Below are 72,089 nucleotides of genomic sequence, written 5' to 3' on the forward strand. Positions count from 1 at the left end.
CAGCTATCTGGAAGGAGGTTGTAGTGAGGTGGGTGTCAGTCTCCTCTCCTAAGCAACAAGTGATAAGACAAGAGGAAATGGCCTCAAAGCTGCAGGGGAGGTTTAGACTGGATACTGGGAAAAATTTCTTCACCAGAAGGATTGTCAAGCCCTAGAAGTGGTGGAGGAAGCATCCCTGGAGGTATTTAGAAGACATGTAGGTGTGGCACTTAGGGATGTGGTTCAGTGGTGGATTTGGCAGTGCTGGGGTAATGGTTGGACTCAGATCTTAAACTTTCCAACATAAATGCTGCTCTCAGAACCAACCTTTTCTTCAGCAGACTCTCCTACAGAGACAAGTTGTCCTTGAGGTGAAGAATATTCCTTCAGCAGGCAATATTCTGGCATTGAAATGGTCCATGTCCCAAAATACAGGATTTTCCAAATGGCTTTGCAGATAAGGATATCCCAGGATATTCTGATAGAGTCTATCTTCATTTTTATCACACAAGCCAAAACAAATACTGTTAGCACAGCAAAGAGGGAATGGTAGCCTTGTCTGAACCCTAAGTAGAGGCAGAGCACAAACTTACTGATCAAGGCATCTTTACCAACCAAACTGGGAGACACCATCTTCGAATGTGTCTTTTGTCCCTGCCCTCCTTCTGTGAGGAGACACAGTTCTCTAAGATGAAAACTAGCAAGACATCTCTGCCAGATACAGAATATTGTGTAGTGAAATAACAAGGGTCCAAGGTCTCACCTCAGAAGATGCAGAGGCAGGAAGATTTCCCTGCAAACCTTCACTTACTTACATATCTTGGGCTTGCTCAGGCTCTCAGTAGGGGAGGTAGGAGGCAAGTTGTTGTCACCTGCAGAGGGAGGTAGGAAATTATTCAAGACTAAGGAAATATGAAATTAAACTGATTAGGTGTTTCCTTTTGGGCCTATCAAACCAACTAATGCTGCTTTAAACTGGGTAATTATCTTTCCAGCCTCTGCAGCAATTTCAAACAGGTGACATTAGCTCATACAGATTTCAGTAGACTGAATTCATATAAAGAGGCAAGGAATATTTCAGCAGTTTACACAGTGTAGAACAAACATCCAGTGGTTTATTACAGTGACTATTCTGTGTATTTATTTTTATTCCCTTTGGCAAAAGTATCAATGAACAGGATTTTAGAACCAAGACATGAATACACTTCTCTCAGACTCTTTACAGCTGATATTCTGATATTTACCCAGTCAGGATAACCAGGTCAATTATTTTTGGCACAAATCCATAAGAATCAGTTCCTCTGTCCGGTAAATGCTGTTTTTGTAGCAATCGGCAGGGCTGCTGTCTAGTCTACTTCCAAAACATCCTGGTAGAAAACAAGGAGCAGATTTAGCAAAACCGTCAAGTTCACTTACAGCAAAAGCAATCATCTGAGACAGGTGATTTCCACACACATATGTAAGAGCCCAGCGAACTGTTAAAAATATCTGCAAAAGTGGTAAATAGCTCCAGTTACAACAAGTAGAATTCGTTCCAATGCCATAGTTTAAAAGTAGGACCTGTAGGATACGGTTTGAACAGCAACCTTCAGCACATTGGGAAATTTCATCCTATGACCTGCTTCAGTTTTGGACTTATCCTTAAAATTCATCTGTCAAACTTAGCTATAATATTTAACATTTAATTCAATTGAAAAGAACTGCTTTATATGTGTGTGTTGACAGTTCTGGTAAGTTATCAGAACTGCAATGCCTCATGCAATGAATTCTCAATGAATTAATAATGCTAAAATTAATTTATCATCATTATATAGATGAAAATAAAAAAATAAGACTAAAAACTTGCTAAGCTTAGAAGGATGTCTGCTTTAAATTTTAGTCCTGGAAATTGAACAGACCTCTTTTGACAGTAACCTGCTGTACTTCAATGTTTACAAGATTAGTTTTCTAAGACGCTTCGTAAATTTTCTTCCTTGAAAAGAGTTATCATATTTATTGCTATAAAAGTTGTCAAAGAATGAAATAAATCCATGTTCCAAGGACTGTAAAAAGGGTTAGTTTGCATTTTAATTTTAGGTATAGTATTAAAATATACTTGAGTTCTGCATTTGCATTAGTAGTCTAATTATCTAAATCATGTTTATATAATGCTGAACTTCAAACTAGCCATTGCAACTCAAGAAAGGGATCTTAGGGTTGTTGTCACCAAAATCAACTCAGTATGCAGCATGACCAAATAAGCCCTCAAAACGCTGGGCATCATGAAGGAGAATACCGAGAACAGGAAATGGGGCATGATTTTCTGCTATTCAAAACCCCATCTTGAGTACCATGTTCAGTCCTGGCCTCTGCATCTCAAAAAGGATTTAGCAAAGGTGGAGAAGGTACAGAAAAAGGCAGCTCCAGTGATCAAGAAGATGGATCAGCTGCCTTAAGAGAAGATACTAAAGAAACCAATCTGAGACTATTTAGTTTGGAAAACAGAAGGTTGAGGTTTGTGATAAAATGAAGGTGGTGGATGCACTGAGTGTGGCACTGTGGGCCTGTGTTACTTGATTAAACTAGTGGAAGATCAGCTTAGTTAGCTTAGTTAGTAAAAGGAAAGTTTTCTTTTTTTTTTTTTTTTTTCCACTGGGCAGCAAATTTTTGGAACTTGCTGCAGATGTCAGCAGATTTGTAGAGGGATAAGGCACATCTGTGAATATGATAGCAACAGGCAAGAAGGTGCCCTCTAGCACCCCAATAAGGGGAAAGGAGAAAAGGATGTGTCTTCACTCACGTGCACTTCCCAAATGGCATCTGTTTTCTCAGTGTTGAAAAAGAATCCTGCGCAACATGGACCCGTTGTCTGACTCAGTATGCACTTGTTATGGTTTTATGTTGTACAGCTGCTCTCTGTGCTGAACAGGATTTTAATGCTAGTTGTATGACTCTTTTTTAAAGGAGAGACTGAACAAGCTGACAGCACAACAGGATGGGTTACTGAAATAGTAGCTGGAACTTTTCCCCCCAGGAAAGGAGAACATTCCTGGAAACACTGAGAAATTTTTACAAACAACAGATTTTCTACCATTTTCTCACCATTGTTTTGAAACAATAAGGAGTTATACATAAGCCATCCAAATGTAAGGACAGTGATGTCGCAATACTGTATGTCTCCATAAAATCCAGATAATAGTGTAACCTGTGTGAGTAGACATGTGCTTATGGAGTATTTTCCTTCCTGCTCTCTTTTCACATTTCATGCATCTGTTCCAATTTTGGTAGGTTAATAACACTCTGCAAGTCCTTAACTTTCATTTGCCATCTCTTATAAAAGCCATGCAGCTTTATCTCCCTGAATCTCAGGGCAGCTTGGTGAAAGATTGTTGCCTACCCTTGGTATAAGACAATGAGCGCAACGTGAACTAGCCCACCACATGGGTACCTGTTAAAATCTTCACTGCTCAAATATATCTTCTGACAGCATCTCCAGACCTTTATCCTTGCACTTCACACTTGTCAGAATTGAAGGGAAAATAACTCTTTGTTTCTGGATAAATAAATTCACACTATCCCATTGTGTGAATCCTATAGGCAGCATAATTGCAACTGGAGTGTGAATTGTTTGCCTGTGGGCTTTTGGTCATACAGGAGGTGCACATGGACTTTTTCATTTATTTTTTTTTCCCCTCATGCACACTATGCATTTACTAATTCAGGTTGATCATCCTAGAATTTTCCTTTAGCTGCCCCATAAATAATAAATAATAAATAATAAATAATAAACAAAGCTGTGTGAAGCTAAGCATGAAGGGTATTGGTGGTTTGCCATTAATCTTTCAAGCAACAGCCAGATATCTCCTGCCAGTTGTTGTGCAGTTTGCTAGGTAAATTTTATGGTTGTCTTACTGTGGCATATGTGTGTGGGGACCACTGAAGCTCATTTCAGCTGAGATGCTTGTAGGTTTGCTGACAGAGACCATCTGAAGGCAACACTGTGAACAGCTGACCTTGATTCTCAACATTTGCTATGTTTTTTTCAGACTTTTGCCAAAGACCACTGATTTTATAGCTTCGTATTTCCAGCCTGGTGTCAAGTGTTATTCAGCTCTCCCTGTCTCAGCAGAATCTCAGAGCGGTGAATCTACATGACATTACTCCCAATTGCAATATCCTTAATAGTCTATGGTTCACTGATGGTGGTGGTCTCTCATCTATGTCTATGTGGTAGAGAAATATTTGAGAAATTACGTAAGTTCAAAAGACAACAGTTCACTATTCTTAGCCAAAGGTGTTTCAAACATAAAAATCATAATCATAAAGGCTGGACCTTTTTATATGAAATTTCTAATAGCAGATGACGTGCAAATTGAAATTAAAGTACAAATCACACCAGTGTTTTTCCTGTTTGGTTAGGGTTTTTTATAGGGTGGGTTTTGTTGTTTTCTCACTAATGACTATGTAAAATTTCAAGCAGTTAGACAGCAAAAGCCAGGGTACAGCCTGGAGAAGCACAGCAGGCTCTGTGTAAACGCTGCTTGTTTCACTGGAAACTGTTAAGCGCTAAAGGTTTTTTCCCCACAAGCTTCTTTCCCACTTAAACCCTAGAAGTTTGAACCAGTCACTGCAACCAGAGCTGCTGAAGCTGCTGACAATTTAGCAATAGTGTGTCTGTCCCTCCTTGCCAAGACAAATTAGATTCGAATGCTGCAAACTTTTCCAACAGATGAATGTATCAGCAGCAAGCATCAGTTTACAAGCACTACACAAAGGTTTTTGGAGCTTTATTAATTGCAATGGAAAAGCAGACAAGTGGTGGTGCAGCGGAAGAAGGCAGGCATTTGGGGCCATAAGACACTGGGAGCAACTGGAAGAAATGTCTGGGGCAATGGGCCAAACTGGAGGTGTTATTACCCTCAGGAGCCTGTTAGGTAAGATGTTTCCAGTTTCCAAGATACCCTGCCTTTTACTTTGTTTTGCTTTCCTCTCTCCTGGCTGGATCTGCCTCTTCCTGCCTCTTCCCTCCCCCTTCAATGATGTCCATATTCTTTCCACATGCTGCCATTGCAGGTGGCCTGTCCCTGCTTCAACTGGTGACAGGGAGATTGCTGACCCTCAGCAATGCCATCCCAAGTGCAGCATCTGCAGCAAAGTGCACGTCGCATGAGTGGAGCAATCAAGTGTATGTGGTCAGGGAAGAGATAAGGAGCCATATGGGCATGGGCTTCAAGTGGAAGCCATCTCCCAGGCCCAGAAAGCCTTGCTTGTTTCTCCACCTTTGTATCCTGGTGTTGTTTGTGTGGGTGCAGGACAAAATCCTGCCCAGCAACACTACTGGCAGGTCAATCTCTCCTTGCTGGAAAGATTAGGCCCATCTTACTCAAATCATATTGTCTACATATAAAACTTAAATCATTTGGACCATCATGGTATTTCTGAGCTGTGTCTGCAGAAAGGGTCAGAGAAGGCTCTCTGGGAGCAAACAATCCTCAAGATAGAAAACATCTTGCTTGCTGAAGTAAATAATTTTGGTGGAGGGAAGGAGTGAGGATTCACAAACTATTTCTAACAACATCTCAATTTTGAGGAACACTTTTCCACTTTTGGTGGATTTCCAATCACTCCACAAATAAGCCTGTAAAAATTTACATGTAGGGAGATTTGCCCTAGCTCTACAAACAAGGAGAGACAAGAACAGAGCTATTCTGAAACTTACTGCATGTGCCACCCCACTGGCCCATCAGTGGGAAAAAGTTACAATTTAAGCATTTGGCATTGAAAAGCCTCTCTAGAAAAAGCACAGATTTTGCTCATATTTTCAAAAATGTCCAATTAATTGTGATGAGTTCTGGCTAAATCCCACGGGATCAGTGCTTAAAAGGCCAAAAGTACTTCAATTAATTGCCTGAAAAAAAATGTTTTGTTGTCAGCTATGCAAAAGGGGAAGTACTCTGATTCAGGAATTGCATGTGAAAATTGGGCCAAGTTAGACATTTAGAAAATTAACATGAAAGGAGAAGTTCAGGTTTAAAAAATGTGGAAAACAGTCCTTTTTGACTAGTGCTTTGAAAGTACCCTCAGACTGGGCAAGGCACTGCTGGCAAAATATGATCTGTAAAACAGCAAGAGCAAGTCAGATAATATTCTATTACTCTTTTTATGAGGTATGCTGAGTAACTAGAAGCAAAATAAACCCCAGAATTATGCCTTTATGGCATGAGAAATGTTGCCCCAAGGAAATTAAAACCTGCACGCAATTGCAAGCGTTAATCCCCACCTTAGATACTGTGAAAAGACCCTTGAGTTTGCCTTTGGCAGAGCTTCAATTTCTGGAGTTTTTGTGTGCTCACAGCAGTGCCCTGGTAGACATATGTGGGTCTGTGCCCTGCCTGTACCTGCTCAGCAGGAATGTAAACAAGGCAGAGACAGTGTTGCTTTTAGCTACTTGATCTCTTTGAATCAGCCAAGGAGAAATCATAACATTGCTTCTTCTGTCTCTGCACTGTGTGTGCATGTTTTGCGGCAGAGAAAGGAAATGGTGCTTTTTGCAGGTGAGCTCAAGAACAGAGAATAAACTCCTTGTGACTCAGAGGAATGAAAAGTAGCATATAGCAAAGGTTAAATCTGCAAAAGTGCCATTCATCCACTATTCAGCAAATGAAGCCGAGGCAATCCCTGAGCAAAATCACCCAGAATGGATAATGTGACTGCAGTCATGTCTGTTGGCTTTTATTTGTCTTGCCTGTTTAAAGCTCTCATGCTATCCCCATACAGAAAAGTCAGATACATGGCTTAGGTGAGAAAAGAGCAACACGGGAGCATTTCAGCCTGTTACAGATGCCTACCAGTCCAAAAGCCACAGAGAATTCATGCAGAGCCCATCTCCTCAAGCCCGTTAATGCTTGCTTGAGGTTGCTGTGCTTGCTGTTGTTTCTTGTCAGAGCTGTGTCCTAATGTTCAAAGGAAGGCTGTAAGCAAGGACATCTATGTCACATTTCTAGTTTTGGTTACTGTCTAATTTTGAAAAACTGCAGTTTTTCTTGTGTCTAACCCTCAGTTTCTCAGTAATTACAGAGGTGTCACTGTATAGGTTCATATATACATGTGTGGCCATAATATGACTTTTGTTACCCTTTGCAAACCACCTTTATATTTCTGGAAGAGCTAGAAAAGCATCAGGTGTTTTAGCTCTTTGAAGACATGAAGAGCGCAGGAAACAACTAGCTGCCAGCTGCTGTTTCACAGCTGTGGATTTTTCCACCACGCCAGTGGTATAGTAGTAATTAAAATGACAGATGAACAGCACCCATATTTGATTTCCAAGCCTAGCAATATGTCAACTCCGTACTGACCACGTTAGAAGTGCATGAACTTTGTTGACCCGTGCCTCCATCGCTATACCTGCCTCTTGGGACTGAGATGTACTTAATTATTGCTATTATTTGGAACAGAGGGTTTGATAAATGCATGATTAGTGAGAAAATTCACATGAACTTCTGCGGGCATAGAACCATATTCCTATTACTGCATGTTTTGGGTTCAGCTTAAACCATGATACTGCAAAGGCACAAGAATTTAGCTTCCTCCCAGTGGGAATCCTGCTACTTATTTTATTACAGGCAGGGTAAAACCCTGCACTAGGTCAAACTGGGAAGCTCAGGAGTAAAATTCAGCACACATTTAAGCATTTGCAGGTGTGTGGTTCAAGTTATCTATGTACTACTGCAATACTTTGTTTTTGAGGGGGCTGGGGAGGAGGAGAAAGCACGTGCAGCTTTGTTTCTTCAGTGCTGCCACATGACAAAAAGTGGCATAGTTCACCCTGTCAGGTGGAGAACAGTTGGTGTAAGTTGAAATGTACCAAATGGATCTCAGAATTAGTCAAACAACCCAAGAGCAAGCACAGCCTGAGGTTTAATGACAGCTGAGGGAAAGTTCGCGTTGTACTAATAACATCCTGTATCTCTGTGGCAGTGATGTGGTGTATGCATACGTACTCCTTTGCATCCAGTAACTTCTCATCAGATTTTCACGCTGGCTGATTTGGCTGTTATTTAACAAGTGTGTTTTCCTGTTCCTGCCATGGGTTTATTTTTTGTTGCTGTTGTTGCAGCAGTAAAATCATCTCTGATTTTCTCAGAAATTCTTCATAGCACTTCTGTGCTTGATGTTTTGCTGGAAAAAGGTTTTGATGAGATTTTTTAAGTGTCACATCTGTTCTTAAAGTGCGCTTACTTAATTGGTGTACAGTGCTGGATTGGAGTCAGTACCTACACACATATTAACTAGGTGCAAAGCTGCATGGGTTGTCAGAACATACTTGAAAAAGAAATGTGAGCCCAGTTTCCTATAGCAGAAAGCTGGCAAGCTCTGATGATATGGGAAGTAGCACAGCAGAGTAATACCGAGGGCAAATCCAAGACACAGGCCCTGATGGGTGGTACCAAACATAAGCAGAAGCCATTCTGCTTTGGAGAAAGTACTACTTTTGGGGACCTCTCAACCTGAATAAGAACAAAATTGATAATATTGATGTCTATTATAACATATGATCTCTTCTTATGCCCCTTAGATTTCTTATGCATAAATACTTTTGCATACTATATATTTTATATGTAACGTACAAATAATGAAACTCAGCTTTTCCACAAAGCCTTTTATCATAGATATTAATGTACTTAATTAGGGAGCTCATATATCGTTCCAATTTCATGGGCTGGGGAACAGAGAAACCGAAATAAAATGGCTTGTCATACAGGCCAGAAATGCAATGGCAAAACCCTGATTAGAGTTTAAATTTCATTTACTGTAACCCAGTGGTCTATTTGCTAGAAATTGTTGCCTCCATATTTTTCAGTATGAAAATACAAAAATCTGCAGCAATGGCATTTAAATACCAGAAATTACTAATATATATATAAACGTAAAACAACAACAAAAATGCGTAAATAAAATGTTTTCTGACTAGAAACACAAAATTATCTATTCAAGTGTGACTGTCACATTCCACTCTGCTTTTTTCTTTTCCCAAAACAAACTCCGATCTATATTCCTGTATGTACTTCCAGTATCCAGAGATCTGTTTTTTTCCAATGGAAAAACCCAAAACAAAAAAAACAAACCCTGATTTTTTTTTTTTTTTGCTGACCTTGTTTGCTCTAGAGGTGGGAAAGGAAAGCATGCAAATCAAGCAAGACTCCTGAAAGGACAATTATCAGTTTTTCTCTTTTTATTTTCTTCTTTCATTTAGTGCACTTTACGAATGTGCCGTTGGCTCGGTTTATAGTAAGAACACATCTTATCTGACAAATTGTAACTGATGCAATATGATTTAAAAGTCTCCCCCGTCATGCAGAAAGTAAAATTCTCTCCCCAAGGACATTCCCCAAAACATAAAACAGAGCTTTCCTCCTCATTTAAAACATTTTGTTGTGTGAAAAATAACAATGAGCCATAAAAACTGAAGGGAAATGGTTCTTGAAGACTAGCATATGCTCAACGGTTTCAATACCAGAACGTGTGGAGACTGTCAATTGCACTGCAAGACAGGAAAATGAGTTTCTTGATCTTGTCTGGATGGAGGGCAATTTAAAAAGATGTCACTAACCGAGTAGTTAGGCCCTGAAAGCCCGTTTGCAAAATAGCAATGGGAGATCCAGCAGCCAATAATATGAAGGTGCTGGTTTGTTTTGTTTGCAAATGCATGTCTTAATGTCCCTTCACTACTCAGGCATCCTCTTTTCTTAAAACTGGTGAGAATAATTGTCTCCGACATTATTATTATGTACAAAAATGTCATGAAAAGAAGATAAAGGTGGCCTAGTCAGGCAGTCAGAAGTTAGAAAATAATGGGATTACCATTGCCTTGACTACATTTCTCTCTTTCCCATGCCCTCAGTTTCATTCTTGGAAATGGCTAAACCACTTTGCTAAAACTCTATCAAATAATTAAATAAAAGATTCAGAGGTGAGGAGGCACCTGGCATGACAAACTTCCCCCTGTCCTCCCCCAGAGCCTCACAAAATTACCAACAGCTGAAAACCAGTGTTTTATAATGAGAAGAATCAGGTAACACCATGTACCTTGATGGTATTAATGGCTCCATCTGCACTTTCTCTTTTAATATGATTTAAGGTACACACATCCCTGACAGCTACATTTGCTGTGTACCCCATTGTGCTGTGAGAAGTAAGACCATGTAAACAGCAGCAGAAGCAGCATGGGGTCCTCAGTTTCTGTTGGCTACCCTAGGAGGGAGGGTGGACTTTACACCCCTGCAAAGTGAAAATTAGGTGGGACTGAAGCAGGCTGCAGTGATGCTGGAAGCAGAGCTTCGACTGTTTTCCTACTATACACTGTGTACAGGTGACCCGCATTCAACCAGAACTGATGTGTCTGGCAAATGGAAAGAGCTTTGCCTCACTTGAGAGCATTGGAGGGTCTGCAGAGTCCTGAGGTGGCAGTCCCTGAAGGCAGGGAACAGCACCTGGTGACACTCAGTGCGTCATCTCTAGCTGAGCTCTGAATGAGGTTAGGAAAGAGACTGATAAATAGCCCTGCCTTGTCAACACTGCCGTCATTAGTGCTGTTATCACCCAGCTAACAGGAACGTGAAGGAATTTGTATCCCTGCCCTTGCCAAAGCTGGAAAGCAAGTGGGAACAGGAGCCATGGAGGTGACTGTTTGCTCGTACCACTTACATTCTCCTGCAAAGAAGCTCAGCGTTTGGTTTGTAACCAAAGGGACTTTATAGCTGATTACAAAACATTATGCCATGGTTCATTTTCAGACTGATTGAATTTATGATGAGTTCTCTTTCAAAGAAGGGACAGAACATTTTAGCGCACATTGACATGGCATGGCTAAAACACTTACCAAATCACTGGCCTCATGTAAAACCTAGAAATACTGTTATGCTCCTTTCCTCATGCAAACTGTATGAGCTAATAGGGCACCTAAAAATGTCAGGTAAAGTAGCATGGGTGGGAAGTGGACCCAGCTGACCAATACAGTCTGTGAGAAGTCATCTGACAGCACTGTGAGAGGAGGGAGTACTGTAGTTTATTCAAAATCTGAGTACTTTTTTTGGGGAAAAGAGAGAATACGTAATTTTGCATTTAATGACAATTACATGTATTTAAATCTCAAAACATTTACAGTTGCATTCAGTTTTCTTCCTTTCTTGTACTGGGAGCACAGTCAGCCCTTACTTGTTGCTTAGGATTCTCACTGAATGCCTTTCTGTCTCAAAGCAGAGCCCCCCAGTAGCTCCTCCATTTACCTCCATGCACAACCAGCATTGTTCATGGTGTTTCATCAGCACAGAGACTGGTCAATCAGGCCCATGAAGTCCTACTCTGCAATCTGTACCCAACTTAGGGGTACTCAGTAATTGGCCCCACAAGTCCTAACTGTATGTTTGTGAAAATTATCTAAAGTCATGAGCAAAGTCACCCATGACTGACTCATACAAGGTAACTGTGTGGCTCATTCCTGTCTTGGTAGTGCTGGGTGATATGGTTGACTGTGATCTCAGACAAAGGACTACGGCCTTCTGACTCAAAAGCATCTGCTTCGGTTAGATATTTTGTTAGTTGGTCAACCCCAGTATTCTTCAAGAGTTGTTTACTTTTGAGGGAGGAAACCTAAAGGCATTTGATATATCTTGCTTCTGAAGCTCTGAACCAACCCCTTTTTGCCAGGAAACACTTGGTGCTTTTGTCAGTGCTAACTAATACTTGTAGTTTTGAAGTCTCAAATCCTTGGACTGGCTATGTGTGGATGCAAGAAAATAAAAAACCTTATTTCCCCTCAGTCCCTGCCCCTTTCATGCACTGGTGTTAAAAGAAGGGTGTTCTGCTTTCCAAGCAACACTTTATAAAGTGTTGTCTGTCTAAAACACCTTATTTATAAATATGGAAATGTTAGGAAATGTGCAGTATGTTAGGTTTGGGCAGCAGTTTGTATAATACAAAGGAGCTACTTCAACAGAGCAGTCCAGATGTACACGAGCTAAAAATCTGGCCTATAAATTGATGGTTAATAAATATGGAATAACAGGTATTTGTACAGGAGCATCATCCTACTAACAGCTGCTATAAAGTAGAACTGATTGTTCAAATTCCCCCACATGCATACATGTGCTGTCCTGCTTTTTATTACAGAGATGGATGATTGCTCTACACGTCCTGGTGGCCAAAACCCAATTCCTCCACCAACGGAGAATGATCTGCAACTGAATTACCTCTGTTCGGTATTCCATATTCCTTTCAACAGGGTAACAGCTTTGAAAGCATAATGCAGTTTGGCCTTGCATGACGACAGTTTTTTGCAGCAGAGTAACACGTGAAGAATCTAAATTGTGCTGGAAATTTGAAAAGAAAATCCATTTGGTTAGGACATATACCCTGGGAAATGCTCTCTCAGTTGTATTTCACATCAATAAAAGCTTCTCTTGATTTGATTCGTGTTTAGCGAAGCTCACCAGAGAGATGACAGGAAGTTTTGCTGCAGAATTGAGGCTGAGATGTAGCTGGTACATCTATGAGGGTGGATAAGCATCTTCAACCAAAATAGTATTGGAAAAATAGTTGGTCTTGCTAAAATTATTTTCTTCAATTGTGACTTTTGTCACAATTGAGCAGCAGACAGTGGACAACAGTGAGGATTTTAAGGCACCAACCAGCACTGAATGCTACCACAAAGCAAAAAACACTGTTTACACTGAAGGGGAAAAATAAATTAATTACTTGGTTAAAATCTGGGCAGGAAACTAGGGGTCACATCCTGCTCTTCTGAAGTAAAAATGATAAGAGCTTTGAAGAGCAGACATAGTAAACTGTGCCTTGGCTTTATGTCTCATCCAGGCACCAACACCTCACACCGTAGTCAGTCATCCATTATGGTGCAGTGCAGTTTCGTGATCCCTTTCTCATGGCTAGCCCACCCCTCCTTTCCCTGTGATTCTGCTGGGGCTCAGCATTCATGAGGGGAAGATGATGTGCTGGGGGGCTAGATAACAGAAGGGTGATGCTGCTACCCTGTAGCACTGTTGCTCAGGGAGATCCCTGTTTTGCTGCTGTTCTGTCTGAATCCATACCTGAGGCTCCTTAACTTGGAGAGCTCAAGCCCAGTTAATTTGCATGGGGCTAAAATCATTGAGGTGCACTTTTCAGTACTGAAGGATTTGGGAACAATTACACATCTGTTGTTAAGTATAATGGCAATTCTGTTTCACAGTCTGTTATCATTTGCACCCTGGTTATTATCATAACTGAATAGATGACTCCAGCTAGTCTTTGAACTCTCAGCTCTTTGTTACCATCTCCCAGCCAACAGGCAGTTACCTGCCATATAATCACTCTTAATGTGTCTGAGAGCAGTGTCACACAAACTCAAACTGCTGCTGAAGGTTTGCTTGTTTGACTTTGTCCCCAAAGGGACAAGGAGTGTTTGTACAGTCAGTCATGCCTGTCAGCTGGGAGGAAGTGAACACCCTCTGGGAAACAGCTGGGAGCAGATTTTAAGCCTCTTTTCCAGTGCCCTGGCCATGTGGCTGCTCTGTATCCACAATGGTGCAGGGTCAGTGAGGCTAGGTCAGATGACTACCATCATCTGCTGCACTTTGCACAGAGAATGGGGAGTGCTGTAGGGACCTTGGTGCACAGCAGGGAGGTGGTTTGAGAGGCTGCTCCTTCCTGCATCCCCAACCTATGTCCGTGGGCACCTTGCAGGGCTCCCATTACCATCTGGGCTGTAAGAGGTTGGAGATCAGGCTGGTGCAGGAGTGCTGCCTACGTGCTGCCATGGGGTGGCTGCGTGGCCCCAGATCGCTCCTGGGGAAGACAGGGGCTGTTGTGGATCTGGCAGCCACATAGCTGGCAGGGGCTTCCTTTTACAGCATGATCCTGAGCAGTGGGGCAAGGAAAGGTCTCTGCCCCAGCCCCTCTCCTCTCCTTGGCACTGCATTTCACGAGTCGGACAGGCTCTTCCCATCTCTTGCAGGCAAAACTTCAAGCTGAGAACTGTCCTGGCCTGGTGGTGATTGGCAGTTTCTCTCCCAGTCTGTCAGCCAGACATAGATATGCTTCACTTGGGAAGGCAGGTAGGATCGCCAAACAGATGTGACCACAGAAAAACAGAAGCTAAATCCAAATATAAAAAACAAGTGTCCATTCAACATATCTATCCAGGGTCCTAAAGAAAGCTGGAATAGAGTGAGCCTTTAATTTGGTTGTGAGGCTGAACATCTTGAAAGTTATTTCAAGAATTTCTTCTGGTACAGTTACAATAAAAGCCTTCTTTCAATATGCTCAGTCTGTTTTTGCTGCAGTGTGCAGTGTGTCTTACCTCCCTTTGTCTTTTACTGTCAGGAGCCTTCAAGCCCCTAATTCTACTCTGGCATGTGATTTCTCAAAAATACCGTATACATCTTGCCTGCATCTGAGGAACAATCCCACCTCATCTGTCAGCAGGGGAAAATTGCAATAACCAACAAGAAAGTATAGACTACTACACCATTTGCTTCACTGAAATTGAAGTGCTAACTAACATTCTCAGATTAAGTTGAGCAGATTCCTACTTTTGTCACAGAAACCAAAGATCTGAAGCTGGTCAAGGCCAATTAGCTGGTTATTGACTTCAGAGCACTTTGAATTGGCTCTGCAAATAGCACCATTAACCCAAGTGGCCCAAACACCTCTTCTGTCTGCATCCCTTCAGTGATCTGTCTACTTTCCTCTGAAGATGCAAGCGTGGCTTTGCTCTCATTTACTAATCTGTGAAGGCGAGATCACATGTGTTTATTTTTAGGTATAGTATACCTACATTAATACAAAATGTACCTTTTGTTTCACACATGCATACAGAAGAGGAAGTGGAGCACTCTGCCAAGACACGCTGAAGTTTCTTGCCATTATCAGAAATGTGAGAGAAGAAATAATCCATTTTATGTCTTATCGTGTTTGTCTTCTGATTTAGTACTCATCTGTCATGGCTAATTGCTTTAAAAGTATTCTAGTTCTAGGTCACAAAATCTATGAATAAAAGATGTTCACGTACACCATGTAGGCCAGGTGTGACAACTCAGTGCGGATATCCACACAACAAAATACTTCTGATTTTAATTACCTTGTGAATGCTTATGCCAATTACATGAAATATCAATAAAATATTAATCGAATAAAGCAAGACACCAGGTGGCCAAAGATATCAACAAGGCATATGTCTGTAGAACAAAAACATCTCTCTGCAAACAAGAAGGGCATGCTCATGGTATCATGATAAACTATGTCACTGAAACAGGCCAAGCCACCAAGTGTCACCATGCAAAGCTGTTTAATTTTTAAGCAAGAGTAGGTACATTTTCTATTTAACCCACTTAGGGATTGAGTAGTCCTGCTTCCCGTTTGGAAACACACTTTCCAGGCAGGTCAGTCGAGGCTTTTTTCTGCCTGAGGTGGGCAAGACTGAAGTCACTGAGGGCAATGTACAAAGAAGGCAAAACAAAACAAAACAGAATTTATGCTCCTTCTCACTGCATTATAATGTGTTAAAAAAGACTCACAGCTTCTTTTTCTGGGTTTATCAGATATTATCAAGAGAGCACACACTCCTTTACCCTTTTCCAGCCGTTCCGGGCATGCTTGTTTAACTGCTTCCCAAATCTGTATGCAGTTACAGAAATGAATACCAAAACTGTATGTGGCCCAGCCAAATCACATGTGTAGTTTCTTGCTTCACAAGCAGACACAGATCAAGCAGTCTTGACTTCTTAGTTACTACCGGCATTTGGGTGACTGACAAGCCAAACATATTCACCAGCATCCTGCAGCCCAGGACTCGTTTTTTGCACAAGGAGGACATCTCAGTGCCTTCTTGGCACCCTGGGTACAGACCATCATGCACGCTGAGTTACTGGCCTGGAAATATCTTCCTGGTGATGTTTTGAGGCTCAGGCACTTCCCTGCACTGTGTTTTGCAGAAGAGTGGGATCCAGCGTGAGACAGGCTTTGTTCTTCTCATGCGAGCCGAGTTCTCTCCTCCCACTTCCCCTCGCAGATCCTTTTGCAGGATATGTTTTTATTGCACCCTCACTCTCCTCGGTTCAAGCAGAGTTATTCATTTCCTGACTGTATGTGACCAGATGCATGGCTGTTGTCAGTGGTGTAAATCCTTAGCCTTCAGCTGAACTAAAAATCAGGCTTTGGTGTTTGATGTGCTGTGTTAATGGGACGTGGCTGTTTTGAGATTTCTGACTTCCACAGAACCAAACACTTCATCTGTGCCTTTAGGAAATAACAATAACTCATTAAGACCATTGCCCCGTGTTTCTCTTTAAATACAGATGTTATTCAATGTGAAGCTCTAGACTGGTTCTGACAATATATTTTTTTCCCTTCTCTGTACAAAACTGAATGATGTATCTCCCTGAGTCTCCTTTTACTCAGGCAGTAAAGGTTGCTCTGATGTCAGCTGCAGGGGTGAGATGTAATGTGAACAGCTGTGAAATCCCCTTTGACAGCTACAACCAAAATAAAAGTATCCTTCCAATCCAAAAAATCTTTCCTCACATACAGGCTTCTACTGTTTTGTAATTGTAACTGCTAAATCTGAGCACTTCAAACACAAATTTGAGGAACGCAAATTCTTCCCTGGAATCTTTTAAGACACAGAATATAAAAAAACATATCCCCAGGAGAATGCAACCAAGAGAGATGACAAAAGCAGAGTTGCCCTACCAAATGCCAATGGAATCCAAAGTAACAGGGAGACTGTGGAGGCAGATAGTATGTAAAGGCCCCCTGTTTTTGCTGGTGCCTGGGGGAATTGTGGGGTGTGTTTGTGAGGAGGAGGAGAGAATGGAGGATGAACCATTCCCTGAGCAGAATTCTGAGGGGACCTGGCAGGAATTGCATTCCCATTAGTCCTCATCCCTATGATATATAACAAGAGAAGACACAGAAAGCAGAAGGGAACATGCTGATAAAAAGGGGAGTTTTCAAAAAATGTCGGGAGTAGTTACTGTGACTTGCTTTTTGTGGCCTCAGATCTCATTTTCCTTAAGGTTAGTGGCAGAGGGCAATTGAGGCTAATATCCAAGAGTCAGCCAGCTGGGAAGCGTGGTCCCAGAATTTGAATCCCAGCTATGTGAGGGACAGCTCCAGGGGCTGGGGAACAGCTGAGTGGGGGAAGAATCTCAGTGCATTGAAGGAGCCTGGACAAGGAACTTAGAATACATGCCTACTTTTTAAGCAGCTACAGTTCACTGAGGTTAGTCTGACTCACAGTCAGTGAATTTCAGCTTCCTGAATTGGAGGCCCAAGGCATTTTTCCTGGGGGACCAAATCTCCCTTTGTATTAAGTGAGACCACCTGGGCAAAGCCAAGAGGCTGGTGATCTCACCAGGCTCTGGCTTAAAGTGCTGGGACGCCTAGGTACTTAACTGTCTATTTTAACACAAAGCCCCAGGTGTTTTCATCCCACTTGAGCAATCCCTACAGAATTAGGTTTTCTGGTACATGAAACCCTATTGGACTGTGTAAACAAGCCACGTTCAGCTGAGTGCAAAGACCAGCTACAGTTTCAATTTCTGTAAATTATGCAAGGATATAAATGATGAGTACATAAGTAAGCTAGACCAGAGGCTGATTCATTCATGTATTGATTCATGCATGGTTTATCTTCATGCCTTGCAGATAAAAACAATTAAAATGGTTGCACTAAGCTATTGAACTTGAAAGCAGTGGTTGAGGGGGAAGATTGATTCTCTGCTCGAAGAGTGGCAGATGAAGCTATAGTTTGTATATTAGCCCTCTTCTAATTTGCATCACTTGAAATGCTTCTTAGCTCTGTGTGACCAAAGTGGAAAAATAATTAGCTTGAAATACAGAGGAAATTCGCTAGATATTTTATTACTTTAATGCTATGTGTTTGTTCAATGCTCTCATTTCTCACTCCCTGAAAAAGCAAAACTAGAAAAAGATGTTTATATTTTTAAACCTGTGTGACAATAGAATACCAAAACCTCATTCCCATGGTCTGGGAGTGTGACCAAGCGTCTTTGGTAAAAATTCCTATTAGATGTTGCAGATGGACAAGTGGGAAAACCAAGGAAAGAGGGCATTCAAGTTTCCTTAAAGCAAAAAACAAAAGAAAGGAGAAAGAAAATGCATCCATCCCGTGCAGTCATCGGCAAATGGGGATGCAGGAATGACATACAATGTTCTTTGGTGTGTGGGCAGGTAAACCATAATTCTGCACTCCCATTGTCTTTGATGATAAAATGTAGCTATAGGAAGGGTAGATCTTTCTTCTTCTTTTTTTTTTTTTTTTATTTTTAATCTTGGGAACCTTTCAAGAAACAAAATACCAACAGCCTGTACATACAGGCACTTTCTTGAATCATGAACTGTTTATCTGTAAGCTTGAACACAAATAAATCCAACTTACATAAAAGCAAACCACGTAATAGATCTGCTTCTGATTCTTTCAGCTTCTATTTTAATTAGCTAATGCAGACACTGAGCAAACGATATGCTGCTTGTTGTTAAGGATGCTTTAGTCATCTGCCATTTTTGCGCGGTTTTGATTGGCTACTGCTAAGGGAAAGGAAAGCTCTGTAGTGATTATACATAAGAAAAATAACTCCAACACGGTGGAAAGCTGCACTTTTATCTAGCTTCATCTTCACCACCCCCATGTCATTAAGTGTATGCTCTTTACTTTGGTTGAAAGTTTTAAGTGCAGCATTAGTAATATATACTTTCATGTACACAGTTTTTACTTCATAGGTTGACTTTCAGTGTAACTCTGTTTATTCCAGGAGTATTACACCTGGGATTGTTTTAACTCAGCATGTCAAGGTATAATGTAAAACAGTTGCTGAAATTGCATGCAAGCAATTTTGCACAATGTGACTGCCAAAACTGAATCAAAGTTAAAATTTATTTTCAAAGGCAAAAGATAAGTAACGCCAGGTTTAAAATATTAAAATCTCTCCTCCTGCCCTCCTTCCTCTCCCTCTTTAAAAAAAAAATATATATATATATATATACGTATAAATCTGAGTTGAGAAAATAGGGCTGAATTTGGTTGAGAAGTGCGCAGGGAACTTCAAGTCCATGCTGCCCTCAGGAATAAGGCACTTTCACAAGCACTGTCCTTTGTCCATGTTTGAAATGAAGGTCTGTCATCCCACTTAAAGTATATATATATATGTATATATATATATTTTCTGAAAAGCCTAGTGATGCTTTTCAAAATGCCAGATATCCATCCTGAATGCATGTACAAATTTTTGCTAGACTAGGAGCACAGCATGCCTTTTTATTTAACTTAGAGAATGGTGCATAAGCAGACTATGATGTGCCTGGAGTTGGTTAGGTTTTGTCACTGTCATGAATGCTAAAAGTGACACAGTGGCAGCCTTTTCTTTCTCAACAGTGTGGCTTCCAGCAGTAGGTGTTTTGTAAATAACTCCTGAAAACCATCACCACCAATGCATTTTCAATGTTACAATGCTTATCAACCTCCTAAAACAGCACATAGGTCAAGTAAGAATATTCCCCTTCCTCATTTAGCTTTTTTCCTCAACTTAAAGAGGAAAATCAGTTCAATTCTGTTGTGGCTTTTCAAATTTCTCATAATGAGAGAAAAAAAAACAAAATGCCTGAAGAGCAGAAAATCGAAATGCTAAACCTTTGATCCTGGATTTGAAACTAATCTATACAATTAACAGTGCTTTTTGTCACAAAAGGAAGAGTGGGGAAGAAAGGATGGCACACAGCACAAAGAAGTGATCCAGGGAAAGATTGAGAACAGGGTGCTTCAATCATCTTCACAGGCACACAAATCCTTCCTCAAGAGTAAACAAAGCACATGAAAAAAATGAGAGAGAAAGAAGAACAGCATCAAACAAACGAACATGCACTTCTAAACAATTTCCTCCAGGTTATCTCACTGGAGGCAAAATTTAAGCTATCCCATCAGGAAGGCTGTGTTCAAAGGAGGGGCTTCCTAGTGTGTAGGAGCCATTATAGGGATGTGAATATGGCTTCAAGCTGTATTTTTTGTTTAGTAACATCTTCCTGGCTTGAGAGGTTGTTTATAGCCCTGAAAAGCATTTGATGGCTATTTGTTAGTGCACATTTCCATAACTAAGAACTTTTTTGGCCTGGTGGGGACTAGATGCTGCCAGAGAAGGAGGCAATTTATTGTGTCTTCTCTGGTGGAGCATAAGCGCCCACATGAAGAGTAAACCATGTGTAATGGTCCATAAGTATCAGTAACCTTTCCTTGTGTTGGCAGGTGGCTCATAGAAACAAAATCAGTCTTGCAAGAATCAACTTGGAGAAAGTGTTGGGCAGGATTGGAGCTTCTGCTAGTGCTACCTTCCAGTGTGTGGCTGGCAGATGAAGTCTCAAGGCCCTGGGCTTAGACACATGCCATTAATCAATTTTGTCCTGGATGCCTATGTAAGGTATTGCAAACCACTGTAAGCTTGCACTCATGTGGAAGATTTCTTCTCTCTCACCTTTTTTCTTTTCTTAATGGTGAAACAGGAATAATTTTTAAAATATTTGTAAGTATGCTGCTGATGTGTACCACTGATGGCTCTTCTCAGAGAGGTGGGATTCCCACTGAGAGGATACCTGTGACTTCCTTTCAGTGAGCATTTACTTGAAGCTCCCCTACCGGCTTCCCCCCCCCCCAGTAGAGAGTGCTAGTCAAGATGGTCTACAGCTTAAACTGGAGCTAAAAAGTATCCCAGTTTGGGATCCCCAGCAATGCAGTTGGTGGCTGTAAGTCAAGTCTTTTCAGTTGAGAGAAAGGAATGAAGACAGTTAAATTTTTATGTGGCTTTTTTTACTTCAGAATGTGCAGTGACTGAATTTTCTCAGAGGTTTCTGACCTCCATACCCCCTTGATCTTTCAGCAAGTGTGATTTAACTCTGGGAACTGAAATTTATATACAGACAAAATATGAATCCTTTATTTAAAAGGTATGCAAATAAGTGGACTTTTGAGTGTCTCTGTGTCCATCTTAAAGAAGATACCCTGTCTTAAAGAAAATACCCTGTCTCCATTCTCTCTTTCCACCTCATGGATTTCTCAGGTAAAAGAAAAAAAAAAAAGGAATTAATCTCTTTATCTAACTTGGTCACTAAAAGGTTATTGCTGCACATGAACAGGTATTGCTGTTTGAATGTATGCAAAGAGTCAGGACGCAGCTACAATGAAAACTCAAATGCTCGTTATGCAATGGTGCTTCTCTTATTGTTCACTATCCTGTCACAGACAGTTAGGCCGAGCAAGGCTGCAGTCAGGTAAGATCAGTTACTTTGTTCAGAGAAAAATGGAACTACCGTGATGCTCTGAACATTCCCTGATTTTTGCTATTAATTCTGTTATTACCTCTTTTTTTTTTTTTAGGATATGCTTTTGGAAAAAAAAAAAAAAAAAGATGTTTGACTTGTCCAAATTGTCCTGCATGAGAAAAAGATGTCAGAGGTGGCCCAGGGCAAGATGCTGATACCATCTTCTTATGACTCATGTTGGGCAATGGGCAGACAGAGAGCTGTATCGAGGCTACTTCTTGGCTGGTAGAGCTTCTTCCTTCCTTAGTTGACAGCATAGTTCACTCCGTTGAATTTTTGATGCCAGCTTCTTTCTATATTGCACTTGTAATGTTACATAGCTTGCCAGCAAAGGCTCTGATCCCCTACTATTATCCAGTACTGTGATACTATTGATTTCTGCAGTTTAAGATTTTATGACAGTTCTCTGCTACTACTAAAATGAGTTTTGGCTTTTCTGGCAGCAGGTTATGGGATGCATGCAGCAGGCAGGTATACACTCCAGATTTCAGGCGGCAAATTAAGGTGTCCAGAGATGAGAATCTGTAAATGAATCCAAACTGTTCAAAGCAAGTTTAGGTACCTATGCACCATTCAGCTAAAGGACTGAAGTGTGCCTTCTGTGAAGGAAGCTGGTGAATGAAGTTGCTAAGCCACTGTCCATCATATTTGAAAAATCATGGCAGTCAGGTGAAGTTCCTGATGACTGGAAAAAGGGAAATATAACCCCCATTTTCAAGAAGGGGAAAATGGATGACCCAGGGAATTACAGACCAGTCAGTCTCACCTCTGTGCCTGGCAAAATCTTGGAGCAGATTCTCCTGGAAGGCATGCTAAGGCACATGAAAATCAACAAGGTGCTTGGTGACAGCCAGCATGGCTTCACTAAGGGGAAATCCTGCCTGACCAATTTGGTGGCATTCCATGATGGGGCTGCAGAACTGATGGACAGGGGTAGAGCAGCTGATGTCATATACCTGGACTTGTGTAAAGCGTTCGACGCTGTTCCACACGACGTCCTTGTCTCTAAATTGGAGAGACATCAATTTGATGGATGGACCACTCGGTGATAAAGAACTGGCTGGATGGCCGCACCCAAAGAGTTGTGATCAATGGCTCAATGTCCAGCTGGAGACCAGTAACAAGTGGTATCCCTCAGGGATCGGTGTTGGGACCGGTCTTGTTCAACATCTTTGTCGCTGACATGGACAGTGGGATTGAGTGCACCCTCAGCAAGTTTGCCGATGACACCAAGCTGTGTGCTTCGGTTGATACGCTGGAGGGAAGGAATGCCATCCAGAGGGACCTTAACACGCTTGTGAGGTGGGCTGATGCCAACCTCATGAAGTTTAACCATGCCAAGTGCAAGGTCCTACACCTGGGTGGGAGCAATTCCAGGCACAGCTACAGGTTGGGCAGAGAGCAAGCCTGCGGAGAAGGACTTGGGGGTGTTGGTTGATGAGAAAATGAACACAAGCCGGCTTCAGTGTGCACTCGCAGCCCAGAAAGCCAACTGTATCCTGGCCTGCATCAAAAGGAGCGTGACCAGCAGGTCGAAGGAGGTGATCCTGCCCCTCTACTCTGCTCTTGTGAGACCTCACCTGGAGTATTGTGTGCAGTTCTGGTGTCCTCAACATAAAAAGGACATGGAACTGTTGGAACAAGTCCAGAGGAGGGCCACGAGGATGATCAGGGGACTGGAGCAGCTCCCGTATGAAGACAGGCTGAGAAAGTTGGGGCTGTTCAGCCTGGAGAAGAGAAGGCTGCGTGGAGACCTCATAGCAGCCTTCCAATATCTGTAGGGGGCCTACAGGGATGCTAGGGAGGGACTCTTCATTAGGGACTGTAGTGACAGTACAAGGGGTAATGGGTTAAAACGTAAACAGGGGAAGTTTAGATTGGATATAAGGAGGAAATTCTTTACTGTGAGGGTGGTGAGGCACTGGAATGGGTTGCCCAGGGAGGTTGTGAATGCTCCATCCCTGGTGGTGTTCAAGACCAAGTTGGACAAAGCCTTGGGTGACATGATTTAGTGTGAGGTATCCCTGCCCATGGCAGGGGTGTTGGAACTAGATGATCTTAAGGTCCTTTCCAACCCTAACTATTCTATGCTTCTATGAAACCATAAATGCTTGAGCTTAGCTGGGTTATTTATGCATTCTGTACATTGAAAAATGAATGAAGCAGTTTGTATTTGAAATTTCCCATATATTTAGTCATAACTGTAAGCTTCCTGGCCTTTAAAAGCTATTTTTGAATAACTGGACCAATCTGAACTAAGCTTTCTGCTATCGTGTTACTTGTCTGTGCTGTCTGATGCATTGCAGCTTAATGAAATTTGTTACCTACAATATAATCAACCACTGTAAGATATGTAAATTAGTGGCTCTTTTTTGTTTGGCTGGTTGGTTTCATTTTGGTTTGGTTTTTGTTTTTTTTTTTTTTTTTTAATGGGTTTGCTCAATGTACTTTTTGATAATTTTGTTCTATAATTTATTTAATTGAAAATTCAGTTTTAGCTACAGAAAAGCAGAAGTGCACTTGCCAGTTGTTAAAAGAGGCAATGAACTTTCTTGACATACACATTAGGCACATTATATTGCTTCTTAATGAGGCAATCTGGAAGCTAGATAAGCCATTTGATGATGGCGTGAACAAACCATGGAAAGGTCCTCAGCTTTCTGAAATGTAGTCAATTTGGGCCATAGTATTGACTGAATCAGACACAGATTTACTAGAGGTGTGGGCATATCTTGGCTACAGCTGAAGAGGTTGTATGAGATGGTTTCATGTAGCAGCTATTTGCTGCATCAACACCCAGCTTCCTCTGGTGCCAAGGAGCAGCAGAGCCATTCTGGTGCCCTGAATGTGATCATAATCTTACTTATCACCTCTGTTCCTTTGTCACCTCCCAGGAAGTAAAAGGAGCATGGACTGCATTGGCTAATATGTGCTTGGTTATTCACCACATGTACAGGGTTCAGTTTGTTGCCTCTTGTGAACAGCTTAGGGTTTCTGCAGTTGGCTCAGACTGGCATCATTGTCTGGAATAAGTAGAAAAACACTGTTTTATTACAAGCTGTGGTCATAGTCAGAATGACCTTTTGCATTGCTCTAAGGCAAGTAATGCAGCCTGGGAATAACATATGCTATCTCCTCTGCTCTGCACCTACAGACATTATTCTTTTCATTAGTTCTGAAGTTTCATAACAGGAGAATCAGTGCCATCAAAACCAAGGTAGAAGAACTGCTTGTTTTCACCTTTCCTCCCTGCTTGTGTTTATTTACGTGATAGCCAACAAATAGCAGACAACAACAGAGCATAAACAGAACAATTGTCAGGGGAAATGAGAAGTCTGCTGTCTATTTCCACTGCCACAGGTACCAAAAACAGTGAGTGAAGAGTCTATTTGGGTATAAACTGAGATGCTGTGCCATAGCATAAGGATTTTTTATGTATTGTTAATGTATATGGACTGGAAGGTACAAAGAAAATCTTTTCAACTTTGGAAAAAACCTCATATAAAAATGGGAACTGATTAGTGAAGAGGGCAGGTGTAATCCCATTTCACATGTGAACACTTGACATATTTTGCAAGGGTATTCCAAGAAGATGAACTTTAACTAGGAGCTAATCTTCAATGGATAAAAAAAAGAAGCTTGCTTAGGAACAGCCTTAATTTGGGTGATCTGAGTCTTGTACTGGCGCTGGCAGGCTCTCCACTAGCAAAGGCTGAAGCCCAGGAGGACTAATGCCCTGTGACTGTAGCCAGCCTTTGGGAAGACTTCTCTTAGCCTCTGGGAAGACTTCTCTTAGCCTCTGTTTCTGTGCTTATGCACATCCAGTGAAGTAGTTGGTGTCTGCATCAAAGTCTATACAGTTTACTATGCTTCTCAGCTGCAATTGTATGTAAGGTATGTAAATAATGTTGTCAGAACAATGAACCCACAACACTTCCTAGAAATACAGCGGAGAACATGATTCTGGCATAGCCCTTTATTTTTAAGTTTTCAGAGTGAGATTCTTTTTTTCTTTTCTATTTTAAAACAGCTTCCAAACAGTAACTTATGCCAGGAAAAACAGAGCCATTCTCCTAATGACAACAATGCTCATTGTGTTTTCTGTAACAGATGCCAGGATTTTATCACTAGGCCAGACATTAACCCCCTTGGTATCATTCTGAAAGGAAGCATCCGTGCACCCCACTGACTTTTATTCCCTATGGTGCTTCATTATGCCTCCTACCTCTAAAGCTTCATGCGTACTTCCTTGCCCAATACATCAAGAAGATCTACAGGCCTGACCTTGTTTTTTTTCCTCCCTTTTTGAAAGTGAGCACTTGTGCTTTCTGGTTTCCCATCAAACATGTATAAGAGAAAAAACTGAACTATAGCTTGTTTTATTTTTTTTTTCCTCCTAAACAAAAGGAGATAATTTGGATTGCCAAGCTTTAAAAAGCTTTCTGTTTACTGGAAAAGTATCACTACAGCTTGTCCACAAAAGACAACATTTTTTCCACAGTAGTATATATTCAAATGATACCTTTCCAATCAACAGATTTCAACATGTGGAAATCTGAGATCAGCAATTATATATTTATAGGATGGAAAGACTCATTGGAAGTGCTCCTGACATCCCTTTTATGTTTAAGGTACTTTAGACATACACTCACACAGGTGTGCAAGGAAAGCCTCTGCTGATAATTCCCTGAGCACCACGGCAGAGAGGCTGATCCTCCTGCTGCCAGCTGGTTTCAGAGAGAAGGATGTGCTTCACTGACAGCCTGTTTCGCTGTGTACTTTGCAGTAATGCTTGCATCTATAGGACCAATTCTGAAAATATTGCAATGAACAGTTTATGCAGCTGCTGCTGCTCCTCTGGATGGGGTTACCTCACATGTAAAAGTGTCCATCAGCACTGCTAATGTACTCAAGAAAAACTTCAGCAAGGCTATGTTTGGATGTAGTTACAAAGCGGAAACCAATTGCCTTAATTTATTCACTAGATACTATCATTAGTGTGTTCTCAGATAGTGCTTTTTTTAGTTTCAAAGAGATGGATTAGACCTATCTGGGATATTGGGTTTTTTGAAAGGTAAGATTGAACAGTGTGACTTTTGAATAGAACTATCCGTTTAATATACAACCTTTTTCTTTTGAGGAGTGAGGAGGTAAAAATGGATGCCATAGAGGCATATAAAATGATTCATATTATCGAGGCAGTAGAGGACAGCTAGAATCTTCTCTTCACACTAACTGTGAAAAAAAAGAGAAAACTGGACGAAACTGCAACGTGCATATTTAGATCCACAGAAACAAAACCAAATGCAACACGAAGTTAGCCCTGGGAACTCACAGGGTATTATTGAAAGAAAGTAATCAGTAGGATTCAGAAAGAAGGGCTCAAGAATAAAAATATCATTCGCAGTCGCACTGGGTAAGATAATAATTATCTATCCTTATATACTTCAATATACGAGCTGATTACCAGCTGGGGAAAGTTTTAAATTTCCCCTTGAGTGATAGTATTACACAATTGTCAAGTACACTATAGGGAATTTAATGTTTTCCTCTGGAACATCTGCCATAGAGCATTGCCTGAGAAAGGATATGGAACAAGGCAGATCACCAAGCTATTTCAATGTTAATAATTCCCAAAATAATTTTAGCAGGATTACGTATACTACCACTTGTGATGAGAAGGGCCAGATATGGCTGTGTATATGCACAGTGGTGTGGATGTTGAAAAGGGTTCAAGAGGTTACTCTGAAGGAATACAATGTGATTTCTTTTTTTTTTTTTTTTTAACTAATCAGAAGATATTTTGAGCTTGTTTCAGGCATACAAAAGGGCATTAATCTGCCGAGTTACTGGAAAAATACAGATCTGCTATTTTAGCTTCCCTGTGCTTAAAGAGAAGAAATAGATATTTTAGGACTGAATAATTAAAGCAACATCAAAATAATACAGCCACTGATTTTCCATAAATCTATTGATCTTATTACTATTGCTTTTATTATTTTTACTTAGACAGATTGATAGCAGCTTTTATCATCCTTCTAGGTGTCTTATCAAATTCTGGTGTGTGCAGCACAGCTGATAAGAGATGAAAAATGCCACCCCTGGGACCCCCATGAAATATATTTATGCATGGATATTCAATGACAGCCAGTCACAGAGAGCTGAAAAGTAGTTTTATTGTTCTGGTGGGGCAGCTGCTATTCTTCTTCCACCAGCAGAGCAGAAAAGGATGCACCTGCCATTGTGTGAGAGATGGAAATTTAATTTCTTGCAATTTTCAAACTTCATTGGTGTGCAAAGGGGCTGTCTTCAGAGGATCAGGACGACAATGAAAGGAAAGAAAAAGCAGGGAGCAAATGACCTCTTGTCCTTGGAAGCTAATGCTGAAATAAGAAGTAGGGATACACAAGGGACCATGAAGGAACTTTAATAAATAACTACTTCTCTGTCTAAAAGTAGTAGGGAAGCACAAAATAGCTTGGGTTTGTTAATATTTTCTTGTCCTGGGACCTTTCACAGAGCTTCATCCTGGGCGGTGGAAGCATCCTGCTTCCTGGTAAGAGAGGCATATATCAAGAGCAACTCTCTGGCTTGACATTAGTCCTGGGCAAGAAAGGTCTGCAACACTTTGTTTCTGATGTTCAACCTTGCTTAAAATTTAGTGTCTCTTCTCCCCTTAAGGAGCAGAAAGCAATTATGTTTTTTATACGTCATGCTTCAGTCTGCACTATGGTCCCAGGTTGCCTTCTGTCATCAAGGTCTTTGGCCTGGAAGAGGCTTACTTTGAGAACAGCCGGAATCATTCATCAGTTGGAGACACCTATCAACATTTATTTTTTCTCCTTACCTCTTCATTCTTCCCACTGTTCTTATAAATTTTTTCTTCTTGCCTTTCTCTTTTGCACTATAATTTTTGCCCAGACACAATTGAAGAGAGAATCAAAATATGACTCTTATGTATCCTCAAGGCTCCATGGAGGTTCCTTCTCCAAGGAACCATGAGGCACACAAAAAGAACCTAAAGCATATTTTTTTTAGAAAGCAAATTAACAAAAACTAATTCATGTGAGGGTCCTTAAACATGTGCATTGTATTGACAACTTTGGTTCCACTTTACTTGCATGCTTGCAATTTTTTTATGTATAGTCATATAATTAAGCATGTTCATAAATGAACTGCAAAGCCATTTCAGAAAAGGAAATAAAGCAAATTGGTTTAAAACCAAGTTTGTAATGGGTGCAAGACATTTATCAGAAAGGTACGGTGTGCATTACTCTGAATAATGTCACTTATTCATTTAGTTGGTCAAAAGAGGAGAAGCTGAACTATATATCTGTCTCTGTATTTTAAATTCAGACATGTTCATGTAAAATAGTGTGTTTGTTTTTTTCTGAACGCAATGAGCTAAAATTATATTGCCCAGTGGTTACTCTGGGTCTAAAGTTGTTTATATGTGAGCAAGGCTGATCTCCATTTTCCTTTACAATGTAGATCACCAACTGTCAGTATTACCTGGATTCTGATTACTTGGCAATAATTTTGCTTTCAGCCATCAGCAGCTGACCTTAATGGCATGTCTTGTGTGGGTATGACAGACAAATCACATTACTTTGTAACTGGGTTTATGTGCTCTATCTTTGCTGTGGTCTAACGCCAGCCAGCAGCTAAGCACCACACAGCTATGAGAATTGGAAGGGTAAAAGTAAGAGAACTCATGGGTTAAGATAGAGCCAGTTTAATAGGTAAAGAAGATGTGCATGCAAGCAAATCAAAACAAGGAATCCATTCACCAATTCCCCTACACAGGCAAGTGTTCATCGAGCTCCAGGAAAGCAGGACTCCATCATTCATAATGGCTACTTGGGAAGACAAACGCCAACCTCTGGTGCACCCCCAGCTTACTCACTGGTGGGGTAGGGTCAGACACAGAAAAGGCCTTGACTCTGCGTGAGCACTGCTCAGCAACAGCTAAACTATTCCTGTATCACCAAGACTGTTTGCAGCACAAGTGGAAAACATTGCCCCATGCTAGATACTGTGAAGAAAATTAAGTCTACCCCAGCTAAAACCAGCACACTGGTGCAATCTCAGAGCAGCAGCTTAAGCCAAACAGGTTCTGAACAGAGACATATTACCCAGACACATCTATGAATAGGTGAAGGACTGATCCTGCATTTTAAGCACTAAATATGATTTGGAGTGGGGTCTGAGAAGCAGCATTTGAAGGTGAATATTCTCCCTCCAAGGAGAACTTCCTAGCTATTAGGATAGAGAGGCTCGAGGGTTGAGCAGTTCTACAAATATAAAATGTGTGAATTCATGGGAAGGCACTGGAGTGTGTTGCTTCCCAGAAAATTAGGCAACTCACTGAGTGACAGGTTATAAAGAGAATGCGAACACTGTGTTACTGCCCAACAGGTTTTCAGCCAGATTTTCTCTTACTGCTTTAGATGTCTCATTTTATTACTGCAATACTTGAGAAATAAGTGCTTAGCCCCACTAAGTTGATTGTGGGAGTGTAAATTAGATATCTTGCTATCCAATAGTGCCATCAGAGATATGTCCAGAGAGATAGGTTCCTCTAAAGGCTGATTCAGGGTCCTGAGGTAAGTACTAATTCCTACTCTGTGCCAATAGAAACCAAGCTGCTTACCAGCCCATTGGAAACTGCATGTGCAATAATGTGTCTGAATGGGTGATTGACTGACAGGCCTGCAACATCTATTCAAGAAATAGAACACTGTAAAGGACAGATGTCAAAGGACCTTCTTTAGGGAAATGGTATAGTGGCATGTGTGAGGACTGGAGATCTTGCAGGCTGGCTTTCATACCGAAGACTGCCAGTTTCTGGATCCTCCCCTCTTCTAATGGAGCCCACTTAGTGTCATATGTATATCCCCCTAATCATCCTTTAAACAGAGCACTTGCACAGGACTTGTGCTGCTGTACGCAAATCCTATTTCCCTACTACTCAGAGATGTCATCTTTGTTAGCACTTTCCCTACCTCCACCCACTGGATAATCCTCCAAAAGGCACTCAGAATATGAACAGTAAATAAAGCTGTTCAGGAATTCTGGAAACCAGCAAGGATGTCTCCAGCAAATGTTCACGATCTCCTACACTGGTTTGTGGAGTTGAGGCCCAGGAACAGGTAACGAGTGATTAAAACCATGTTTTGAGATGCAGGTTGTCTTGTCAGGTAAGAGGAAGTAGGAAATCCATTTTTTTCCCCTTCTCTTTAAGTATTATGAGCAGCCTCAGGCTTTCCTGGTTACATCTGGCTAGGGCCATCCCAGAATGCAGCACTCTAGGATGTCACAAATACCTGCATCTCTTGCAAATCTTTGTCATTACAGAGTCTTTTGGGGTAATGACATTGTAAATAGATTACCTCATTCTGACAAAAGGCTGGAAATGAGAGCTCTTCTGGGAATGTGGAATGTCCACATAGGTTTTTTTAAGGTGGATGAAAATTTCCTCATTTTATTCATGTTGCCCATGGTTGGGGAGAAGAATGATCAGATCTTTTCCTTGCATATTTAATTTTCATTTAGTTTTTTGCTACTCCTTGTGCTTTTTCTTTATGCTTATTTCCTATGAATATGGAAGTGGTTCCTTGAATGCAAAAAAGATATTTCTGATGTCTCCAAGATCAGCTTGTATGCATTAAAGCTTTCTTTCATGAATCAAAGCAAACTGCTGGAAGGAAGCAGCTATCTCATTCTACAGTTCTTGGCATTCTCTCAATGGAGTTTTCCCCTTTGGCTTGCATTAGATAATGCCATGCAAACATCAGCTGAGTGAGAGGAAGTTGATACAAGAAGTATGGGACATGCAAACATGAAGATTTTTTGCATTTGCCTTTATCAGAACAAGAAAGTTTTAATACTTAAAAAAATACTTTGAAAAATTACTTAAGCCAGATAAAATATTTTATTTGAACTCTGCTCTGAAGTAGTAGTTTATGAAACAAAAGGTGGCAGCTGCAAGGAAAGGAAAGGTAAAACAACACTAATAGGTTTGTTGGATTTGGACAGCGTATTTAAACTACGCCTTGAGTACAAACAGTATTTTGATATGGGAAAAGCTATGATTGGAAAAGTTTCCTTGAAAAACGGTAAAATTTACACTTTCTGAAAACAAAGAAAATATCCAGCCTTTTATAAGACCATTTCCAGCTCCCAACTTAACAGCCACTAAGAAATGCCAGAGGGCACGTAGGATGAAGCAGAGATGTGGGGTAGTGGGCTACTGTTGCTGACCTTTACATCTGCTTCTCTGCTCCAGAAAGAATTGAGTTAGCCCTTTTGTCCTGTTGGTTGCAAGCAAGGGAAGGCTATAAATAAGAGAATTTGCATGTCATTATGGGAGGAAGGCACAGTGCAGATTCAAATCCCTTCTGGATCATTCTCAGCCATAAGTAGCCAGTTGCACTCTCAGAAGCCAGTCCCTTTTTGGAAGCTTATCAGTTTCAATGACTTCTAGAGCAGGGAGAAGCCAGAACATCCAGAAAGATGCAGATATTGCTTTTTAAGAAATACAGTAGTATAAAAGCAATAAACTGGAGAAAAACAGGTTCTTCATTCACTGAATAGAATTTGTCTTTCTTTTATTTTAAGAAAATTCTTTTCTCACAAAATAGAAATGTTGTACAAAATGGCCAAATGAAATGGCAAAATGGACTTCTGCAGCTTAATATTGTTTTGCTATGAATATTCAAAACTGAAAAAGAGAAACATTATTTCTGTTAGAATCCAGCTACTTTCTGAATACAGAATCAGATTTTTTTGACAACGCTCAGAATCCCTAAAGTAATAATAATAAAAAAAGGATTCAGTTGAATAGAGATATTCGTAAAGGCAAGACACGTTTTTGTGATCAACTGCAGCTACCATAAAGCTGCTGTTATTGCTATGACTCCTCTGTATTGCAGGCTTTTTGAAAATCCTGAAGAGATAATATGTGCTGCCTCTGAGAAGTACTATGTTTTTCAAAGGCTCAGTCTTAGAAGAGAGGCATTCACACCATTTAGAGTTGCAGCCTCTACCTAAAACCTCAAATACATTTCTCTAGCTAAGAAGCAAGACGTATTTCAGTAGCTTAAGCTTTCTTCATCTTACATCTAAGGCACCAAAACACTTTTACTTGTTTTCTGGGGTATAAAGGTAATTTCCTAGAATTTCAGTGTTCTGATTTGCTACTGTTTAGAAGTAGGTATCTAGCTATTTCTGAAGACATCAAAATATATAAGTGCTTTTCAATTAAAAAAAATAATGCAACACAATCTTAATCCTTAAGTAGAATTTATTTAGGAAATTGAAAGTGAAAAAAAAAGAATTTTTGAAGAAATTGGAATAGAGATTATTCTAAAGACTTTTAAATTTTTATTGTGGAATTTTAAAAATACAGGAAGACATGAAGAAAGCACCTTGATTTTAAAAAGTCTTTTAAAGTATTATTATTGTTGAGCTACTGTCTTCTTTGGAAAGGTAGTCCAGGTCTGCTGACACTGACATTGCTACTATGTTTTTTCTAGAGAAGAGTGGAGTCACTGATTGCAAGATCAAGAGAGGCTTTAAGAGGGTGAGATACTGCTAGGTATTAAGTATTTTTGTGCCCCCATATCCCAATCACTGCATTGTTATTTCATATGAATTGTCCTTCGCTACAGTTTTCTTTGCATTAAACAATGATAAATACCTTAGAATGTGCCTTGTACTTTATGACTCCTACTTCAAAGCTGTTGTTTCCATGGAGATAGGATGATTAGTCCATTACATTAACTTACTGCCCTGGTTTTGTTTTTCCCTCTTTTGCAACACCCTAAATATTTGACAGTTTCCCAGGTAAAGAATTCTCCATTCTACATATTCAATTTCACAGATTTTCCTATAATTTCTGTTTGAGTACAAGCAGCTCTTGTAAAAAAGGCATCTAAGCTTAAATTAGATTTTGAGCGATAGTATATCTGCCAAAATATTAGGGAAACAGTTCCAATTTTTGATTGGGGTCACTAATGTCATGTTTATTTTCATTTTCCAGCTACAACTGGTTCAAAATTTGCCTTTTTCAGTTTTCTGGATCCACACCTGCTCTCCTCAGATTGCATAACATAACAAATAATGCCCCTGAAGACTGTTTCAGCCAGTTGTCTAAGTCCCCTAGGGCAAATTTCATCAGAATTTGTAGATCTAAAGCAATCCAACTTAGATAAATACTGTAGCCTGGCCTACTTCCTACACTTTTCCTATTCTAACCTGAGATCTCATTCCCTTGTTACTGACGTTAAATATGATATCTGCATGATTGCCATTGACCTTCATATTGAAGAAGGGAACAAACCAGGAACTAAATATTTCATCTTTCTTAATTCATCTGTCAACTTTCAACTTTTCTTCTTCCAACTACTGATCTTGTTACTGAATGACTACGACTCACCTCTCTTTGTTCATTTGGTACAGTGCCCTTTCTTCACCTGTCCCCACATGTCTGTGCTCTTCTTTCATACTCATCCTTATTACTTGTCATGGTTTAAGCCCAGCCAGTAACTCAGAACCACGCAGCTGCTTGCTCGCTCTCCCCGTTCTTCCCCCCTGCTCCCGGAGGGATGGGGAGGAGAATCGAAAGAATGTAGCTCCCATGAGCTGAGATAAGAACAGTCCAGTAATTAAGGTATAACACAGATCAGTACTGCTACCACCAATAATAATAATGATAAGGGAAATAACAAGGGAAGAGAATACAACCGCTCACCACCTGCCGACTGATACCCAGCCTGATCCGAGCAGTGATCTAGATCTTCCAGGTAACTGCCCCCAGTTTATATATTGGGCATGACGTCTGTGGTACGGAATACCTCTTTGGCTAATTTGGGTCAGGTGTCCTGTCTCTGCTTCCTCCCAGCTTCCCCTCCTCCTTGGCAGAGCACGAGACTCAGAAAGTCCTTGGTCAGACTAAACATTACTGAGCAGCAACTAAAAACATTGGGGTTATCAGCGCTGTTCCCAGGCTGAAAATCAAAAACACAGCACTGTACCAGCTACTAAGAAGGAGAAAAATGACTGTTACTGCTGAACCCAGGACAGTATCCACCCCTTATTCCATACCATTCATGTCATGCTCAGATCCCACATTTTCAATATACCATCACTCTTATCTCATATATGTATATATATACGTACACACACAGAAAGAGAGAGAGATCATTCGTTAGTGCATGGACCAATCCCTATAAGGCTGCTGAGTCCATCTGGTCCATGATGTCAGGCTCCATCTCTTGTAACAGTCTTTCAGAGCAGGAGAGGCTGTGTGCAGTGTTGGATTGTTTCCTGCTGATGATATCACAGAACTCGTCTGGTTTCATCAAAGTTCATTCTTTTTTTGGGATGATGGTTGGAGGGAAGCCAGGGCCAGTCTCTGGTGACCTGAAGACATCTAGTTGGTGGGCTATAAAAGTATTACATAGCAGGCAACAGCATACAGTCAAGTTCCTTGGCTGTTTTCCCCTAAAATCAAATCCCCTTGAGGTACACATTGGCCTTCCCCATCTTCCCATATTACCCACCAAGTGTATTCGGGTCCCTGAGCAAAAGCAATCCCACGAGTGGGTTTGCCTTTACCTGAAGCAGGAATAGCTCAGACTGTCTTCCCCAGCAAATTCTTGATGTGCACCACAGGAGCTTTATCCCCCTCTATGGTATGTAAAAGTTCTGACTGGGCTGGGCCAGCCCTGTTGGCAGATCCTCTGGTGTTGACCAACCAGGTGGCCTTCGGTAAGTGTGTATCCCAATGCTTGAAAGTTCCCCCACCCATCGCTCTCAGTGTAGTTTTTAACAGCCCATTGTACCGTTTGATTTTCCCAGTGGCTGGTGCATGGTAGGGGATGTGATATACCCACTCAATGCCATGCTCTTTGGCCCAAATATCTATAAGGTAATTCTGGAAATGAGTCCCGCTGTCTGACTCAGTTCTCTCTGGGTCGCCACAGTCTGTTTCTCAAGGCCCAGGATAGTGTTCCGGGCAGTGGCATGGGGCACAGCGTATGTTTCCAGCCACCCGGTGGTTGCTTCCACCATGGTAAGCACATGGCGCTTGCCTTGGCGGGTTGGTGGCAGTGTGATATAGTCAATCTGCCAGGCCTCCCCATATTTATACTTTAGCCATTGTCCTCCATACCTAAGAGGCTTTAACCGTTTAGCTTGCTTAATTGCAGCACATGTTTCACAGCGGTGAATAACCTGGGCAATAGTGTCCATTGTTAAATCCACCCCTTGATCACGGGCCCATCTGTATGTTGCATCTCTGCAATGATGGCCTGAAGTGTCATGGGCCCTGTCTGTTTATTTTTGCAGTGGTCTATACAAACACAAAGTTTGCAGCTGACTGAACCACTGCACTTGCTTTTGTTCTTCTTCTGATCCTGTCATCATAAGTGACCTATGGGGTCTTCTTAGAAGTCTCATTCAGCTTATCCTAAAACAAACTCAATAAGGTTAGCAAAGCCTCTGTACAATGGTACATTTCATGTTTTCAAAGATAGACTGCTTGTTACTACTATATATTGAGAAAATTAAGATCTTTGTGTTGATACCAACTATTCACCATGCACTGAATTTCAGAGCACATATATTCATTTTAGATCCTTTATCCGTGACTGAAAGGATTATGAGGGCAGATCATAAAGCCAAATTCTTTTGTCTCTTTTACCTGACACATTTTCAGTATCTTTTGGCTCTTGTTACTATTGCCATGCAGATAAAAGGCACGGGACGGTTAATATACCAGATCACTTTGACATATTACAGAACAAGTTACTCAAATGTTGTTTCTCTGCCAATTGTTCCAGAATAAGAATAATAATGTGACGGGCAGCACTTTAGAGTGAAACACAGCTCTCCATTCTGCTTACAGTCCCCAGTGACACACATCAGATGATTCTAGCACTGATGCTGATTCCAGCTCATAATAAAATAGTAGCTTATGGAGATAGATAAAATTTAAGAAATGTGTTAAAAAAAAACTATCAGGAGAAGGTCTGAGATCAAAGCCAAGCTTGTATTTGTTCATTTGTTTTCCCTCTCTCTTTCATTTTTAGCTCTCATTCTTTTTCCTAGGCTCTTTTTGTAATAGCCGCTCTTAAGGCTCACTATTGTCATCTCTTTAGACCCCAAACTTTCTATTCTTATTTGTTCAGTGTTTAAGAGGAAAAAAAAAGCCCTAGTCCCAGCTGGAGCCATTCACAGCTACTGTAATGTAAATAGTACGCAGCCCAGACGTACAATGAACTGAGGGACTGCCAGTACTTTCTAGGCCCACACATTTGGAAGGGGGTGGAGGGTCAGGAAACGATTAAGGAGAAGGAAAAGGCAGAACTCCATCAGGCAAGGCTGAGATGGCTCTGCAGTTTCAACTGCTGCGAGCTCTACCTAGGGCTACCTTTGTGCACAATTTGGGGTGTAGCAGCCATTCAAGGGCAGCCAACAGAGGTGTTTCCATACTCACTAAGATTTTGTCTTGTTAGCCTTAAAGCATTCACAGGTTAATGGTAAATAACAAGGATGTAGTTAAGAAAAGCCAGTAAAAGGCTTTTATTGAACTTAGTGGTTACCAACAGCACTAGCTGTGTCAATACCAGAAAGAAAACGCAGCATAGACGTCTGAAGCACTTCATAGTTACTCAGATGATGAAGAAAAATATTTACTTGGGCTCTCCACTTGATTTCATTCCCTTCTACAAGCCTGCACACACGCACAGACCCAGCTGTGTTCTTTTTAAATTTAAAGCAAAAATCGTTTTATTGAGTCATCAGCTAGGAGAGACATGAACTCTCAGTCAGAAGGAGCACAACAGATTTTCCACAGGATTCTTTGAAAGCCTCCTTCGTCTGGACTGAACCCTCACATCTGGCAGGAGCTCACTTCTGCTGACTCCAAGACCCACATCCAGGACATGAATATTCATCATGTTACTCATGCTGCGTTCCTTTCCCTCTGATGTGTCCAACTCCCAGCACCAGGGAGACACTCCAGAGCAGCTGCAGAGTTTTTGCCAGCTCTTACTAGTCGGGTTAAGCAGGAAATCATTACCCTGTCCCATGAAATCTTTTTTTCCCCTATTCTGCTTTAGGACAAAATCTCAACTGACTGTAGGTCTTCAGTGAAGAAAACCAACGATAATGCTTAGACTCCCTAAATCAAATCAAACTAGGAAAATAGCCCCCAAATCAAGAAAAAGGCTACTTTTCTGTAATTCAGGCCACAGATGTAAAGTGGGATTTTTCATACCCAGAGACAATGCCCTGGCACCAAGTCACCTTTTATTTTGGCAAACATCATTTCAGCCTGCTTGTCTCCTCCATTCCCCACTTGAAATTCCAGCTTGAATCTGAGAGCCAGCTTTCCCTATAAAGCTTCACTGAAACTGCTGCATTTTTAGATTCTAAAAAGTACACTATTTTTATGCTTTTATACACACACATATAAATTCCTACCTAGCCTTACTTACAGCATTATTTGAGCTCTTTAAGGACACATGAAAAAAATTTTGCAAGAACTACCAACTTAGCAAGTGCTTTGAAGAGCTTTTACTGCACAAGAAGGAAAAAAACAACTCTACTTGGTGGTAATCAGGAAAATTCCCTCATCTATTGGAACATTTTCCATGGTTACTTTCTTCGTTTCTCAAGAGGTAATACAATGATTGATTGATATGATTTCTACAGGCTCTTTGTAATAAAAGTTGTTGCATTCAAAAAGATGCTGTACAGTTCCCACAGTTGTCTCTTGGAGATTATAATAGGTGGGGGAAAGATGGCGTCAGATGGCTTCTCCTTCGTAATTGAAGGAAAAGCAGGATCCCCATTAAACACCCTTCATGACTCTCAGCAGGACATGGATTGCTGTGCAAGCTCTGCTTGGTGCACGACCACTTCCTCAGAGCACTAACACAACTAGCAGACCTGGCCATCAGCTTTAGCATAGCCAGGAAAGGGAGGCCTGTGAGAGGCTGTCAGTTCCACCTCTGACAGGTTTTGAATACTGCAAATAAATAAATAACATCAGTTTTGAAATAAGTAACGGATTGCTAGTATTACTACCAGACACACAGACTAGAGGAAAATGAAGATGCTTCTGTAAGATGGAGGGCCAGTTTGCTCTCACACGTACAGAAAATCATCTCTAAAGTCTTACTGCCTAACGGAGAAACTATTCATATCGGGTAACACAAAAGTGATGGGGTGATGAACAGAAATAAATAAATACAGAAATAAATAATAATACAGAAATAAATAATACAGAAATAAATACAGAACAATGCATGTAACTCTTCACAAAAAAAAAGCAGAAATCCTCACTAGCTTAGTCATTTTCAGGTTAATGTTTATGATTAAAAGAAGTGAGCTTAATATTAAAAGTGGTCAGTTCTACAAAAGAATCACCCTATTCAGGAGGAAAAATCTATTTAGCTTTTTCTTCCACCAGAAAAGACATTTCCCACTAAAACAAGCCATGAAAACTCATATAGCTGTTTGACTTAGTCAAATATTTTTTATGACACTAAGATAGTTGACATTAAGATATTTTGTATAACCTGAGTTTTAAAGCACATTTTAATATCTCATTAAAATTCCACTTGGAGAACATATGGCATTTAAAAATTCATTTGTTATCTTGATTGATGGCATTTCAGTGAGCACTGTTTGAGTTTAAAACCAAAATACAATCTTAGACCTAATGAAACAGACTGTGCAGGCTGAAATTTCTGTAGCTACCCACAAACTGCTTCAGTATTTTTTGGCAGAGATTTTGTGAAACCCACCACAAGGGATAGATCAAACATACCTTTAAAATATGTAGCCTGATAATAACTGCAATTATATGTGTGTGAGATAAAATAGATATAAAATGATTGATGACATTAAATAATGGATTATTAAAATTATAATATATTATATATTTCTGGAGAAATGGAAATATGCTATACAGGCAGAAATGTTTCCATTCTGGTTGGGATTGGGGAAAGGCTAACCAATGCTTTACAAGTGAAGCAACTTGAAAAACAAGTCTTGTGAACAGCATGTGGAACATGCATGTCAGCAATGTACCATGAAGTGGTAGTTGAAAGAAAACAAAGAGGTTTTAAAGCTGTTGGCTGATATACACTTGAAAAAGGCAAAAGAAATACTATAATCAACAACAGCTGAACTTCCTGCAATCTTTTGCAGGTCCTGCATCCTGTGTGTACCTCTGTGAAAGACTCCTTTGCTTTCCAGCAACTAGGCTTGCCTGTTTCCAAGATTTCTTCTATGGACAATGTCCAGGCAGCAGCAGACTATGTCTTGTCCACTTATCTCAAAATTCCCCTCTAGACGTGCCTTTCCTTGCTCTTGATTATAGGGGGAAACCTAAATGTTCAGTTTAGACCAAACAATTAGATGTTAAAATGGCTGCATCTAACTGAAACAGATGTCTATAGCTTGTAGATGTGTGGAGCAGGAGTTGGAGTGAGTGTAGGAGAGTTTAGACTGCCACTTTCTTACTGCTGCTGCTTTGGGAGGTTCTCCATGGGACTGCCCATGTATGTTCAGTATGCATGTAGCTTGAAATTATTATTTTTAAACTGCATCTCTTTTTTGCTTTTTTTTCCCTCTTTTTCTTTTTTAATTCTCAGTTAGCTTGGATAGTACTGAAGTCAAGAGAGAAAGGAAACACGTAAAATCATCATTCTCTCCTCCCTGTACCTAAACTTTCAAGCAGTGCTTTATTTTAAAGACAACTTTGGATACAAACTCTTGGGATAGACTTAGGTTTACAGCAATCTTTCAGACTGAACCTAGGCCTACTGCTTGAGACTTCAGTATAGCTTGATCTCTTACTTCACAGAATGTCTTATAATTTCTTGAGGTTTTAGATTCAGTTTTAGGACTATGGCATTTTGCCCTGTCTCCAAATGGGAAGTAATGAGCTGTTCTTACACCTCAGTAAATTGGCAAGGTTTCTTCTTCCCTAGAAAGTTAGGAAATGCAGAGGGTAGCTCAGTGAAGCCCTTGTGGGGCTGACCCCTCTGTACCTGAAAGCCTACCACACAGGGTGATGCTGGTGATATAGGGGGCAGAACATCACCATGCTTCCCTTCTTACTCACATGAGCCATGCTGTGCTCCTGGAAGAGGCAGTACCTTCCATGTAAGCCACCATCAACATTTTGAACAAGTTTTCTTAAGTATATTCACATAACAATTTGGGTGCAAAAATGTATCATATCTATATTATATCTATCCTATATCCACAATGTTCCCCACAGAGCCCAGATATTCTTTCTGAATGATGATGACGGAGATGATTGCTATGATGGCGATTGCTGGGAGGGTTGTTATTGCAAAGCAGAGAAGTTCACAATAACAAACCACACCCCTCTCTGACACCCTGTGTTGAGCACATAGTACACCACAGGCTAAATTTATACTTTCCTCAAGTTGGTTTTTAGCTGTTTTTTTTCTTTCCTTCCTGCAGCTCAAAGCCATTATATGTTTTATTTGTGGTTTTGATCTGTTCTCACCAGAACTGCCACACGATTATAGAAGTCCACATGTTATGAAGACTGGCCACACAAAGTTCAGGGCAGCACACTAATGGCTGTGTGTGGGTTATACTAAACTCTCAGGCTCTCCAACATGGCATTTACCCCCCCCCCCCCAACAAGATCACCCCCAAGATCAGGCTTAGCTCACATTTCTTTTTAGAAAGCAGAACTTGAAGCCAGGTATTTTGCCACAAACATTTGCAGGCTTACAATCCAAGCAGTTGTAACTGAATGCTGTCTCTCACATGGCAAACAAATTCTGTACATGCTGTACATTCTTCAGTGCAAAATCAAATCCAGATGGCCTTTATTTTACAAAAAAAATGGGGCAAACAGATGAAGAGACAGAAGTCCTTTCTTACTCACATCCATCTCTAAACCTTGCCAAAATAAAGTAACTAACAGAAAGCTCTCATGACTGGCCAAAGACAGGCAGTTGCTGAATTGTGAGATAACAGTTCAAGGAGGAACATGTTCCTTTTCAAAATAAAAGGATATTAGCAGATGAAAATCAAATAAGTTTAGGTGTTTATCATTTTGCAGTCCAGCAGAGTCAGTCTTTAAAACAGAGCTGGAAGGGTCAGGTCTGATGAAAAACAGAAGTTGCTGCTGCAGGACACTGAAAAAAGGGAAAAAAAAAAAAAAAGGAAAAAAAAGAAAATGGAACAAGGTCATTGTGAGTAGAAAATGCAGACATTCTGTTCTTGATAAAGGCCAAGATGGAACACTACAGGACTATCATCAAGATCCTCTCTCAACTTGTTTCAAAACAAAATTTAAATTATTTTCCACCTAGCTATGTATTGGAGAGAAAACTGTGAACTGATGGGCAGTTGATATTCCTCTTTCAGTCACAGCATCCTATTAAAAGAAATAAGAAATGTTTCCTAATAACAGGTTAAAATTCATTAAGTTTTCCAGAAAATTCACTATTGATTTGCACAGATAATGAAGGCAGATATTCCTTTTAATTTTTCATCAGTCTTACGCAATGAACTTTTCTGATTATGTTTCGAAATGTTTTTGTTTACCTTTAAAGCTGTTTATTCCTGAGTCTATATCTGCCCCTTCTCTGCCTTCTCCCATTTTCATTTTAAAAAAGAGGTAAGTAGAGGAAAAGCAAAGCAAACATATATATACTGTAGCCAGAAGAGCATTTCTTTTTGTCTTGTAAGTTCCTTTAAAAATTAGAAAAAGGGTTGAGAGTTTTTGTTTTTCACAACTTTTCAGTAGTACACCCCATTATGGCAGGAAGATTTTGATCTTTTACTTTTTTTCAGTCTATATCAGCCAACAGTTTTGAAGATGAGCCAAGAAGTCAGTCCTCAGAAATTAACTTTAATTAAATAGAAGTACTAAAAATTTCATTTAGGTGGGATGGGAGGAGAAAGGAAGGAATCCGTATGTTCCAGTGTGGCAGGAGAATTACACAATTAGGAAACTGCCATGGGTACTGACTATTGTTACGCAGCTTGCTGTATTCTTTCAGTCATTATGAGTTTGCTTTAGATTAAACAGAGATACAGAAACAACAAAAAAGTGTGTGTGTGGTTAGGAATCTGTAATACTGCCCTTCCTTACAATAAGTTCAATGTACACTGAGCACACAGTGCCCGCAAATGAAAATCTTCTGTCTATTTAAATATTTACATAGTTTGTAATTTTCTGCGCAGCAAAATATAGCACCATGGAGTCAAAGAGGGCTAATCACCACATTTAGAATATATAGACATGCCACTCAAATACCTGAAATATGAATGAATTTCTGCCATTAATAAGAAAGGAAGATAATGTGACAACATTGTATATTTATATCTTGCACAACCTTCTTTCTATACTGCTCGGGGTGCCTCATTCCTGCAACACAGGTCCCAGTTCCAGTCATCAAAAATATGTTAAACAATCCAACATAACTACTGTTCTAAACTCTGATAAATAATTGCTAGAGGTTCTTGGCTTACTTTAAGAAAGACACATTAAAAATGCATAGTGTAAATATAATGAATAGTATTTGAGATACTACTAAGGGAAATATTAGACAAGAACTTTACTCTGGTCCTTCATGAAAAATACGTTTCTGCCTTTGCAGTTACGTGTTTAAGCACAATACTTCAGCATAAGGTGTTCTGTTCTATCCCTTATCCTTTAGTCTTTTTTTTTACAGTTATATTACACTTTTGTTTTTATGTATATGTGTATATATGTTTGTTTTTTTTTTTTAAAGAGCTGATTTCTCTGTCTCTACAGAGAAACCGTTAGTGATCAAAATGGGCTACTGGTTGGGCAAATACCTTAAATCTTCTAGCCAGATGTAAAACATAAATACCTACTGTTTTCAAAAATGGTATTACAAAAACGGGGTACTGAATGAATTGGTTTAATATCAGGCATTTTAAAGCCTCACCCATCACTAGTGACCATCATATGTGTCTTCAGGGCTCTGTAAGAACAGCAGTTCAGAAACCTGACAGGAAATAAACCTGACAGCGAATAAACCTAACTGCAAATAAACCTAACAGCAAATAAACGACAGTGCTCCAACACTGAGATTAATAGTTGTCTGGCCCTCAGATATTGTTGAAGCAATAATATCAGTGCTACAGACCCAGTGGTGCTGGTATCAGCTTAAAGGCTACCCATTATTTGGGCCTCACACGTTACAGAGATCCACCTCATGCCCTGGAGCCCAGGATTCAACAGGAACATCCAAATCTGTAGTTTACCCAGCCCTGGCTATTAGCTGTCTGTACCTGAGGGAGAAGCCGGGTTCCCAGACACCTAAGCAGTATATTGTGAACATTATAGGCTGTCTATGCTTGTGAGGGAATTGCTTTCCTTCCAGCTTATTCTCAGAGTGCAAAAAGTGCACCACAGCGTTCCAAGCACTTTAATAAGGGAGAGCTGCCTTGTCTTTTTTGATGACTTACCATTTTGTTGATCTAAACCATTTGAGTTTTATCCCTAGCTTTTAAATAAAATACAAGTTTAAAAGATTTTATTTCATTCCAAAAATGCCCAAGTGAAACACTGAATCACCACCCCCTGCAAAACAAAAAAACCCAGAACCAAACCCAGATCAGTCCACCAAACTCAGTTTCTTGTGACATTTTCTAAGTTCTCCTAACCCTCTTTTTGGTGATTTGTGAGAGGAGGTGACAAACAGAACCATTCTGTACAAACACAATTTTTTAGTTTGTATACATATATGTTTATGCATAGCTATTCATATATAAACATATCCACATATATACATGTATATATGTATGTATTTATGTATGAGAAACACCCGTGTTTCAGCAAATATATCTCTTAACCTTGGATGGCTCTATTGATCAGTCATTGGGATTCACAATACACCCTGTCGTGGCAAGGTGCTGCCTCAGACTGTGCTCCTATAGCTCAGCATTCAGTGGGTGGTTGTCCCCCATCACTGGAAAGGCAAGACTTGCAATGAGAGATGTTCAGCTACATCCTCATGCAATCTGAGGATGTTTGTCTTCTCCCACAAAACTGTGCTGCTTTGTGCTCTGCAGGGATGTTGCTGCTCCCATATACATGTCAGTGCCCTTCTCAGTCAGGTGATGGAGGAGGAAGCCTGGGATCCATCTGGTAGCTCCAGGGCAGATATGAAAGAGCCGGAGAGCTCAGGGGACAAGGACGAGTATTTACTACAGAGCTGTGAGACTTCTTGCCTGAGGGAAACAGCACAAAACTGTAGCTAAATGCCATCAAACAGCTAGAAATAGTTGCTTTTATTTGGGTCAGAGGTTGCCTGTCTCTAAATTGGCTGCTGTGAAGGAGAAAATAAAAACAAGAGCTGTGAGTCACAGGTTGCTGAGGGAAGGGACAGTGTGGAGGTCTGTAATGAATTCCTCCCTGCTGCCTGCATCCTCCAAACTACTCCTCCGCTGTAGTTTGATGAAGGCAATGAATGCTGATATTTCCATGTCCCGATACTTATTTAGCCAATATGAGCAAACTAACGTAAGCTCAAACACATCATTGCACTGTTTTGTATGCTCAGACCAGAGAGACCATCAGAGCAAACAGCACTGGAATTATCTGATTTCATAATTCTTAATGAGTTTGCCAGCTATGTTCTCTCAGAGACCTCTCATGTGCACTTAGCATTGTACTAGAAATGAATAAGTAAGTTTTCACTCAGAGCCAAATCTTTAAAACCAAACAGATTTGGGCATCCCTATCTGTAAACTATTGACTATGCAGGCAGTTCTTAAACATCCTCATGAAACTATGTTGCTGATAGTTTACTAACAACCTTAATAGTCAATCATGTTTGTATTAATTTTTCTTTTTTCCTGTTTATATGGTCTATTAAATTTCTTTTTCTCATAAGAAGTCTTACAAGAATCAGATGGTTAGACAGTTTACAGAAAAACAGGGTTACAGAAATATGAGTACAGCTGGAGCAAATTCCTGGTTTATGTAAGCCAGAAAGTGATTTGTGTTTTCAGTAGGTAGTTGTATGTTTGGGTTTTTTTTTTGGTCTCTATATCACAAGTTCTGTTCTCATGTACCCAAACTCTATTTTTTCAGTAACATTGCTTATTCATATTCCACACAAGTCCATCGATTTCTGCTATAACTTTTTTTGTTGAACATCGTATTCCAGACAAGGACACACCATTATTTATACAATATTATAATCCATTTGATAACATTTCTATACCTTTTTTTTGTGATAGTATTGCAAGTTGCTTTTTTTTTCTTAATAGTTATGTCTTCAGCACACGTATTTACTGGAGCATCCATTCTGGCTGATAAGATATGCTTGTGGATGAATAAGTTATTTTGGATTTTTGACATTTGTATGACTACTTCTCAGCATTCCTTCTTCAACCTTATATTTATGAATCCTGAAAAAGTAGTTTGATGACACATTCAGCAACAGTATTAGATTTCTCCAGCATTCTACAGCAAAACTTGTGTTGTCTGGCAAAGGTAATAGGTGACATCTCAGGGAGAAGCTGTTTCATGAAGTATCTTCTTTTTAAAAAATTGGGTTGCATTTCATTGACTATGTTTTAAAGAGCCAGACGACAGTTTAGGAATTTTGCCCCCTAAGTTTTGTGATTAAGTTAAAATAAGAAATGCAGTTATTTTTTTAAGACTCTTAGAGTCTCATCTAAAGGTCAGTGAAAATATTTTGAGGTGGGTTTTTTTTTTTCTTTATATTTTACTTCATAAACATCAGATGGGGACTTGAGACAATGAAGTTGTCATCTGCAGGGAAAATCTGTACTTTTGTATTTAAATATTCTATGACAAAGCAGAAAGCCAGCAGCACTAGTTAAGTCTTTTTACATCACCCCCAATGTAACTGGACCTGCCTTTTTGAAGCAATTTTGGAAATTACTTTGAAAATCCCACCTACTAATAGTAAAGGCTAACAGCACTGCAGTAAACTGAGCAAGTTACTATACTTCATTCAGTTCCACCTCTTTTTTTTTTTCCTGGAAAGGAACAAATTATATTTGAAAACTGTGTAGAAATATTTGTGAAAACTGACTATTCATCTTAGTACCTAATGGTGCAGGTGACAAACTGAAGGACTCATTACTGTGTTTCTTAGGTCTTACTGCATGACATTCTTTGACAGAACATGGTGAAGAGGAAGAATGGGCAAAAAGATGATAGTCTGCTGGAAAGAATGACCTGGGAAAGCAATTGTGTTACTCCAGGCAGACCACTTCTCATATCAGGGTAATTATTTTCCTTCTTATTTGTGGTCTACCTCATTTAGGATGTAAGCTTTTTAGGCAATTACACGACCCTCACTTCACCATATATTAGCTTTCTAAAAGTGAGACATCTTACTTCAGTTAGTTATCAAGACTCCCTGTACATTTAAGAAAGAGAGAGGGAGGCTTTCATAGGATGATTCATCTAAGACTGGAATAACATGAATTGCTCTCTGGACATTCTCACTACTTCTTCCTATTGACAATACTTTAAAACAGATATTAAACTATAGATAGATAAAGAAAGATGACTCACGCTGTTGTACACTGCCTGCCACATTATCACAGTCACGATTTCCAGATATGACATTGACAGAAATAAATAATAGAATCATAGAACGGTTTGAGTTGGAAGCAAACTTAAAGATCATTTTAAGACCACCCCACCCACGGGCAGGGACACCTTCCACTAGACCGGGTTGCTCAAATCCCCATCCAGACTGTCTTTGAATACTTCCAGGGGTGAGGGCACAACTTGTCTGGGCAACCTGTTCAGTGTCTCACCACCCAATAAAGAATTTCTTTCCAATCTCTAATCTGAATCTACCCTCTTTCAGCTTAATGCCATTACCCCTTCTCCTATTCCTAAATGCCTTTGTAAAAAGTGCCTCTCAGGCTTTTTTGTAGGCTCTATTTAGGTACGGGAAGGATGTTATAAGCTCTCCCTGGGTGCTTCTCTTCTCCAGGCTGAACAAGCCCAGCTCTCTCAGCCTGTGTCCATAGCAGAGGTGCTCCAGCCCTCTGAGCATCTTCATGGCCTCCTTTGTACTTGCTCAAGCAGGATCGTATCCTTCTTACATAACAATATATAGGGCCAAATACAGGCCTGATGTAGTTTTAAATTTTTGTGGTGAAAAGTTCATAGGGATGTTAAGAATTCAAGGCAGTCCTGCAGCCTGCATTAGGCAGAAGATCAAGCTGGATGACTGCAGTCATTGTTTCCCCCCTTATTCATGTACCATGTGAAGGGGGGGAGGTGATGACTGTTGACAATATTGACTTATTATAACTTGTTGAGGAAGTTTTATGATTAAATACATCAAGGGCTCCAGAATGAGACTGTAATGAACTTGTGAGCTTTATAAACAACATGTCTTTTCAGAAGCAGCAAAGAATCCCTGCCTACCTACCTGCTTTGCAGGTGCTAGCCCTGACTGCAGCTGCTGAGATGCTGGTCTGCCTGTGTGGCTGTGTTCTCTGAGTCAAGCAATACTGTGAGATAGCCTCTGCCTCTGACAAGGTTTTCGTTATTCCTGTTTGACTGGCTAAAATTGCCTTTATAAAGCTCCACGTAGTGTCCTCCTGCTCTTGGTGTTTAGGCCAACTCCCTACTTATTCTTTCTTATGCCATAGAGCTTCAGAAAGAGCTGAGGGAAAGCTTTATTTCTACTCATGCTAACTCAAACCTGATTTTATTATAAAAGTGCTTTATCTGAATCAGCTTTAATATAGATTTATAGCCCCTTTGTGCCATTCTGAGGCTGCAGAAAACCTAGACCAAAAATCTAGCCTGTAATTCCAGATATATAACACTGCACCAAAATGGAGGGTATTGATTCAGGTCCCATGCTCTTCAACTGTTCTCAATGTCTCACCAGAGCTTTCTAGCCCACAAGAAATACATTTTTGAGAATTAGTAAGTTACAAAAGTGGGGTTGTAGGTGCCTAAAGACTTTTTGGTTCAAAGCAGGCGGCTCTGCTGCAGTGCCTGCTGTATGGGCAGCACCTTCTTTTCACTCTGTAAAAGTGTTTTTCCCCTACAGATGATTTCATGCTAACCTCAGCTATGCTGGACCATTTGGAGTGGTCAGGCAGCGAATTGTGTCAAGGCAGTGCATGATTGTCACCCATCCTTATCCAGCTCCTGTCTGGGCCATAATCTTCTACACTTCACTGTACCAAAACCTCTGAGGAAGTTTCTAAGTGTCTTGGAGTGTGTCTTACTTCACTGTGTAACTACACACATGTGCAAAGTATGCCAGCACAAAAGCCTGGGTGCCTACATGTTGCAAATCACCTTTTTAGTAAATCCAGAATCACAACTGAAGAATGACACGTCTAACATTTCTGCGTAGCAGTCTGAGCATCCCTGAACACTTCTGTCAGCAGTCATCAGATATCTGAGTTCAGCTGTTGCAGGCTTTCGTTTTCACTTAGGAAAAAATCTGTCTTGTGAAATAATTGTCAAATGTTCTTGAAAAAACATGAAAAAGAAGAATTAAATATTCATGATTCATATGCTAAAATTCACATTTTTTTATGGTCTGTGAATGTTGATTTCCGAAGTGCACATGGCAGCAAATGGAAAGAGGAGCTTAACTTCAGAGGAGTTGTTATAAAGGTAACGAATCCGATGTAGCTGTACCACCTTTGCTTCTCTTTCTGTCATTCTGCTAGGTGGATAACTGTCTTTTATACCTTTTCTGCCCTGTTGTACTTAACATCATTTTATAGGATAGCTGTATTTCATCACTCATGGCATACCAGGAGCTCATTAGGTGAGAAAGTCTTCCTCTTCAAAACGTTTAAATCTTTTAATTATTTTCTAAAGGATCTTCAGCACATTCTAATTCACAGTTAAATACATGAATTTGAATAAGCATATTATGATTTATTCTTTCACTTGCCTACAACAGGATCCAAATAAGAAGTGAAATGCCTCATTAAAATGCAATTCAGTATGGTGTTGAGTCCCAGAGAAAAGAGTTTGCAAGACATAAGCAATGAGGATATTTCCCCAACGTGTTATCATTCCAGAGAGGTAACTGGTATTTCCCAAAAGTATACGTGGTCAAATAGGGAACATACTAAACTTTTCATTTTCTGCTTAGCTACCATGAAAGCAAATTCTCTTTTGTCTACATCACAAAATCTCCAAATGAAGAAAACTCACAAGTGCATCCCTCAGGTAGGTCAGCAGAAACATTGGCTGTTTACAAAAGTGATATTTGTGTTCTTCTCTGAAGGTTGCAATGACTGTCAGTGTTGGTCTCTAGGCACCATTTTGACCTATTTATTCTTTGTATATTGCAGCACATTTTTTAAAGTGAGAAACAAACTTCACAAGGTGTGAAAACTATGATCTTCAAATACATTCTGTGAATTCACATATACAAGGATGGATTTCTTTTTTCTCATTCATGCTCTATATATTATGCTAAACTCTGACATTCATATTTGCATATGCTATATTAGTGAATTCAATACCTTTTTGGATTTAAACTATACAGCAGCATCTTAATGTATAATTTTTCCTGTAATTTTTAGATTCCATAGCAATTACACAATTATTTTCAGGTAAACTGACTCAGCTGTTTGCCAAATCATGCATATTTAGGTATTATCAGGACATACTGATTCTTTTTCTAAACTAATAAACCAAATTTACATTTTGATTAAATTGATAAAGCTCCATTAAGTCAGTAGAGCAATGCTAACTAATACCAGCAGGATCTACCTCAGAGTGCAAAGGCTGTTTCTGATGCCAAAAGAGCTCATTATATTTGATAACCAGGTTTTTTGGAAGATAAAAAATACCAATCCCAGTCTCACTTCAGCTGAAAGATGAAGCATCTAACTGTACTTAGCTAAGCATCTACCTGTACTGATTTTGAATATTCAGATTACAAGGGCTATCTGCTAGTCCTGTATAAGTACAACGTGATAATTACTAAATGATTAGGTGTCCAACATTATGCTCTTCAGAAGTGGTGTTAAGGATTGAATAGTTTTGGTGGATTGAACCAAACCCATATTGTAATTCCATGGAGTGTGGACTTCCTTTTGCCCATTTTTTTGGTTCCTGTAGTATCCCATTTCCTCAGCCAAATATCTTTTCACCAAGAGATATAACTGTACTGCCAAAATAAGACTGAAACCCAAAGCCCTCTCTATTCTTATGTAGATTTTTGTACTGACTTTGTGATTTTTCATAAGTCTCGTATATATATATATATATATATATATATATGGTTGTTTTTTTTTCTCCCCACTGATATAATATCTGGGGTTTTCTTGTGCCAGTCCCTGCTTCTCTCAGCGAATTAGACACTTATTCTGCCCTACTGTTGCCTAAAGTATCCTCCAGCCACCCAGCCCTCAAGCAGAATCCAGCTTGTCCTTAGAAAAGCTCCAGCCTTTCAGGGAGGAATCCAGAATACCAACAAGGCAGCCTGTCTGAGCAAGAAATTCTGAGGATGGGGACAAATTTTAAATTTATTTTGCAATTTTTGAAAGATGCCTACATCCTCTTGGGATTCCAACTTAGGGGGTTGAATAGGCTGAGCCATTATTAAGAGGAGAAAAAAAAAAATTTTATTATGATTGAAAAAAATATTATTTATTAATAATAAATAAAAAGAGATTAAGAGGAGGGAATAGTATGTCTACTGACTCAGATGACTGAACATCTGAGATTCAGTTGGGACTTGCATGGATATGTACAGAACCCCAAATAATAGAAGTATAGATATTTACAAAGTGTATTAGCGGTGCAGACTTCAGAGATGAGAATATTTTAAGTGCTGTGATCACAGCAGCAACTTAATGAAGGCTTTGAGATTTTTGATTTTGATCCTAGACAAGTTCTTAGCTTTTTTGTGGCACTTGTCCTACATGACTAGTCAAGGAAAAGTTGTAACCCTTGATGTTTAAGAAGTTATATTGCTCCTTCTGTGCAACTGTAAGTCTGAATCCAGAGGGACTGATGATTGCCACTAGCCATACACAGTGAGAGCAGTCTTGGAGGATTTACTATAGTGAAAGAATACCTATAGCATCTTGTTTCATAAATTAAGGTATGGACTACTTGCACTTGTGCATGTTTGAGTTTATTATCCTCTGCACTCTTTTTAGTTTTTCTGTTTTTGCTCAGTGTTTGATGTTTTGGCTTCTGGCCATTATTTCCATCACTTTGTTTTGAAGAACTTGGTAACAAAGAAAAAAAGGTATACTGAAGAGCATAGCTGTAGACCTTCTGTCTCTGTGGTTAGCAGATTAATGATCTGCTTTGTTGCTGTCACTCCAGAAGAATTACTCAATTCACAGTCATGTCTGCAAACCCAGTGTGCACATCTGTCTATACAGGCACACACGCAGCTCTGGGATATATGGAGTAGCATGCACTGCCCAGGAGCAGAGTGCTGCTTGTTTGCATGTTTGTTTTTTTTTCATAGTAGCAATAATTCAACAGTAATTTTCAGAATATTTTACCTTTTTTACTTAACAAAATGGTTGCCATGATTTTGTATATTTTCATGAAACAAAAAAAAAAATCTTGAAAATGCTTGATTACCAACATTTAAATTAGTCATGCTGCAAGCCTCTTGATGCATCTATAGAATAATCACCATCCTCTTCATTGCTTATGAGGCTTTATGGTTTTGTTTTGATAAATGCCAATAATTAGCACTAAGACATATGAAGAGACATTTCAGTTTTGCTATTTAATCTGTCAAACTCCAGTTGATCAATAACAGCATGAGTTATATTTAGAAACACTTGCCTGATGCATTTTTGTAACTTTGTAGTTATTTCGCTATTAATTTTCTTTTTTTTTTAAAGAAAAGGGTAATAATTTTATAGATGGAACATCAGCTCACATTTTATGAAGTACGATAAAAGGAAATCTCTCTATCTACCTCTAAAGGATAACATGATGGCATGACATGAAACAAAAGTTGCCTAAAAGCCGGTATAACCAGGAAGGGTGGAGGAGAAGCCTAATGGAAAAGTCAGAGGGAAAGCTCTGAGTCTTACTGCCAGAGCGAGACCTAGGGCTGCAGCAGCCAGAAGAGCACACTGCTCACAGGGGAACAAGCTGTATGTGCAAAGGAACACAACAAAACTTCAAAGGGATTATTTATGTCACTGTGACTAAACATTCTTTCTTCAGATAGCAGTAAAGGGAATCATGTGGCATATTATCCATTAAAGATGCATATTCTTATCACAGAGACACAATGATTTCACCCTAGCTTTCCTAGTCAGCATAACATTAGACCTCCTTCTGCAGATTACTGATTGTAGGCTTTTAGTGCATGACCAGATTAGTCCCATGATGGGGACTATGTGCTCTGATCTGCACAGTAAGCCAGCTACAAGCTGTTAAAAACACTACATTTATGTGAATTTTGCTGGTGTGCTGAAACAACCATAAGAGGACTAAGTTCTAGACTTAGTTATACATACACATCAGGAAATGGAAAATTCATTATGCACTGTAGGTCAAGAGAGCATATCTAACCAAAAGAATACTTCGCAACAGTGAAAACCAATCTTGCACATCAGATGTCCTTTTCATTTCACACATAAACAGCAATCATTTGTTACGCTGCCTCTGTGAGTGCTTGCTATTAATGGAAGCTGTTTCCTCTCTACAGGTTTCAGTTTTGCAAAAGGCTAGGGGAGAGATCTGGGTATTTCCCTTCCATACTAACTACAGGCTCAAGATGCACCCAGATAGGTAGTGTGATTAATAATTCAAAGCCATGTTAGTTAGCAAGTGACACAGTATCTGCCTCTACATGCACAATTCTGCCCCAGGGTTCAGAGGAAGATGTACACTCTTTAGTTTGCTCAGCTCTAGTGTTAGCATTTTTCACTTCTGTATTTTGCGCTGTATGCCAGCAAGATTTGAATGAGCCGGATTCCATTTTCTTGCTGATTTTTGCTTGTGGGTTGTATGGGGTTTTGGTGTTTTGTTTTGTTTTGGGTTTTCTTGTGGGTTTATTTTTTTTTGTTTGTGTGTTTGTTTGGGGGTTTTTAATTTTATTTTAAGATAGAGAGCAGATATTTTTCCTCAAAACCATTTCAACTAACAAGGCTGCATTCAGACTTCAGGACAAATTGACAAATATTATCATTCAGGAGGTGAGCAAACAGAAGATCTCAGCCCCCAAGAAAAGCAGCTGACACAGAAGGAAGGAGAAAGGGGACAAAATGTGACATGATGCTAGTTCTCAGTATTGCCAGTTGTGTTTCTGTATTTGTGTGCTGTTTTGCCATTGAGCATGGACTGGACAAAAAAGTCTTTAAGATCAGAAGAGCTCCCTGACCAACATATTTAAGCATCCTTCACAATAATAAGTAGATTTAAAATAAGGGTTTATGGATATGTATTAGAAATATATCTGTGTATAGGTGAAATGTGAAGGAATTAAGTGAGAAAGGTGGACTCCTTTGACTTTTTTTGTTATTTTTCACAATCTAGGCTTCTTCAAAGAAGGAAGAACCTGCCGCTTGGACAAGTCTTTCTGCTTAAATGATCTGAATTGTCTCAGGACTAGTCCTAAAAGAATAGTCTGAAAGTAGTCACTCCTTTTGCAGATAAAGCACATGCTCACAATTTTATTTGTGGTGCCAGATGTTGGTTTTTAAAAAATTTCAAACTGGGTACAAAATTAACAGAAAGCTTGACCTTTGCAAAATGAACCTTCCCACACTGAGTACTAAGGTTTTTCTATTCTGGTTTTGCTTTGTATATTCAGGCTCAGTGAAACTTAATTTTGCATGGGAATTTCATATGGCATTTTTGCTTATTCAAGACCTTTTACTCTTTACTGAAATAAACAAAGAAGTTGACAGACACACTTATTTCTGAATCTGAAATATTTAAGGTATGCAAGTTTTTGATTTTCATGATGTTTCAACTATCAACCAAATCTTAAACTGACTTTTTATACAAATAAAACTATATGTATCACTTTAAGTGTACAGGCATACTAGAATCGATTTTTTATCATTTTATGTTACAAGATTTTTGGAATGTGCTTAAAGCCCCAAATATTTTTTGCATCTTTTTTCCAGCAAAAATCACAGCCATGAGCTTGGAAGTGGAAGAGGCACATTCTTTTGATTTTTTTTTCTTTTTCTTCCATTTCAAGCACTTTGAAGTCAAACATTCAAGCCCTAGGATCATGTATGTGAGTTTCTTCATCAAGTGCTTTTGGATAGATCTGGATATTGGTAGAGTTCTTACCTGTATGTTAATGCCTTTCACCCTCCCTACCTCAATATTGCTGTTTACCTGTTCCAGCAGAACACCTCATCTTAGTCAGGTGGCGTGGCATGGCATTTCCAGTGGAATATCTCCTTCCTTCCCTCTCCCTTAAACATGATATAAAATGATTTTTATCTCTGATTTTAGTATTAAGACGAGACATCTTTATTTCCTGTCTGAATACCTGCTGTCACTGTTATCAAAATGAGTAAGCAGGCAAGCCTGTGCTATAGCTTCCTCTCCTCTAAATCTTAGTAAGACCTCAGTGATGAATTTCAGGTTATGCCAAATCTTTACCTATCTTGTCCAGACTTCACAGCTACTGGCAAAAAGCCTTGCTTCAGCTACATTTTCATATCATTCCTATCCCAGCGCAGCTAGTCGGGTTTTGAGAGATAGATGATGAACAGATATTTTGTTTGGCTACATTTAAAAGAGTGAATCTTATTTATAGTAACTGTAGGAGACAAAACACAGTACAGTAGATCGTACTGTGCATTATGAGCAAATTCTAAGACATTTTCTGTGTCTATATAAAATTTCTAAAAGTCATATTCAATTTTATAGGGGCTTGATTTCAAAAGGATATCAGCATTGTGGGAAACAGGCAGGAGTTGAACTAGGAGCCTACAGTCAGCTGATATCCTGCAAAATTGTAGCCTGGAAAATTAGATTCATATTTGCCCTGCAGGGATTGAACTTGTGAGATCATCTGTCATATGGTGAATATCTAAGCAATTGCTTTCACTTCCTTTCTCTTCTGCCAGTGGAAAGTGAAGTTTGTAAATTCTTAAGAATTTTTCTGGTACTCATAAGTGAGCATCTCCAGCCAAAACACTACATAGAGTCACATTTCAGACATCAAAAGAAGGCAGAGATGAATATTAGAGGAATGACAGAATACATGCTGACTCCTGGGAAAGAAATATTGAATTTTTCTGGTTAGGAAAAATTTCTATAGGATAACATGAGCACAGTTTTCTTATGGCAGAATTGTCTGGAGCTGGATTTTTGCCTCCTCTATTGTTAAATGTTGACATATCTTGTGAATATTTGGTACTTTCAAAAAACAGTAACAAAGGAAAATTATAAGCATAGTAAAGATGAATATTTTACTTAGCTGTAGTATAGCTTTCAGCTCTCTGTCACACAACAGAAAAGAGCTATTTTCCACATGCTGGAAATACATAACCTTATTATGGGGTTGTGCTTATGTTTTGAGTACAACTTATTCCCTAGTGATAAATGTGAATGAGTTCACTAAACCAGAACATCTTTCTTTGTTCACCAGTATTAATCAATAAAAACCCTTCATTCTCATCGTTGTTTTATTTCAGAAATGAGATGTCTGTTTTATTACAGTAAGCATGAAGATTTCCTAGTATAAGCAAGACAAAGTTTATAAACACAGATAACATTTACACCTAGGTCAACTGATAAAGTTTTAAAGAAAGAAATTAAAATAGGCAATCCAAATCTTGAAGCATGTTTTTTTTCCCCAACAATATTGGCTGACCTACTAGAAAATACTACCTGCAGACTTGGTGTATTGAAATATTTTGTCTGTGAGGAGGACTGATAGTCACAGTGTCCCTATCTTGTACTTTGTAAGAGCCTTTTAATAGAAAAGGCTTATCAGGAAACAGATACTGGAGGAAAACTAGCTCATCATCCAAATAGGCAATGATAATTTAATCTAAAACTTTGAAGTTAATTTCAGTTTCCCATCTACTATATCAGCCTTTCAAATCAGAAACTAGAAAATCCTGAGGTTTTCCACCTCCTCTGTTATCATGCAAACTAATAATCTATTATTGGAATCTATTTTATTGTTAACACAAACAAATTCAACTTGTACTTGAAGAACAAGTGCAACCTGCACTTGCTTTAAGGAATAAAACAGTCAAACGTTTATGAACTGTGTAAATTATCCTTAAATGACTGTAGAATGGTTTTATATAGCATCCCATATTAAAATTCTGCTAAGTAAGTGCAAAATTGTTTAACTTCATGTAAATGTAAATGTTTTTAAGCAAGATACATATTGGAAGAGTTAAGGAATTATGGGAATTTTATTGTAAATAGATATGTTTGAACTTCCTCTTCTCCAGAGTTACACTTGAAAGGGAGCTGTGAGTCATATCTTCTTCCATGCACAACATGCCCAAGCTGCTTTCCCCTAGTTGTCCCTGATGGTCCCGACTGGGATCACCAGAGCTACAATGACTGACGTGAAAGAAGCAGAGGAAAGTCCAGGCTTCCCGTGGTGCCATGGAACTGAGTCTTCAGTGAAAATAACAGGAACTGTTCTGTGTTTGTGTACCCTGAGGGGCAATGTCCACTTCAGCTTGCAGAGGTATTGCTCCTCTCATCTCAGCCTGGACTGTCAAGTGAAAGAGGGTGGAACAGCTTGTCCAGATTCACCTTCTTTCTCAGTAATTTCCTATTCTTCTGCTTAAATTAGTGTTCCCTCCAAATTACTGTCCAGCAAATCAAGGACCAAATCTGCTCTTTCCTTCACTCTCTTCAAGAGGTTAGGCAGTATCTAACTAATTCTGATAGCACATGCTTTGTTCTGTGTTGACGTTCAGTTGCATATGCAGAAGCCAGCCATTAGTTCTTTTAGTTGTATTAAATTAATGTGAAATACAGGCAAGAGACAATTTTTAACATCATCACCTATTCTGGGTATTATAACAGCAACAGCAAGCGTGGAATTCAGGTAAAAAGAAAACATAGTGGAAAAATGAATATTGTACTGAAAATTGACACTGCGCTACCTAGAAAAAATTGTAAGCCTTTGTGGTTCACCTTCCATTATTTGGTTATTTGAGGGATCTCATAGTCTGGAATTATGTGCATTTCCATGTTCTTGTTACACAAAGGATTTCTCTCCACTGTCTCAGGCATCTCAACGTGACTTAAGAGTACTGCATAGTGCTGTGCATCTCTTTTACCTTGGTTTTGCCCCTCCCAAAGACTTTCTATGAGGACTCTTACAAGTGTATCAGCTTTCTCAATAATGCTCCACCTGCATGCTGACTACAATGCAAAGTTCAGTTTTTGCCTTGAAGGCAAATATGCACTTCTGTTTGGGAATCTCCATGAAGGAATTTGTCTCTCATTGGGACATTATATGTAGAAGATTTAAAACTTTCCTGTCACCTATTTGATATGCTTATACAAATCACAAAGAAAAGAACAGCTTGCTTATACATAGGGGTACATGCTGTTAAATAGAAATCAGCTTTATGAGAAATAGCAATTCTGCTTTGAAACTTCATGTCAATTTAATTTTATTATTGCCAAAAAAACCCCACCCAATAAATGGTGAATTTAAACTGAGGTCAATCACCCAGTTTTGGGATGTTCTCTTTGAGAGCTGGTTCTCTTAGCCAGCATCAACCAGGAGAGCTTCACCAGTACCATAGAATAGTTAGGGTTATAAAGGACCTTAAGATCATCTAGTTCCACTGGAGTTACTCTGTCTTACAGCAGGTGAGGATTTGGTCCTGTTATTTGAGCAATCGTGCAAGAATGGCCAATGTTTAGGAATTAGGGGAAGCTAGACAGCCATGTGGTGTGGCATAAGCCAATCATTTGGCCTTAATTTTGTCTGATTAAAGTATGTAGAGCAGTGGTCATGAAAACAGTAAGTGAAGACAAAGCAGTTTTGTCTGAAATTGCTTAACGAAGGCAGGACTGACTGAACAGTAGCACTGGTTTTTACTGACCTTTCATAAAGAAAAGGCAGTCTGTCTGTCATTATGCAAATTCAAGAACATCTGTTCCATGAAACCCTGTAATAATGCCTGAGGTCTGCATTGGATGAGAATAAAAACTGTTTTGACAAAGGCTACAGAGTATGCTTGTATTAGCCAGACAGCTCCTTTTTCTAGTCCAAGCCTACCTCAAGAGTAGGGGGGGCAGGTCTTCAGCTGGAGTAAATTGTCATGGCTCAGTGGAATTGGTTTCTCAGAATGTTTTTTTATTTGGTGAATAATGTGGAAACCTAAGAGGTAAATTAGACTTACAATTGCATTATCAGGGCATTAGTATTTCATTAGTAACAATGGCAGCAACTGATGGGCGACACAATGTGAAGTGTTTATCACAGGCTTCCTATGCAACCCACAAAAGAGGCGGCAAACATTGTTTTAATGAGAAGTCTGCCAGTGACTAACTCACATCTGCTTTAGCTTAATAAAAAAAATAAAACTAAAGCAAGCAATATTGACAGCAGATATAAACAATAAGTGGATGTCTCAGTTCTGTTTGATATTTAATAAAACTCAGGAAATACCTATTAGAAAATATTGATTTTTTGCAAGACTCTAATCACCTCTGAATTTCAGTGATGGAGGTGCTGGGGACTTGTGCTTTCCAGTGGCAGCTGATAGAAATATTATGAACATGAAGATCAGACAGGAACACAATGTACAGCAGATCACATCGTCCCTTTAGAAAAAGCTCCTTTCATTGGCCTAAGTAGAGCATAGGGGAATTAGAGCAGAATTTCATCTTGACAGCATACGTCACAACTCCTTTTCAGCATCGGAAGCAGCAACCTCTTCTGTGTTTGCATCCAAATGATAACTCCTTCCTCAGCTGCAGGGGGAAAGAGGAGGCTGCTTAACTTCTCTGCACTGGGGCAATCCCATTAAATGTCTGTCCTTGCTAAGGGGCCTGTTTGAGGTTAATTAACAACCTTTCAGGGCCCAGGTGAGCCGTGTAGGATAAAAGGAATTATTTCTGCCATACCTATTTTGAAAATATTAACTTTTACCTCACAGAATGATTCCTAGACATTTTCACAAAACATAATAGCTCAGGGAATAAGGAAGATACATGGATTTTTTGCAAGGACTCAGAGTCAGCTGGGGTTTTCTGTTTGCTATTATGCTGGGGTTGGTTTGTTTTCAAAACTTGGATTTTAAGGGTTCTAATTTAGCCAGCCTATCTATGGGAATGCAAACATTAGACTTTTCTGAGCTAAAAAGGGTGCCTCCAGCCAATCATCGATGCTTAATATAAGCAGGAGGAATTAGTCTCTAGATATGTCCGAGTCTGTTCATTGACTATAGGGTGGAAGCTAGGCAGTTAGCTCACACTAGCCTCATGACTTCCAGGTAGCAAAGAGCACCTTAAACAAATCCTACCCCAAAGTCTTTAGTTTACCCTGACAGAAAAGGCTAAGATAAATGGAACTTACTACGCCTTAAATAACTAAAAAAACAGCAAGAACCTGCATTCGTTAAACTACTTGGCAGTTATTTTGGGGGTGATGGTGAAAACAGTGCAATAGTGTCTATCTCTGCTCCCCATTCAGGAAGCCGCCACCACCACAGAGAGCAATTGCAGATGTAGGTATTTGTGGGGGGTGATCTGCATGTCCCTTTGTCTCACTGCAAACCCTTTCTTGCCTATTGAAAGTGGCAATAGTATAGAACCATTTGCCTCACTGCTATAGTACTGAGATGTTTATCTTGGTCCAGAGCAAACTTCATGGGCAGGATAACCATCCAGCAGTGATACCTGCAGTGAGTGACTGCACCAGAGCTTCAAGAAATGGCTGTTTCATACAGAGAGTTGCTTGTATTCCTGAAGGTAGCATGGAGCTATTTCTGGTTGTTGTCATCATGGACTGATACACATCCCATGGATATTTTTTTCCTGCACCTTGCAGGTTTGTGAGTAGGAGCCTGGGGATGGCTGCTGGCTTCTGTTCTTGCTTTTTTTTTCCCAACATCTCTCATGAATTAATTTTACCTTTGGCAGTGATCCCAGCACCATATAAATTTGGAATCTTATTCTTTCCCCCAATAAATATCTGGGACTAAAATTTTATTTTTATTGAAGATATAGCTTTCAGTATTGTTTTCAATACAGAGTAGACCATTTGCTTTTAAGCAGAACAGGTGAATGAAAATAGCCGCATGGTTAGAACTGCAACTTGTGTACTGCTAAAATGGAAATGTTTTCCCCTCCTTAAAATTTATACCAATGTTTTATCCACAAAAATTCGCATTACTAATTCTTAGGTTAAGTTAATGACTTAAAATATGACGGGAAAAGCTGATAGAATTTTTTTCTTACCAGATAGAATCAAAAGGTCAGGATTACATAAAGTGTGTAGAGGCTTTTATGAAAAAGTAATAAAAAAGGATGTTTTTAATCTGAACTTACCTTCTTGCATTTCTAAATGCAGCTATCAACCAAATATAGAAAAATCTATTTGCTGTATATTCCTTCTCTGTGTGAATCATCTTGCTTTCCAAAGTGGAAATGAAAATGGAAAAATGCAACACAGAGCAATAAAAGCCAGAAATCTGCTAAATCAAGTAGCATCTTCCTATAATTTTAAAATAATAGAAAAGTATAATTTCCTAAAGAGTTTATAAAATAAAAATAATTGTGACTTTTTAAAAGCATTTCACACAGTAGATCTATTCTTTAATCAGTTCTATAATTAAGATGGTCAGGCTAACTTGTTAAAGAAATTGCATGTTAATTCTACATTTCCTATATTTTCTATTGCTTTCATTGCTGGTGTTCTTGAAAAGTTAATAGGCACTCACATCAACCAATATATGCCTGCAGATTTAGCTTCAACTTAGCATGTTATTACGTGATTATTATATAATGCATTAGAAATGACTTCTTGTTATTGTTTTTAATTATGATGATTAACTTGGATTCCATCTTCAGAAGTCTAATTCTGCATCTTTATTTTAAATCCCAGGAGAGCTTCATTCAAATCTAAGACATGCCAGAACCAGCCAGACAAATTATGTCATCAACAGATATTTTATCACTGGTTACATGACAAGTTTGCACTCTGGTGGATCTGTCTGTGTCAATGAAGTAAACAACCTTGTCTGGCCAGGTTGTCTATGGATAGTGAATAACAAATTTGGTTACCTAGCTTTCTACGGAGGCTGAATGTGAGAAGCAGAGATCATTTATTTATGGCATAATTCATATTTTAAAACCATCATTTATTTATACTCTTGATGCAGTTTTCGTACTAGCATCATACCACAGTTGACTATGCTCTCAAACAGCACCCCATATATCCCACAAACCAACACACAGTCATCATGGGCTGTTAGTGCAGCTTTCCAGTGTACACTGCACAAACTTACACATCCAGCAGAACATCAGAACAAAATAATCCTTCATGCATAATTCACACTTCCAGTCACTGCATGCTTTATGCACTGATGAATTACTCTGTTGTGCTGAGGTAATCCAGAATGAACTAAAAAGCAAATTACGGCAGGCATGTGCTGTAACATTATTATTCTGCAGGCCTGGATTTCGAAATTACTGTCTCTGAGACCTGATTCTGAAATATAATGTATTCAGCCTCTGTGGTATTTCAGACCAGTGTTTTATGTTTGAGGATGCCCATGGACTCATTTTAAAAGCTTACACAGTCCAGAAACCCAATTTGATTTCTTTTTTTGCCTGAAATGGGCCTTGACATTTTAAAATCATTAAATGCAATCTCTTTCAGATGCTCACAAAAGGTCACAAAGACTATAGGACTGTGCCTGTTACACTACACCACCACAGCTCTGATCCACTTTAGCAGGGGAACTAAGTGCTCAAGGCATTCAAAATTGAACTCCTAATGTATTAAGTGCATTAGTAATAGTCACAGCTCTGCTCAGATTTCCATTACAAGGTCTAGATTACCAATAGGAACAGGCTATTTGGGATGCAGCTGACTTTAAAAAGGGTTTTAGTATTGTATTGGGCAGACAGAGATTTTTAAGAAATCCTTGCTCTCCTCTTTCCAGCCCTTCCTCCTCCCTCCTGCTGGTCCCTCTTCTCCATTGTGCCAGGGCAGTGTTTGCCTGACCATGTGGTGAAGACTATTTCTCACCCTGATCCTGTGTTCACAGCACATCTGTGTGAAAAGCTGGGCTGCTACAGCAGGGGTGGCTGTAGAGGGTCACAACTGGCCTGGGTACTCCCAACAGCAATCCCATTCAGAAAAACTCAATGACTACAGCTTAATTTTCAGCTGAGTACTCCCATGCCCCAGTAGTATTATCACAGTCTTTAACAGCCCCCAGAACCACATCAGCATTGCTGTAGGAGAGAAGCATATGTTATAATCTAGTTTATCCAGAGTAATGCTGCCAATCTCGTCATTTCTCACAGCTCTCCTTAGCTAGCAGATAAGGCAAGCATCAGATCCTAGAGATACTTACAAAACCACACACACCTGCGTATTTATCTGTGCATCTTGGGTGTAGTAAGAGGCTGAAAAACAGTACATGGACATGCTGAAAGGTCACAAACACAAACATCCTGGAAAAAAAATCTATTCAATGCATTTATTTTTATGCATTACGCTATTCTGTTGGAGTAATTTCTCCTTTCTGAAAGTGTTTGAAAGTATTTGATTTGTCATAATCACATCTGTCAACAGGAAAGGATGTGGCTTGATGTTATGTAGGTGGTCTACATTAAACATTACAAATCTTTGTAGTTTGAAAACTGAAGTGATACTGCTGTTTTGAGTGTACAGTACAAGTGACAGAGGCTGAAACATGTGACAGATAAATGTGGCAAAATATGTCTAGAGCCCTCTGTTCTGGAAAACATGCAACCTCTTAGCTTTGCATTCCTGAGAAGTTCCTCTGAATTCATAAGGAACAGGACCAAAAATAAGTGGGTTTGCAAATCCACCTGTGTAAAAGTGTGCTGGTGTGAAGTAGGAGAAAGCTGGCATGAACAGGCACTATAAAATTAATGACTTGTGTCCACTGTACTGTGGATAATTCTGCAAGCAAAGGTGGCAAAAAGCATCTACATGCAGAAAGCAGAGGTGCTCTCCTGGTAATATCTGTTGTCCAGTTCTGGTCTTCTGGGTAACAGTATCAGCTGAGTCTATTTTTACTACTGTGTCCCTTGTGGCTTTCATATTACTTTCCTGGCATGCTCTGCACACAGTCTACTCATCCTCCATCCCTACTGCTATTCGTTTACACCCAGTATTTGCACATAGCATTGTTATTTATGCAGCTTATGCAGAGACTGGTGATTAATTGATAACTGTGCATCATACCACTGGAGCTATTTCTTTCTAACAACATCCGAGCATCAGCTAGTAGTTTTTCTTCCCTGCATTATCTCTAATTGGATCCCTATATTATGTCTAAGGTGTGTCAGTGTGTTGGTCACCATGTGATGCCCTTTTCCATGAATTTCCACTGCTTAGCTAGAGCTGAACCTTCCCTAGAAGGATTCCTCATACCCAGGATTCTGTGTTCTCTTCTTCCATTTTCTTTTCTAAGTTTTCTCATGAGAATAGAGATACCAATCCAACAAAGCATTTATTCACATGCTTCCTGAGTTTCACTATTGAACACAGAAAAGTATTTGTGTGCTTAAAATTAAGCTTTGTTAATCAAATGCTTTATTGCATTGACACCTTAATTTGCATCACATGCATCAACAAAGGTGTGATGTAGATGAAAAAGTGAATGCTTGTACTAGCTCTGAACCTTGTACTGAAGAGCTGATATGTAGCACCCATCTATCATGGTAGAAATCCAGCCTTTTTTTTGTAACTGAGGAGGAAGAGTTCAATAAAGTGGTCTGCACTGATACCAGCGTAAACAAAAATGATGTTTGCATTGAATTATTTTTTTTTCAAAATGTATGCATAGTTGGTCTTGCAGAACAAAGAACTTTGCAACTGTCTTGATCAAAGCCATAATAAAATGCTCCTGCACAGCTCAGAGAACCTCATCCATACTAGTGACATGTTTTGCTAGGTTCAGATCCAAAGGAATGAAATTTACTGCATGCATATTTTACCAAGATAGAAGCCATAGTTCACTGGTGTAGCCTGCCACTGGTCATATTTGTACAGTATTATGGTAATTTGCAGAGACTGCAAGGGCCACATTCAGAAAAGGCTGCAGGTATCTGAAGTGAAAACTGAGAACTGGGAATCTCACTTCAACCATTGTTTATAATCCACAGCCATGACTAAATTTGTCTGGGAGAAGAGAGGTGATGGAAGAGATCTACCCAATGCAGTGACTGTCCTATAGATAGAAGGGTGAGATTCCTCACTCCTTATTTAGAAGTTTACAGCACAGACTCCTATCTGTGCTTATTGTCTAGACTCCCTTTATAGTCACTAGATAGAAACAAGCACTTCTAAAAGGCAATTTATCTCACCCATTTTAAATGAGCCTGGGAGAAGGAAATGCACTATGCTTTGGAAATGTCTGTTTCTCACCAGAGACCAGAAAGGGTATGTGGACAATGACAAAGACACTGCAAGTTAGGCAAGGAGGATCCCACTTCAAATTAAGGATTCACAGATGCATTTATTCTGTCATTTCCCAGATTTAGAGTGCAACCATTTATCTGCTGTTATGGGTGGTCAGGAAGAGGTGACATCTTAGAGACATGTTTTTGTGACCTTTGCGAAGCATTGTACTTTTTGAGGATTTGTTTAACAGGCGTCCAAATCTGTACCCACCCTTGCACTGTCATCTGAGAAGTGAGGCAGTGCAGAATACAGTTAGTCACAAATGGAAGCTGTTGGTAAGTGAAATGCACATGTCCTAACAGCTACACAGTTAATACTGTTGTAGACTGGGACAAGCACGATTTTGTAGCAAAGGTCTGGCAGTGCCAGCAACAATTAAATGCAAGTTTATTCTAAAGAACAACCTATTGAAGCAGCATGAAATGCCTAAAGACACTCTCCCACCCCACACTCCCCTTTACTTGATCATCATATTTACTTGATTGTCAGATTAACTGTAGCAAAAGTATTGCTCCTTATCAGCTACTTTTGCACCCAGGAAGTTTACCTGGGGTTCTTGTAGCCAAATAAAGCTCCTTCTGTCCTGTAATCACCACCCGTAATGGCTCTCATGAGCCAGAAGAAGCATCTTCAGAAACCTGGTACCACCAAGTGCCTTGTGCAAGCTCACAGCTCTCTCGTGGCTCTGTACCACTGAGGGCTGAGTTCACAGTGGTGCTCACAAAACACCCCATATCACACCATCCTGCCTATGGGCTCTTTCCCCTGTTTTAGAGACAGACCTTTGGCTAAGTGTGTGAGAAGCCAAAGAAGCCAAAGAGGAAGGGACTTTCCTGTGGCTGTCATTCTCCCCCTTGCCCCCTGAGTATATCTATACACAAAATGCTCTTTTTTCTAGATTTTCTCATTGTTTAACTTACCCTTGGCTAGGTCTTATCATGAATTTGAAACCTGATGCTCAAGAGGAATATATCTGTGACCAAAATACAGTAGATGGATAAATTCTAAATCTGAATAAATCTGCAAGAACTGATTCAGAGAACAGGAAAAGAAGTGACATTACTAGTATTTAGGTTATGTTTTGGTGTCTGTACAATTAATTCTGAAAGTCATCTAGAGCAAGATAGCAAGATATTTTTAGCATTTGACAGTTCAAAACTGCTAAGCTTCTGTAATCCTCAAATAGCTCTTTTATGGTGTACTTTTTAATTACATTTTACATGTATGTATGGCAGTTTGTAGTCTTCCTAAAATAAATATTTCCCATATATCCATATGCATGATCCACACTTATTTTGTAGTACAAGATGTGCTGACAGAGATTAAAAGATTGCAACACAGCAGAAGGCGTTGTGCTATCTTGCAAGTGCAAAGTAGGTACCTTTATCTGACTCAGTTTTTAGCATCTGTCTTCCGATTCATAACAGCTCTTGTTCCACATAAAACTATAATCACCTCTCAAGCCTCATTTCTTCAGGCACTGACCTTGTAGGCTCTTTGGGGTTGTAGCAAATAAAAACCTAAATGGAAGTTTAAGTCCCAAGGGTGAAAATGCCTCAACTGCAAAGTTCTCTTATTGCAGTCTTCAATAAAGTCTCGGCACTGGGGGAATACATCAGAACCTTTAAAGTGGGTTAGACAATAGCTAATAATACCTGTTTTCATTACAAGGATGCCTTGCCTCTCAGGGTGGGGATAGGAAAAAAAGACCCTTTTCTAACCCCCTTTTTTCCTTCCAAGAATGAATTCCTTACAAAACTCTGGAAACAGGGATTTTGACTGAGGGGAAGGTTAAAAATGACTTTATTTGTTTGTTTGTTTTAACTTGCTTACTGTGCCTTATTCTAAAGGCGATGTGATTACCTTAAAGTTATGTCCAGGCTCAGTGAGCAGTGAGCCATGCTGAGTGCTGCAGTGGGCAATGAAGTGACACAAGGAAGCTCACCATGCCTTTTGCCTGTCTAATGGGTGTGCCAGTACCCATTCTTGCTGGGGAAACTGAGGAATCAGGGCACAGACATCGAGGGGTTATTTGGGGTGTCCAATGCCAGGGAGGCTGCGGGAGTGGAAGCTCCCTGCAGGGATGCCCCTCAGCATTGTTCTGCAGCCCCATCTGCCCTCAGCAGTATTGCCCTCGTAGCTTTCCTGTCTCACTGCTGGGGCACTGGCATCAGCCCTCCTTGCTTGCTTCACTCACCAGCACCACCGATAGTGGCACACAGCTGCAGGTTTGTCCCTGAAGCGTCATTGGATATGCTTTGTTCTGCCTAGTCCTCTTTAAAAACACTTTTCTGCTGGAGCGGGAGCCTGGTCAATGCCAGGCTGGCTCCATGGGAAGGGGAATGGCATTGCTCTACTGCTAACACAGTGATATCAGTGGAATCATAGATAGAAATTACAGTAAGATAAGTCTTAATCCTATATTTTGTCTGTCTTCACCTTCACCTCACTCATTGCTGCCAACACCTCCTTTGTGCTCACTTGGAAGTGGTTTTATGATGTTTTTACTGGCAAACAGCTATGGCTTCTGTATAACAGACTTTCTTGTAAGGAAAGAAAGATCAAATAAAGAAACACAGTTTTAGACAAAACTAATATCAGAATTTGCAAACAATTGGGTGAGGCTGTGAATTGTGGCATTTCTATTGCCCTTCCCAACACCAAGTAAGAAATAGGTCCCTCACTTCTCAGCTCATCACCTCACATGTTCAAGGGGATACCCCTGGAAGCTTACCACTGTTTCAGACATAAAGCCTATGAAAAAAATTGACATCCAGCAAAGGGACAGGGTGTTTGACTCTCTCTTGGGACTGTGTAGAGCAGGCACACCTAACCAGGATTCCCTGAGCTGACCGTGGGCTTCCTTACAAAGGAGAGACCCTGTGAAGTCTTCTCTGTTTAACTGTTAAGCAGTAAGTGAAAAGTAAGTAGCATGAAGTGTCACTACTGAAGCATGAGACACATGAGCCACAGGCATATCCACTGTGAAACAACTCCTTAGGAGAATAATAAAATTCTTTAAAATATTTAAATATTTTAATTAAAGTTATAAATAGCATAAATTTTAGAAATTAATAGAGAAATTGTTAAAAAAATATTTTTAAGCTATCAACTTGCTAGGGTATTTTGTGAGAAAAGAAAAACCAAATCCTACCTTCTCTCCTAAAGCAAAGAAAGTCTTAAATTCTTGCTCATGAGATCTATGTTTCCCAGGTATGTTTGCCAGCAATGGGAATAAAAGTACCTCTGGTATGGAAGCCTCTTACTTTGCACAGTTTTCATAGATTTTTCATAAACTCCCACTAGTTATGAAGGTATTTCACAAGACACTCTATGATTAGTTGTTGAAACTGTGATTCAGCCAATACTTTAAAAGACTAATACCAAAGTGGAAAATTGAGTTGGTGTTAGTAACATTTCAAAGTGTAGAAAACCTATCCAACAGAGGAAGATAAATCTATGACAGAACACTTACCTAGGAGGAAGATAAATTGTCTCTACAATCTATTTTCTGACCTTTTTTAAATTTTAAACTGCAGTGCATGCAGATCAATTGAAAGCAATGGGCTTAAGTCCCACAGTATGGGGGAGGAATGTAAAACATTTGTCTGAAAAAGGACTTGACAGTTTGTAATGCTCTTGCAATTCCTTTTTCAAGAACAAATGGTCTTCCAGGTCAGTAGCAGAGAAACTGAAAGAAATTCCAGAAATTTTAAGGTTACGAGGTCAAAAAGTGACAGGGTTTCTAGCAATTTAATGTTTAGTGCAATACTAAATTGTGCCTATGACAATCAGTTCTCCTTGATCATCAGGTGTTCTCCATTTTACTTAGGTGATTATTAGAATCTAGACCTCATCCTGTATATTATTTAAATTATTTTTAAAATTTAAAATTGTTAGATTTGTCTCGGTGTTTTTTTCTTCTCATCACAACTTGGAGGTGCTGATAACAATTTTTATGGTTGCTACATAAAGGCATATAAGAACATCTGTTTATTTTTTCTTCTGATAAATTCATGTGGTGTACTGAACTAGTTCTGCAGGAACTAAGTAGGAAATGCTGCACAGTTGTGTTAATCTGCTTTCTTGGATGAATGTAGGAAAACCAGGCGCTGAGCAGGCTAAGTTCACAGTCATCAAAAGCAGCCATCTCCTTCCCCTGAACTTGAAGGCCTTGGGTTTGGCTGGGATGGCAGCACTGGCTGCTGCAGCTGTGCCTCCTGCCTCCTCACCTCTTTGCTGCTCCTGAGTAAGGGATTATTATGTACACACGTGTAACTGTCCTTGAAGGTCCAGTTATTGTTGTGGACATCAAAACGTCTGCTGATCCGTGTGTCATACCTACTGGTCCTTCTGGTAACCCAGTGCCTACCTCAGCCTTTTATTCTGCATCTTCAAATCATGCTCACCCACTACTGCAGGAACTGAAATGCCACCAACAAAGACAATATAGGAAAAAGAATGCAGTTTATACTAAAAGTATAGATGCACTACAGCCAAGAGATATCAGGTGCTCTGATCTTTTCACTTGGAAACCAACAAAACTCTCTTCCTGGCCGACTTTACCAAAGCATGTTACCAAAGCATTCAGTGACACTAGAAGGCACATGAGCAGCAGGTCCCTGCCAGTAAGTGAGAAAAACAACTGGAGATTTCAGGGCAACTGCAGTTTAAGTCAACAGGACCTCTCACATAGATATGGCTCTTTCTGGACTGGTTCATAAAATCTAATCCGAGCTTGTGGAAACTAAGCAAATTCACCAGAATCAGTTGAGTTTGACCAAACTTCCCAAATGTGCCCCCCTACCTGGGAAATTTACTCATGATATTAAGGCATGAGTAAAAGCAGAAAATTAAAATTTGTTTGTCACCAAGGTACCATTACTCCAATACTCTTAAACCCATGAAGACAAAGGAAGACCAGAATCATAACTTCTATATCTATCTAATAAGGATACAGTGATTAATCTTATTCTATATTTTTTGTGTTTGTTCAAATAATACTTTTTTTTTTTTTTTTCACGATAGCAGCTCTTCTGGAAGGAGCTCAAAACTGCTACAGAATCTGTTTCAGGTTGTGAGGGAAAATATTGTGTACCAAGAGCAAATGGGCAGAAGGGTGGCATAGTTGAGTACTAAGAAAGTTTCTCAGTCCTCTACTCAGTCTTCCCACGTAAAGCAATGCATCTCTTCGGGAGCAAATCCTTTGTTTTTTATCTCCTTCTGATCCTTTTACCTAAGAACCTGTGGTGAGACATGCCTACAGGGGTAGCTGGGCCATTTGTGTTAGATCATCTACATATTCATGTTACCATCTGAGCAAATCAACAACAACAAAAAAAAAAACACAGCAAAGAAGAGAAAAATATTTGCATGTAAGGTAATAGTGTCAGCACAGCATCCTTTCTAAGCCACAGAGTGCTCAAAGGGGTTTGTTTGTTGTTGTTATTGCTTTTTTGAAAGAGATATTAAACTCTGAGTCTTATCCATGCAATATTAGCAAGCTCTCACAGGTAGTGGTGATAATTATAAGGCTTCATTCATTGGAAAGAATGTTGAAAGCCTGAGGGACATGCTTTCTTGGTATGGTGTAATTGTACTTCCTTCTCATAAATGAGTATTATGCTTATTTCCCATAACAGCCTGGCAAGCATAAATAGTTAGCTTTACCAGACCCAAGCCACTATTCGTTCATGTCAGGGGAAAGAGTTTCATTGTCCTCACCAAATGCTGCTGGATTGGGTTCATAAACCCTGTCAAATAAAGCATTTAAGTATGGAAATAAACGCATTGCTCTAAATGGGAACATTCGTGTGCTTTGCTATGCTAATTCTAGAGGTCAAGAAATATCTGTATATTTATATGAACAGTAAGTCAGGAACAGGAACAGAACTGCAGACTTTATTTGGAACCAACAGCTAGAAATCCTCAGCTGGACAATACTGAGTTGAGATCCCTACCATATGGGGCCTGTGCATCTTCAGACGCGCTTTTTTTTGACTTGAGTAGGCTGCAGCTCTGCCCCTTTCCCTGGCTTTTCTTTAGTTTTGAGGTTCTTTAGTTTCCTTTGCTTGTTTCCAGGGTTATTTTAGGCCTTTTAATAAACTGACACTTGTTTTTGGCTCCTAGAAACAGACCTAAGCCTCCTCACAAAAACCTTCTCAACTTCAGAGCAGTCTTTCCAACAGCTCTCTTGTGATGGATTTGGAGAAGGCTGAGGTTCTGAATGACTTCTTTGCCTTGGTCTTCACTGGCAAAGGCTCTGACCAAACCACCCAGGTCTTGGAAGGCAGATGCAGGGACTGTGAGAATGAAGACCTTGGGCCCACTGTAGGAGAGGAACGGGTTCGAGACCATCTTAAAAATCTGAATGTGCACAAGTCCATGGGTCCTGATGAGATCCATCCGTGGGTCCTGAAGGAGCTGGCAAATGAAGTTGAGAAGCCACTGGCCATCATATTTGAGAAATCATGGCAGTCAGGTGAAGTTCCCAACAACTGGAAAAAGGGAAATATAACTCCCATTTTCAAGAAGGGGAAAATGGATGACTCAGGGAACTACAGACCAGTCAGTCTTACCTCTGTGCCTGGCAAAATCTTGGAGCAGATTCTCCTGGAAGGCATGCTAAGGCACATGAAAAACAACAAGGTGCTTGGTGACAGCCAGCATGGCTTCACTAAGGGGAAATCCTGCCTGACCAATTTGGTGGCCTTCTATGATAGGGCTACAGAACTGATGGACGGGGGTAGAGCAGTTGATGTCATCTACCTGGACTTGTGCAAAGCGTTCGACACTGTCCCACATGATATCCTTGTCTCTAAATTGGAGCGACATTAATTTGATGGATGGACCACTGGGTGGATAAAGAACTGGCTGGATGGCCGCACACAAAGAGTTGTGGTCAATGGCTCAATGTCCAGCTGGAGACCAGTAACGAGTGGTGTCCCTCAGGGATTGGTGTTGGGACCGGTCTTGTTCAACATCTTCGTCGCTGACATGGACAGTGGGATTGAGTGCGCCCTCAGCAAGTTTGCCAGTGACACCAAGCTGTGTGCTTTGGTTGATACGCTGGAGGGAAGGAATGCCATCCAGAGGGACCTTGAC

Source organism: Pezoporus flaviventris, unplaced genomic scaffold (genome assembly GCF_033815535.1).
Source record: "Pezoporus flaviventris isolate CSIRO_AGI_PZ_B2104156 unplaced genomic scaffold, CSIRO_AGI_Pfla_v1 ptg000016l, whole genome shotgun sequence".
Classification (NCBI taxonomy): domain Eukaryota; kingdom Metazoa; phylum Chordata; class Aves; order Psittaciformes; family Psittacidae; genus Pezoporus; species Pezoporus flaviventris.